General features: G+C 48.8%; 2 protein-coding genes and 1 long non-coding RNA gene across 9 annotated transcripts; 1 reads left to right on the top strand and 2 right to left on the bottom strand.

The window, feature by feature from the left end:
• Positions 1-8812: 8812 nt before the first annotated feature.
• NCKAP5L (NCK associated protein 5 like) lies at positions 8813-41435 on the bottom strand. Of its 7 annotated transcripts, none has more exons than XM_058742854.1 (15): positions 41294-41408; positions 25064-25187; positions 24389-24801; positions 22397-22456; positions 21162-21322; positions 19952-20020; positions 19789-19827; positions 18941-19060; positions 16173-16286; positions 12235-14855; positions 11260-11422; positions 10968-11049; positions 10302-10610; positions 10082-10224; positions 8813-9714 (listed from the first exon to the last, which is right to left on the bottom strand). In XM_058742854.1, the coding sequence occupies exons 5-15, from the start codon at positions 21282-21284 to the stop codon at positions 9502-9504; spliced, it is 3996 nt and encodes a 1331-aa protein (XP_058598837.1). In that variant the 5' UTR covers positions 21285-21322; positions 22397-22456; positions 24389-24801; positions 25064-25187; positions 41294-41408; the 3' UTR covers positions 8813-9501. The 7 variants fall into 7 exon arrangements, with proteins under 7 accessions (XP_058598837.1, XP_058598840.1, XP_058598838.1 ...); XM_058742857.1 differs by having other exon boundaries at positions 21162-21290; XM_058742855.1 differs by lacking the exon at positions 24389-24801.
• A 16392-nt stretch (positions 41436-57827) lies between these two features.
• On the bottom strand, positions 57828-61950 carry BCDIN3D (BCDIN3 domain containing RNA methyltransferase). Its single transcript, XM_058742850.1, has 2 exons — positions 61695-61950; positions 57828-59141 (listed from the first exon to the last, which is right to left on the bottom strand). The coding sequence occupies exons 1-2, from the start codon at positions 61926-61928 to the stop codon at positions 58497-58499; spliced, it is 879 nt and encodes a 292-aa protein (XP_058598833.1). The 5' UTR covers positions 61929-61950; the 3' UTR covers positions 57828-58496.
• Positions 59147-61318, top strand: LOC131519629 (uncharacterized). The gene is made up of 2 exons (XR_009265725.1): positions 59147-59543; positions 59960-61318. It is a non-coding gene; the product is annotated as an uncharacterized LOC131519629 (long non-coding RNA).
• Positions 61951-61984: the final 34 nt, after the last annotated feature.

Genomic DNA, 61984 nt, shown 5'->3' with positions numbered 1-61984 from the left:
CCCTCTGTATTAGTGTCCCAGGGCTGCTGTAACAAAGTACCACCGACTGGGTGGCTTGAACAGCAGAAGTGTATTGCCTCACAGTTCTGGAGGCTGGAAGTCTGAGATCAAGGTGCCCTCAGGCTTGGTTTCTTCTTCTTCTTTTTTTTTAAAGCTTAAACTTTTTTTCTTATGTTTATTTATTTTTGACAGAGAGACAGAGAATGAGCGGGGGAGGGTCAGACAAAGAGGGAGACACAGAATCCGAAGCAGGCTCCTGGCTCTGAGCTGTCAGCACAAAGCCCGATGCGGGGCTCGAACTCACGGACCACGAGATCATGACCTGAGCCGAAGTCGGACGCTCAACCGACTAAGCCACCCAGGCACCCCTTGGTTTCTCCTTGAGGACTGTGAGGGAGCATCTGTTCCCTTGAGACCCCTCTCCTAACTTCTGGTGGTTTGCTGCCCGTCGCTGGCCTTCCTCGGCCTGTGGATGCACCATCATGACCTCTGCCTGCACCTTCACATGGCCTCTCCCCGTGTGCTACCTGTCCTTGTGTCTGACTTTCCACTTTTTATAAGGACACCAGTCATATTGGATTAGGGGTCACCCAAATGACTTCAATTTAACTTGATTATCTCTGTAAAGTCTCTATCTCCAAGTAAGGTCACATTCTGAGGTACCAGGGGTTAGGACGTCAACATTTTTTGAGGGGGTCACAATTCAACCCATAACACCTCCTATCGTCTCAATCTCATGCTTTCCACCCTCTGATCATCACCGCACTTCTTCCCAACTCATTCCTCTAGTGCCCTATCTCCAAAATTCCCGTGGTCTTGGCAAGACCAGCAATCTACTGATCGCATCTCCACCATGCCTCTCTCCTTTATCATTCCCTCTTCCCTCTTTCACCCATGTAAAGCCCACAACCAACTAGTAGAATCGCTCCCTTGCATACACCTTCAGTACCCTGGCCTCTCTCTTTCCTATTTTGTACTCATTTGGTGAATTGGCAGCCCTGGCTGATCATGCCTATTCTGCACTTGATCTTAGCCAAAAGGCAGAGAAGCGATAATCCTGCCTAGTCTGTACCTAACATGGCAGGAGAAAGACCCCCACACGTTTGTGTTAATGTCTCACTTTAAATTCCTAGTCACCTCAAGTGGACCCTTCATGCTGCTCGATACCCCAACTGTGTTTCCTAGAGTATTCACTCTTGACCTTCCACGTGGCTACTCATACTATATCTTCTCTTCTCAAATCTCCAGCACTTCTTTTCCCATTCTTCCTCTTAACTGATGACCTTGATTATTTTCTTGAGAAAATAAAAGCCATTAGAAGACTTCTTCTTCTTCTTTTTTTTTTTTTTTACATTTTTAAATGTTTATTTATTTTTGAGAGAGAGAAAAAGAGACAGCAAGAGTGGAGGAGGGGCAGAGAGAGAGAGGGAGACACAGAATCAGGAGCAGTCTCCAGGCTCTGAGCTGTCAACACAGAGCCCGAGGCAGGGCTCAAACTCTCGAACAGGAACAGCGAGATTGTAACCTGAGCTGAAGTTGAACTCTTGGCTAACAGAGCCACCCAAGCACCCCAGAAGAGTACTTCTATAAAATAGACCCTCATACACCCAACTGTTTCTGTGCCTTCCTCCCTCCTGTACCTGTGGATGCTGCTTAGGGCCACTCACGCTCTAGAGCCCAACAATTCCCTTTTCTCTCTTGTGGGATTATCAAATTTTCTCTATTTTATCTTTCCCATAAGTATAAGAAAATGCTTTAATTTCTTCTATCTTTAAGAATTCCTCTCTTAGAGGTGCCTGGCTGGCTCAGTCAGAAGAACATGGGACATGAGTTCAAGCCCCACATTGGATGTAGCGATTACTTAAAATAAATAACCCCACTAAAAAGAAAGAAAGAGGGGCACCTGGGTGCCTCAGTCGGTTAAGCGTCCGACTTTGACCCAGGTCATGATCTCATGGTTCGTGGGTTCGAGCCCTGCATCAGGCTCTGTGCTGACAGCTCAGAGCCTGGAGCCTGTTTCAGATTGTGTCTCCCTCTCTCTGCCCCTCCCCCACTCGCACTCTGTCTCCCCCTGTCTCAAAAATAAACATTAAAAAAAATAAAAAAAAAGAAAGAAAGAAAGAAAGAAAAGAAAAGAAAAAAAAGAAATCCTTTCTTAGGGCCTAGGAGCTGCAACTCCCCAGTAGCAATGAGCATACCCAGCCTCCAGGTCTTGGTTTGTTTGTTTTTTCATTTGTTTGAAGTTTATTTATTTTGGGGGGAAAGAGGGACAAAGAGGGAGAGGGCGAGAGAGAATCCCAAGCAGACTCTATGCTGACAGTGCAGAGCCCAATGTGGGGCTCGAACTCGCAAACCGTGAGGTCATGCTCTGAACTGAAATAAGAATCGGACGCTTAACTGACTGAGCCACCCAGGTGCCCCTCCAGATCTTGGTTTCTAAATATCATTCCCCACCAAAAGAAACCAGGGTCCTTTGGAAAAATGGCTGGTTCCAAGGCTGGGTTGGGGAAAGTCCAAGATGAATCTCGAGCACATTGTGCCAGAAAGTACATCCTCAAAGAATGACGGGCGTTTGTCAAAGAAAAGGAAGCCAGCCTGAAGGGGCTCCTACTGGCCAAATCATGGACATTTTGAGCACCAGAGTAAATGATGACAGTAATGGCTTACAAACCATTGAATAAAATAGGAAGTCATGAGTCCATACAGATATAAACAAATGAATAAAGAGACAGTTTGACGAAAATGAACCATTTACACAATTTCAAAGTACCTCCCCGCTAGATTCTTATTAAGTATATAGGGAAAAATTGTAAATGTACAGTGAAGAAGTCAGGCAAATACCAACTTAAGTAATGACCATGAACATCCTTAGTAATGAGGTAAATGAAAATAATGGCCTGTAAAGTTTAAAAAAAAAAAAGTCAGGTCCCAAGGTTAAGGACAGACTGAAGTTTGTTCCAGTTTGAAGGACACTAAAGAAATATGACTGGGGCGCCTGGGTGACTCAGTTAAGCATCAGACTCTTGATTTCAGCTCAGGTCATGATCTCACAGTTTGTGAGATAGAGGCCTGTGTCCAGCTCTATGCTGACAGTGCAGAGCCTGCTTGGGATTCTCTCTTCTCTCTCTGCTTGTTCCCCACTCATTCTCTCTCTCTCTCTTTCAAAATAAACGTAAAAAAAAAAAAAGAATATGATTAAAAGCCATATGTGACTGTTGAACTGGGTATCAAAGACATTGGGACAACTGGTGAAACTCAGATGTGGTCTGGGGATTAGATTATCATATCTTAATTCCTGATTTTGATGATGGTATGAGGGTATATAAGAGAATGCCCTTGTTTGTAGGAAATCTATAGTCAAGTATTGGGTGATGAAGCATAAGATTGGTAACTTTCAAATAGTTTGGGAGAAGAGAGTTTTTTGTACTGTACTGGAAACATTTGTGTAAGTTTGAAATAGTTTCAAAAATAAGACTTAAAAAATTGCACTCTTGACTCCACTCTCCTCTCCCGTTCTCTTCACTACTTCTTACAAGAGTTGTCTATACTCCAATCCTTCCTTTCCTGTTTTTTCTTGAACTGCTCCAAGCAGCTTTCATTTCCACTAATGGTCTTGCTAAGGTCACCAGTGACTTCCATATTGCTAAATTGAAAAAAACAATTTTCTTTTTTTTTTTAAGTTTATTTATTTTGAGACAGTGTGCAGGATGGGGAGAGAGAGAGAGAGAGGGCGAGAGAGAGAGAGAGAATCCCAGGCAGGCTCTGCACCATCAGCGTGGAGCCCAATGCAGGGCTCCAACTCACGAACCATGAGATCATGACCTGAGTCAGAACCAAGAGTTGGACACTTACCTGACTGAGCCACCAGGCACCCCGAAAAAACAATTTTCAATCCTCATCTTGGTGTGTCAGCAGAATTTGACACTGATTAATCTTTCTTGAAACATTTTCTTTTCTTTTTTTTTTTTTTTTTAATTTTCTTTAATGTTTATTTCTGAGAGAAAGAGACAGAACATGAGGGGGAAGGAGCAGAGAGAAAGGGAGACAGAATCTGAAGCAGGATCTAGGCTCTGAGCTATCAGCACAGAGCCCGACGTGGGCTCGAACTCATGAACCGTGAGATCATGACCTGAGCTGAAGTCGGACGCTTAACTAACTGAGCCACCCAGGTGCCCCTTGAAACATTTGCTTCACTGGTATTCCAGAACCCCACATTTTCTTGGTACTACTGTCTTTACTGCCTCTTGTGTGATCCCTCCTCATTCCCATTGACCTCTAAAGAAATGAAATATCCCAGGATTTAGGACTCAGACCTTTCCTCTTCTTACTCCCTTGTTGATCTCATCCAGTCACCTGGCTTTAAATAACATCCATATGTTTATGACTTACTAATTTATATCTCTAGCCCAGGCTTCTTTTCTAAACTCTGGACTTGTATAACCAATTGCTTACTCCACATTTTCCATTGGATGTTGTCCAATAGACATCTCAAATTTAACATGGCCAACACTTAACTCCTGATCTTCCCTCCCTAAAGTCTGCTCTATTTACCCTCCCCCTTATCAGTTAGTGACAATTTCTTCCTACCAATTGCTCCAAAAACCTTGGAGTTACCCTTGGCTCTTCTCCTTTCTTCACATCAATTACATTAGCAGGTTTTATTATCTACAGTGCCCCCACCCTGGAACAGGTCACCACCATCTATCATTGGAGTTACCCAAGAGGCCCCCTTACTGGTCTGCTTCCATACTTGCCCTCTATAGTTTATTCTTTATCACCCTCTAATGGCTCCCCATTTCACCCTGAGTAAAAGTCAAAGTCCCTAACATTGGGCTACAAGACTGTCTACATGATCGCTTACTCTGACCAGATTGGCTAAGAATAAAAAGTGTGCTAATACTGAATCATGTAGAAGATAGTCCCACTTATACATTGTTAAAGAAATGCAATTTGTTAATATCTATGAAAAATTTAAATTAAGCATATGCTATGACCTAGCAATTCCGTTTGTGAGAATTTATCTTATGAAAATACACAAATGGCCAAAGACACAGATGCAATATTCACTGCAGCACTGCTTGTCATGGGAACACAAATTAACAAGGCACTTCCATACAATGGAAGACCATGTATGGTAATGGAGATTCATGGGCTTTGGAAAGATCTCCAAGGCATATTACTAAATGCTAAAAGAAGCAGATCAGTCATGATACAATAATCTCATTGTCTAATAAAAGGTCAACACAAACACACTCTATATATGAAGGTGTGTGCCCACATCCAAAATATGATTTGCAGAGTGCCTGGGTGGTTCAGTTGGTTAAGCGTCCTACTTCAGTTCAGGTCATGATTTCACGGTTTGTGAGTTCAAGCCCCACAAGGGGCTCTGTGTACTGACATTATGGAGCCTGCTTGGGATTCTCTCTCTCTCCCTCTCTCTCTGCCCCTCCCCAACTTGTACTCGTGCTCTCTCCCTCTCTCTTTCTCTCTCAAAATTTTTAAAAAACACACAAAAATTATTTTAAAGGTACCAATCAACCTGGGTTCTGTCTGGGGAGTGAGGTTGGGATTGGAGTATGAAAAAGATGTTTCTTCCTTGTATATAACATTCTATTCAACTTCAATTCCTTTAAAAAAAAAAGAAAAAAGTGTGAACATGCACTTTTATAATTTGTATGTCTTTAATAATTATAAAAAAAGATTTAAACAATTTTTTTAATGTTTATTTATTTTTGAGAGAGAGACAGCGTGAGCAGGGGAGGGGCAGAGAGAGAGGAAGACACAGAATCTGAAGCAGGCTCCAGGCTCTGAGCTGTTAGCACAGAACCGAATGCAGGGCTTGAACTCATAAACCGTGAGGTCATGACCTGAGCCAAAGCCAAACACTCTCTATAGTTTATTCTTTATCACTCTCTGAGTGATAAACCCAGGTGCCCCTATAAAAAAGATTTTTAAAAGTTCTTCCCCACCCCAAGGTCATAGAAATGCTCACCTATATTTACTTCAAATTCACTTGTCTTAAAAAAAAATTCTATATTTGATTTAACTCACACAGGATTACAGAATGGGTGTGTATATCTAGAGTTTGCTGCGGAGCGTGACTGTTTCTTTTTTAAAACTTTTTTTTTTTTGATGAAGAAAACAAAACACACCATTTGTAGAAAAGCTAGCATCAGAAACTCTTGGCAACCCAGAGAAAACCTGTTAACATTTTAGGACATTTCCTGTAAAAGGCAGGGTGCCCAGAGAGGTGGAACCTGAAACCTTATCAGTCTTTTGCTGATGCTCTGGTGCCATTTGGGGGGATAAGGGGAGGGGCTGGCAGTTTTGGCTTCCTCTGTTTGGGAAATTCAGCAGAGAGGGTCACACACAATGGTAAGACAAACATTCACCCATTGTTCATGGAGAAAATAGTGAGGTCACCTTAATCCTGCAAGCAGATGTTGCAAACCGAGATATGAAGTGTTCCCCCATAGTGAAGATCGAGTCGTCTTTTAGCCAAACCCTTTTCTTGAAGTACAAGGAGAAACTGATTCCCCAGGACTGTCTTTAACTCACTTGCATGTCCCCTTCCACAGAATTACTTGAGATGGACTATTTTGGTCTCTATGGAGGGCACACATGGTTATGTGGGCTATGAGATGGCTCATAGGGGCCTAGCACTCCTTAGAAGCACCCTGGAGCGGGGGCGTGGGGGGGGACTTAGAAATGAGAGCTGCTCACCTCGGAACAGTCAGTAGGGCTGGGCTGGTTCCAAAGAACCAGGTGTGGCTGATGTTGCTTGGCCCACGCTGCCCCAGGGGCCACGGTGACACCTTGCATTTGCAAACACTGCGGAACAGAGCCTGGCTGCCCACTGACCAGACCCTGGTGACAGAAACATGGATGGACCCTTTGGTATCCGCTTGCGAGAGGTGGAGCCCAGAGTCAAACCCACCGCGCCAAACTCTTTCCCGGAAAGGAAATAGGATAAATATCCCGCAGGCAAACAATTCTGTTCTAACAAGGAAATGAGGTCATACATCAGGTTCAAACAGAGAAAGGGGCTTGAAAACCCCAGAAATAAAAAGTTAGAAGGATGTAGGACTTTTATACGCCCTCCCGGCAAGAGGCAGATTAGCAGCATGGCAATATCATACTTAAGCCCATAGAAGTAGAAGGGACAGTGGGATAGGACTTGTAAGTAGAAGGTGGAAGTAAGAAAACCCAAGATCTCTGACTTGACCCTTCTAGAAATCTTGTTAATTTCTTCGACAACATCAACCAAGGGAAACAAAAGGGAGAGAGGCCAGACTGAGGGAGGCGTAGGAAGACTAGAGAGCTAAGGACGGAGGTGGTCTGACCCAACCTCCTAATCTTCCATAGGGAAGGAAAACAAAGCCCAGAGAAAGGATGGAATTTTCCCACAAAACCAGACTCCATGGCTAAGAATCTTGACTTCCAGTCTAGTGCTCTCAAGCCCTGTCCATTAGGACTGATCCATCGGCCAAAAAGGGAGGAGGGGATTAAAGTCCTGCCAGAAGAAAGGAAAGCTTCATCCTCAGAAGCGAACCACTCCTATCAGGCTCCATCACTTCTCAGCCTTGGAAAAACCATTGAACATCTCAGAGCCTTGGCATCTTCATTTCTGAAATGAGGCTTGGTTGGGGGAGGTGGTTAGGGACCAGGAGGCTGGTGGCATGGTAGGTGTTTATTTTAATGGAGGAAGTTCTACCACTCTCTGGAGCATTCAGGGGCTGGGGACACTGGTGGAAGGAGCTAGTATAAAGGGGGGCCCTGACATCCTCCCCACCCTAAGCTTCCTTGGGCTGGCCAGAGCACAGGAAGGAACCAGTGGTTTAACCAACTTGTGAATGGGCCCAGCCCTACTCCCTGCCAGACACCCCTGTGACCTTGGCTCTGCAAGCCTGTGGTGCAGACCATGTGTTCACCACAGGGCCCCCACCCCCAAGACGAACTGTTCAGAATCCCAGTCACAAGGCCCGGGGTGCTGATGGTGCGTGCTGCCAGGTGGTCTTCAGACTGTATTTTGTGGGGAGAGGGGAAGTGTAGGCTAGGTCAGGTGGGCGCTCTAGACAAGTCACCCCACGTCTTACAAGCTAGGCAAAAAGGAGGCCTTCCAGGGCCCAACGTGGCTGGCCAATGTGATGGTCTGGCTGCCACCTGCCTCACCCTCAGGTAACGCCCAGCTCCACGTCCAACAGGAAATCTAAAGGCTAGGGGGCCACAGCTGCCCCATGGCCTTTTCATGCCATGGGGAGAGTACAGAATAACTCCCAGAAGCCTAGGCCCTTCCACGCAGCCTCATTCCCGGCCTTCCCTTCCCATATGGAGAATTTCAGAGTGAGGGGAACCTGAGGTGGAAATCTGAGGTAGAAATGGCAAGAAGATTGGCGGGGGGGGGGGGGGGGCGGGGGGTAAAGCCCGATGTCTGAGGAGAGATAAGGTGGCAACAGTTGGAGAACCAGCTGTGCTTCACTTCCTGGCAACAGAAGGCTATAGACACTTAACCCCATCGACACTTCGGCCCCTGAAGCTCAGTTTGTACGTCCTATCCCACCCAGTATGTACAGGAGTTTGAGTGCATGCCCACAGCCTCCCTTGCCGCAAGCTGTCCAGCCTTCTGCCCGACCCAAGGAATCCCCCTGACCCCAGGGACCACTCAAGGCCTGTGTGTGTGTGTTGGGGGGCTGCCTCACAGGAGAACCTGAGGGAAAGTCTACGTCCCTGGGGTCTCTCATCCTGCTGCCCACGCAGCCTCCACCCACCTGTCCATCCCCGAGTCCTCCCACAGAAAAAGCAGAGTCCAGGGCAGGGAGGGGCCTCCACATTTTATTAGGAATAGGGCAGAAGCAGAGGCTGGAAGCAGAGCAGCCGAGTTCTTAACGACAGATAAATTAACCGCAGTGCGGGGATGGGGGATGGGGACCGGGCCAGGCGCTTTAATATAAAAAAACAACAAAAAGACAGACGGACGGACCCCAGAGACATGGGGCGGGGGAGGGCAGCACCATCCAGACAGCAGGGAGGACCAGGGCAGACAGAGAGAGAAGGCAACTTGACCCTTCGCCCCCAAACTCCACCAGCACGGGGACTCTGGGCTGGCCCCGCGGGGCTCCAGGGCAGGGAGCAGCCAGGTTGGGCAGAGACGGCACAGCTGGCGGGCAGGAAGCCCAGCACCACAAGATGGCTCAGCCTGAAGGGGGAGCCGGGGGCTGGGACACAGCCGCCTTGAACCCCCGGTCCCTCAGAGAAGAGCCTTACTCCAGGTGAGAGAAGGGACCAAGGGTGGGGTCTCTCCCTGAGCTGAGAGCAGTCATCCCCTCCACAGCAGCAGTGGGCAGTGGGGTGTGTCAGGGACCCCCTTCATCTTCTTTTCCATCTGCCTCCTTGGTCCCTGCAGGGAGGGGTCCCACTGGCCCCGAGGGATGGGGCGCCAGGAGAGCTGGTCCAGTCGGTGGTCTCCAACTCCAGAGAGGGACCGTAGTGCGGTGCAGCCCCTCAGCCCTGACTCCCACAGGAGGAGAGCGAGTCGTAGAGGGAGTCACTGAGAGACTCTGAGGTCTCCAGACCTGGGGGGCCCCCACTGGCCACTCTCCCTTCATCGCCCATGTCCGATGTGCTGGGCGTGCGGCTACCTCCAAACGTCGGGCCCTGGGGTGCAGGGGCTGGACGGCTGGGCTCCAGGTTCTGCTTCCGGTCCATGGGCAGGGCCTGGGAAAGGAAGGGAAGCTCAGGAGGAAGTCCCTCCGCCTCCTGGTCCAGTCCAAGGGGTGCTGGGCTCTGCCCACTGATGGGGTGCTGCAGGTGGGGCTCACCGTGGTGGGGCACACTTCAGAGGAAGCGGGCTAGAGGCACCACTGAGCAAGGTCTGCCAAGGTTCTGGGGAGAGAAATAAACCCTTTCTCCAAGAAGGGTGTGAGAAGGGGCAGGTGGGTGGGCTGCCCAGAGGGGCATCCAATGTGGCTGACCCTTCATCCGCTTCCAAGACAGCGCTGTACCTCATTGCAGGGACTGGTCTCCCCACATCATCCCTCCTGCCCTCCAGGCCTGTCCCCCTTTTCCTTTTGGCCATGCTTACCATGGGGGTCCTGGGCAGCCCCTCCAATTGTCGGGATGGGCACAGGAAAGGGTCAGTGGAGCTGCCGGCTGCCCTCGCATTGGGGAAGGTCCAGTTCTTAGCCAGCTGGACAGGAGGGGGAGGGCCTGGGTCCTCACACGGATCTGCATGGGAACAAAGGGAAGGTGATGGTGGCGCGTAAAGCTCCAGGGATGGCCCACCCTTCTACCCAGACACTCACCGTCAGGACAGGCCTGATGGCCCCGGTGGCCCGGAGCAGCAGTGAGCAGAGCGGGGAAGGCTGGCATGCTAGGGTGCCGCCCGCTCACCAGCAGTTCCTCTATGCCCGGCACCTCACGCTCCAGCGTGTGGGCGCGGCGGGGGACTTTGGTAAGGGGCGGGGGCCGAGCTGGGGGAACTCCGGGTGGGGGATCCAGCCGTGGTGGTTTTGTCTTGGGAAGATTCTTGCTGGGGGTCCCATTGCTGCCATGGTCTGGGGGTGGAAAGGTCCCAATGCCACTGTCCAGGGTTCGAGTCAAGGAGCCACAGGCTGGGGAGGGGAGGGTAAGTCAAGGACGTGAGGCTGTGGGCTCACCCCCCCTGCCTTCTTCTGGCGTCCTGCCCCAGCCCAGGCTCCCCACCTGGTCAGGGCCCCTCCTGGCCCGACAGGCCGTCATCCCTGCCAGCCCTCCCCCCACCTCCCCTGTGCTTGGAGAAACACGTGTGGACGGCAGGCCAGGTACCCCAAGGGCAGGGAGGGGTTTAGTTCTGCGCAGCCCCGGTGCCTATCTGGTGCTTGGCACCACGACGGCACTCCGGGCCTGGCACCTGCTACAGTGACAGGACAGGAGTAAAGTGGGCAGGGGGCGAGGAAGAGGTCCCATCCTTGGCCCCTGACCCTGCTGACCTGTGAAGTGTGAGGTGGGCACTGGCTCAGCCAGGCTGTCCTCGGAGGGCATCTCTTCCCGCCTTCCCGGCTCGCTGCTCGGCTGTGTGCGGTACAGGAGACCTCAGAACCCAGTCCTCCCACCCTCACCCACAGCCCTCCCCAAGTTCTGCCGTTGGAACCCCTGAATTGTGGGTCCTAGTGTCTGTAGTCCACCAGCATGCAGTGACCATGAGTACATCCAGCAGCTTCCAGGCCCCAGGGACGGGGAACCCTCCAGGCCCAATACCTAGCCCCTCTTCCAAGAACCTACCTTTCCAGGAGGTTTTCCGCAGCCCTGAAGAGGCCCCACCAGGCCATTTCGGGGCCCACAGGCTGGCCAGGGGTTCTTGGGGTCAGAGGACACTGGCTGGAAATCGCCATACTCTGGTTTGGGCTCCCGCCAGTTCTTGGGGGGCAGCTCCTTGCCATCCACCCTACAGGCAGCAGTGCAGACGGAGACAAAGGGAAGCTTGGGTCTACCCAGACATGCTGACCTCACTCCCTCCAATGGTGCCGGGCCTAGTGGAATACCCACTAACCCCTGCCCCTGGGATTGGGGACATATCCCTGGTGGTTGCCTCCATCAACTCCTCCTGATGCTGGGCACAGGCGGAGACCCTGGGGAAAACCTCAGAGAAACGGCAGGGGCAGGGGACACGAGACGACTTCCCCCAAGTTACACAAGGCCGAGCCTAGAGACCTCTGGACACTGTTTGCTAATAGATGGCAGACTGGTCACTTCCTGGTCCACACAAGGACACATCTTGCCAGCCCCAGCTGAACTTGAGCACACTTGCTGTCCAAACTGCACCCCACCTGGCACCCAACCCCTATGGACATTCTGCCTCATCTGGCCCAGACAGAGCAATCCCAAGATGGGGTGGCCCCTTCTCTGAACCACAGCTCCTGCTGCTGAGTCTGTGGCAGGTGCCAATGGGCAAGATGGGAAGGGGACCCTCCTTGTTCTATAGGATAGAAAATCCCAGAGTAAGACCTTTATCAGCCCACGGTTAGGAACTAGCAGCCCCTTTAACTACCACACGCAGGCAGCATTGGAGACAAATCTAGGGAAATGTGGACTGTGAACCCCTCTTAAATGGGCCCAGTGTGTCCCACATCAGACAGTCAGAGAGAAGGGCAGTGGGGGGCACAAACCCCAGGCTTCTGATTCAAGACCCCATCTTTCCTCTGGGCCAGACCATGGCCCCAGCCACTGAGCACCTGCTGACTGGTCCCAGGCCCTCACCTGTTGAGCAGCTGCTGCATGAAGGTGTCTGCGCCCTGGTACATGCCAGCCAGCTGGCCCTGCACCTGCCCCAGCCCCGTACTTGGTCCTGGCGCTGGCCCTCCAGCCCGGGGCCGGGCCCTGCTGCTCAGGTAGGCCTTCTCCTCCTCCAGTGCCCGGCGTAGGTCTTCCGCCTTAGCCATCAACTTGGAGATGTTGAGACTCTCCGCCTCCAGCTTCCGGGCTTCCATCTTGACTTCCTTCCGGAGTGGGGAGCCCCCACTGGCCCCCTCCTTGCTCTTGGTGGTCTCTGTGCGGCGGTTCAGCGCTGGCAGCTTGCTCTTCTTAAGGCCAAACCAGCTGGCGATGCTGCTGGTGTTGCGGTGCTTGGCCTCAGCGCCTGGCGCCCGCTCCTGGCCCTGGAGCCGCAGCACATTCTCCTCAATGCCCTTCATTACCTTCTCCTCGATGGCGGAGTGTGGAGCCCGCCCCTCAGGGCCTTGGCTTGGGTCAGCAGGGCTGGGTGCGGGGGACGTAGGCTGGGCGGTAGTGCTGCCACACTCTGCCCAAGGTGGGCCCTTGCTCTTGTCAGACTTGGGGGGCTCCTTGGTAGTTGGTGGGGCCAGAGGTCGGGGTACCACCTTGGTGGGTGACTTGGAAGGCAGCTTTGTAGGGCTGCCATGGGGGCTCTTATTGGGCTTGCCAAGGCTGGGGGCTGAGGTTGGCACTTTGGCAGGGGCACGGGGTACCTGGGGGCACAGGGCCCCTGCCAGCCGGCTCTTGGCCAACTCCACTTTGGTGAGGCAGCTCCTTGGTGAGACAGGCTCCAGGTCCACCCGGGCCCCCATGGAGTGGGAGGAGTAGACTCGGGCCCCGGGGTCCCCCAGGAGCCCAGGTTCTTGCTGCTTCAGGCTGTTTGTGCCTAAGGCCACTGCCCCCCGCAAGGCCCCCTTGGCGTCTGGCCCCTCGGGAGGCCTGGGGGTGGGGGGTGCCATGTCTCCAGCGCTCTCCCCTGACCTCCCTGCTCCCCGGGACTTCTCAGTGCCAGGCCTGGCTGGCACCCCATTTTTCTCTGGCCCCTCAGGGCCAGTCTTCAGTTTCCCTAGGGCTGCCAGTCTGTCCCGCAGAGGTGTGTAGCCAGGATCCCCAGGTCGCCGCCCTGCCCCCTGGCTGGGCTTCTTGGATGAGCTGCCTGGGGTCCTGCGGCCAGGATGGGGAGACTCTGAGCCTGCTTTGTCCGAACTCTTCTCCTGGGCACTCCCATAGGAGCAGGATTCTGGGAGGCAAGGGCTAGGAGGAGCTCCAGGACTTCTGAGGACCTCAGGGGCCCGTGGCACCTCTAGAGTTAATTGTGGGTAGGTGGGTACCTGCAGTGGGGAAGGAGGTGGCTCTGGGGAAGGCCCCCTAAAGGTGCTCCGGGAAAGGTCCAGGATGTTCTCATAGCAGGGAGATACCACAGGTCCCGGGGACAGCGTGGTGGACAAGGCTGGCTGGGGAGGTCTCAACTGTGCAGAGTCCAGGGCCATGGAGCAGGGTGAAGGACTGGTAGGCAGGGCCTGTGCCCCCTCCGGGGACAGCTCTCCTCCACCCAGACCCCTGCGGGCCAGCAATGGGGAGGGGCTGCCATCTGAGCCGCTGTTACGACAGGGAATTCGGGAGTTCCGGGGAAGCTGGGGGCTGAGCTGGGGGCCTCCTGGGCTGGGCACCTTCTCCGAGGCTGGAGGCAACTTTAGAAACTTGAGACCTCTGGCTGGAGAGGGCAGAAGGGGTCCCTGGGCTTCCCCAGGAGAAGGGGGGCCAATTTGGAGCTTGCTTTTCACCTGAGATGAGGAGTAGGGGTGGCCAGGCCGAGAGCCCAGAGGGGCATCACCTGCACCCATGAACATGCTGAGGAAGGGGAGGGGCCCCTGGCCCTCTGAGGTAGCACCAAAGCCCGGCCTGTGGGCCTCTGGGGTACCCCCACCCCAAACTGACTTGGGGAGGCCTTTGGACTTGGACAGCTGTGGGGGCCCCTGGTCTGGGGAAGATGGCTGCCCAGGACCTGGTTGGTCCCCACTGAGTGGGCCTGCAGCCCCGGCCAAGAAGGCCTGTAGGTAAGACTCTGTGTCCTCAAGGAGCTGGCCCAAGTTCAGCTGTTTGCGGGCCAGGGCCCCAAGCAGGGTGTCAGGGCTGGGTGCCTCGTTGGGGTCACCTGCCTCATCAGAGGAGGAAGAGGAACTGCTGCCTGGGGCACAGGGAGGCCCAGAGCCAGTGCCTTGGGCCTGGGAGGAGACTCTACTAGGGCCCCAGGGCCGCCCAGCACCCTCTTCCTCCCCTGGGCCCCCCAAGAGGCGCTCCCAGTGTAGCAGGCCTCCCAGGCTACCAGGGCCTAGTAGCAAGTAGGGGGCCCAGGATGAGGGTTCAGGCTGGGGTGGGCCACACAGCTCGCCGTTGATGGGCTCTGGGGAGCCAGGACCCTCGCTTGGAGGCCGCCAGGGAGTGGCAGGTGAGCAAAGAAGCAAGGGGTCCGTCTCTTCCAGGGCTCTCAGCACCTCCAGGATCTGGGCTTTCTTTCGAAGGAAAGGGGACAGGGCATCCAGCGCTGGGGGCGGGGCGGCTGGGGGTCCTGGGCCTCCTGGCCGCAGCTGCTGCTCCCAACACACCTTCGGGGAGAAACGGCATGATGAGCAGGCCATGTGCAGGCCCAGGACCTGAGCTGGGAGTAACTGACTATGTCAGGGACAGAGCCGGCCTGGTTTTGTCTGAGTCGCAAAAGGAATTACTAGCTTCTCGGATGGGACAGCTCGGCTTCCTCCAGAGTCACTGAGCCCCGGTTACCCCAACTCTTCTTTCTGGTGTCCTTGGGGTTGGGTGGGTACCCCACCTCCCTTCCTGGTGATCCCAGCACCCCCCTCCTCCACCACTTCCCACCGCTGTTGGGGTCAGCAGGGTTGACACCCCTACAACCCTGATTATCTAGGTTTGCCCCAGGGGAGGGAGGCCTGTTTTGCAGGCTCCAGAAAGAACACAGAAACTATAGAAGGGGATGTGTTGGGGCCGAGTCCTCAGTCAGTAACTGCAGGCAAGCCCAGGCCTTCTCAGGTCAGACAGCTGACCTGATCCCTGTGGAGAAGGCAACTGGGATAACTCTACTGCAAGCCCTTCCCTGTTTCTGCCCGGCTCCTTCTTGGACCCAGTCCACCTGGTGTCATGGTTAACTAGATAAGGCTCTGGAGCCAGACTGTGTCGGTTCAGGTCCCAGGTCTGCTGCTTCACTAGTCATATGAACTTCAGCAAGTTTCTTAACCTCTAAGCTTCACTGCATCACCTATAAAAGGGGATGGTCCCTATGATTAACCTTATAAAATAAATGAGACCAGGGATGCAAAAGAATAAATCCATAATAGTTCTAGACTTGAATAAATAAGTATGTATACAATTATAAATGTATGCCAAGGGGCACCTAGGTGACTCAGCTGGTTAAGCATCTGACTTCAGCTCAGGTTATGACCTTGTGGTTCACAAGTTCGAGCCCTGCATCAGGCTCTGTGCTGACGGCTCAGAGCCCGGAACCTGCTTCAGATTCTGTGTCTCCCTCACTCTCTGCCCCTCCCCCACTCACGTTCTGTTTCTATCTCAAAAACGAATAAACATTACAAAAATTATAAACGTATGCCAAAAGTTATTAAAAAAAAAAAAAAAGATAAATGACATCCAGGTGTTCAGCACAGTGCCTGGCATAGGGTAAAAGCTCAGGAAATGTTAACTACAAGTCTTACTAACACCTAACTAACTTTGCTTGCAAGGCTAGCGACTGGCAGTGGGATTTTGTTCTTAGTATACGGCTGACTGCTGAGGGCTCCTATCTGTGCCCCAGGAAGCAGCCCTTCCCCTGGAACTCCTTAGGAAACAGCAATTGAGTACCCACTGAAGAGTCTGCAGCCAGCGAAGCCCTCGACCACTGTGCCCGGATCTCCTACCTCTCTCTGTCCAGTACAGTGCCCCAGAGGCAGCGAGGTGGTCGGTCCCTCGACAGAGCTCAAGGAGGGAGAGGCTGGTGGCTCTGATGGAGGCTGGAGTGGGGTAAGTGGGATCTGCAGGGAGAGGCAGAATTAGCATAGGGCCTTGTCTGTCCCAGGTCCTTACCCCCTCACGAAGTTAGGACTTCCCATCCAGGGTAGGAGAACATTCTTCCAAGTTTGCTCCTTCAGGGATGTCTCTTGACCTACAGTGTGGCTTTCACCACTGTCCCTATCACCTGGTCAGAGGAGCCTTGGGAGACGATGCACAGATAGAATGAAGAAGTGTGAGGCCTGGTGGCAGGGAGATGGAACTACTCTGGGGCTGTCGAGAAACCACAGGCAGTGGCAATGGCAATGGCAGGCCTAACCTCTGTGCCCATGGCGGCCCCAGGACCACTCTGCTTTTCTGCAGGACCTCCTTCTTGATTACAGAGAGGGCCAGCCTCGAAGCCCCTTTCCTGTTCTGACTGCCTGTGACCCTAGCATCACAGGGATGGCTGAGACTAATGGAAAAGCATTTGTCACTGGGTCCTAGAAAAGAGATGGCAGGAGTTATCATCTCTGTCCCCACCGACTGGTCTCTGAGGAGGACAAAGGTACTACTTAAACACAGGTTACTTCTCTCTCAGTCCCTGAAAATGTCATTTCCATCCCCTAGGCACCTCCACTAGACATGAGGCAGCTTAAAACTCCCGCTTCTGTGGCGTCTCTGCTTCCCCTCTGGCTGGCAGGCTCCGGCCCAGATCCTTACTGCTGTGGCCTGGATGCTGCTAAGCATTTGTCTCCCTGACCCGGTTTGGTGCCTTTACAAATCTCTGACACACGAGGCAGCCTACAGTATTTTCTTCTTTTCATCCAAAGCCTCTTTGTGCTCAAAGCCTCCGATTCCTGCTCACTGCCTAAGAAGACGAGTCTGGACTCCTCTGCCGGCATCCTGGGCCCGGCCTGCAGGACCTTCCCCGATGCCACCTCTGGTTCTCACTCACTGCTCCTTCGTAGAGCCTTTGTTCCGGCCCAGCTGAACAGCTGCTGCTGCCTAGGCTTCCCTGTGCTTCCTTCCACAGGGTATCCCTTCTCTCAACCCCAACTGTACTTTTTTTTAAATCTCCTGTCCAGCAAGGCTCGGGTCCCATGTTACCTCCTTGAGGTCCCTTCTCTGCTGGCCTCTTTCCCCTCTGGGCTCCTGGACAGTACTGTCACACTCTGCTCTGTACTAAGGCTGTCTGTAAGCAGTCCCAGCCTTCAGGGTTTATGTGCTCTGCACAGGCCACACCCCTGTCCAGTTCCATGCATGTGTCGGCAAAGGAGCTGCTCACAGCAAGAGCTTAATTAACATCTGCTCAGTGGAGCTTTCATGCTAGCAAAGCACAACTTGAAAGTGACACTGATAATGAAAAAGAGCTGCTGATTATTGACTACCACTATGGGCCAAACGCTATATATTATCTTATTTCATCCTTACGACAACATGCAGTGTGGGTATCTCGAACCTCATTTATAAGACAAAAACTGGGGTTCAGAAAGTTAAGTAATTTGCCCAGGGTCACATAACTAAGAATTAGCTAAGTCAGGGACCCAATCCAAGTGTTTCTGAGGCCAAGGTTCATGCTCTTTCCATTATGTCATGTTACCGCTGGGGGAGATAGATCTATTGCCCCAAACCCCAAGAGGTCCCAGATTTCATTTAAGGAATCAGTGACTTAAGGATGACCTACACCTCTGTTATCACTGGTCACCGAGAAAGCTGTGGACAGGGTGAGCTTGGCCAGTGTGGTTTGGGTTCTGGGATCCCAGGGTGGACTCTGGAGCAGGGACAGAGGCTCCTTAAAAGACCACGGTGATGAAAAGCCTCTGCCAGGGACCAGGCTTCTCAGGGAGCCGTGGGGCATCGTGCTCAGGGTGTGGGGGGCAAGGGCTGCCCGGTGTGCATCAGACAGATACACACAGAAGGTGCTTCTCTCCTTGTCAAGGTTGGGGGTGGGCTAGAGGTGTGCTGGCTGACCTCACACCTGATGCTCACCTCGGGTCCCTGGAGCTGCTCCTGATCCTCCCAGTCCCACGTCTCACCCTGGCCTTGGGGCTACTGACAGACCGACCCCAAGGGACATCCTAACTGAGTTCAGGATTCACCCCTAGTAGCCTTCTGCTTTTCCCGGGCAAGCCAGGTGCCAGGGCTAGAATCAGGGACTAGCAGTTGAGGACATGCCTGTGTGTCAGCGGGCGAGCACTCACAACCAGGCATGCGCACAGAATGACCCGGCTGAAGTGCCTTTCCTGACCTCTCTGTGACACTAAGCACGGGGTGCCTTACACCCAGCCCCACCCCTGCCCCTGGCCAAGAAGCAGCAAAGCAGTGGCCAAAGGGGCCCCCGGGGAGCTTGAAATCATTGCATTTTCAGCCTCCACCCATCTCCCCACATAGGGCAGGAACAAGCAAGAACCTTGTCTGTCAATAAGAAGGGATGCCATCCAATTGGGCGAGGAGCACCCGGGAGGCTGGGGAAAGCCAAGCATGAAGGGACTCAGGGAGTCTCCCCATGTCCCCATCTAAGGCTCAGATCTATCAGGCCAGATGGGCCTTTCCCAGATGGCTACAGCCCCCAGAATGGAGGGGAATGGCTGTGGCCTGCTTCTTCAGGTGCTAGGAGAAAAGAAGGTGATGATGGTAGGGCTGGGAGAGGCAGGAGCTGAGGTAGGAGGAGGGAAGGAGAATTGCTTGTGCCCACCTGGGGAAGGGAGCCTGTCGTCAGCTGGAGTTTCTGCTGGAACAGGGCGCTGAGCATCTGGTTCTGCCGTTCCAGGTCAAACACCCTCTTCTTCAGCTTGATGCACTCCTCCCGCAGGTCCTGCCACCGCCCAAGGAGGCCAGGGGAGGGTGGCGGGGAGAGGGCGAGTGGTATGAGCTCGGTCTCCTTCATCAGAGTGGCAGCACTCCTGCTGGGCATGCCCTGCCCCCACGGCCCCCTTCTATGGAGATCTGAGCCTGCCTGCCTATGTGTATAGCTGTCACATTGTCTGGGGATGGTAAACTCCTTAAAGTTTATCACCCTTGGTGGGAGGTAAATCCTATTCCCTTTGGCATCCTTCCCATCCCTGGAGCCAACCCCCTGCCTCTTAGAAACCACACATCAAAGAAAGGCCCATATAAGGCAGAGGAAGACCTGGGGGTCAGAGTGGCTCATAAGTCAAGAAGTTCCCACAGTACTTGAGTAAATATTTAGGTGACACCTTGTGCTCACAATATTAACACTGCTGTCAGGGCCATCACAATCTGGAGAAAACAGCTCGGGCCAGGATAAGGGAAAGAGTCAAGCCCAAATCAAAGTTACCATAGCTCAGAGACCTGGCCTTACCTAGCCCTCCTCTGCCTCCAGGTAGAACAGTATGGACCTGTCTGAGGTGGGGAGAGGGGGCTTTGTTGGAGGGTCAATAGGCCATTTCCACCAAGCTCCCTCCTCTAGCCCCTATCTGAGTAGGCTCAGGGGTCCCCAGGAAGGACTTCCCCTGCTGGACCCAGGGTCTCTCCCCAGGGCGTCTGGGCTTAGGGGTAAGAATGTCTCCCATGGCTGCTTACCTTTTGGTTTAGCAGCGCCTGTACCACGTGGTTGGCAACCTGGGGACAGAAAGCCCAATGCAGAGCCATCAGCCCATGAACCTCTGCCTGGAGCATTGACAACCCATGCTCCCCCCACCTCCCGATATCCCCCAGCATCAGTCCCAATGGAGACACGACAGACCTCATCCAGACAGCGCTCATAGGTCTCCCGCTGGTTTTCATTGGCCTGGGCAAGCGCCGAGTTCTCTGCCTACGGGAGGAAGAGGGCAAAAAAGGGCTATGGGATCATTTGTCTGCAGGGAAAATTCCTTTTGGAGGAAAGAGAGACATGGAGACTACTAGCTACACCCCTGCCCCAGTTCTTGGCTCTGACTGGATTCTACCATGGGGAGGCCTACAGAGACAGACCATAGGCATTCAGGAAGGCAGAGCTAAGATGGCTGGGTTTCTGTAAACCCCAACCTCAGTCAGTGAGGTTGGAGGGGCCAGGGAGATACAGTGGCCAGGAGGACTTAAGCTGGGAGGTGTCAAAAGTAATACTTGGGGCGCCTGGGTGGCTCAGTGGGTTGAGCGTCTGACTCTTGATTTTGGCTCAGGTCATGATCTCATGGTTCACGGAGTTTGAGCCCCACGTCGGGTTTTGCACTTATAGCATGGAGCCTGCTTGGAATTCTCCCTCTCCCTCTCTCTCTGCCTCTCTCCTGCTTGCGTGCTCTTTCTCTCTCTGAAAATAAATGAACTTAAAAAAAAAAAAAAGTAATCCTTATTTCCCTGGGGAGAGGGCAGAGGAGGCTGGAGAGAGGAGGGCAGGTTCTTAAGAATATGGCAAAGAGGGGTGCCTGGGGTGGCTCAGTCAGTTGAGCGTCTGACTTCAGTTTGTGAGCTGGAGTCCTGCATCAGGCTCGCTGCTGTCACCGAGAAGCCCATTTCCCATCTTCTGTTCCCCTCTCTCTCTGCCCCTCCTCTGCTCACGCTCTCTCTCTCAAAAATAAATAAACATTAAAAAAAAAAAGAAAAAAAAGAAAAAAAGAATTGGCAAAAAGCCTAGTTTAGGGATCCGTGTCCTTGTCGTTCAACTCCTGAGCCCTAGGTCATCTAAATCCTTCTTCCTGTGGGCTCTGTGACCATGCCTTTCCTAGATCAGCACGGGCATAAAAGCGGGGAAGAAAGGGGTAAAGAGGAGAGACGTGTGGGGGTTGGGATAGGCCCACCCCGGTGCATGCCTCCTGTTCCAAGCTGGCCCCAGGTTGGAGAGTTCAGAGCAAAGAAAGGGCTTCTCAGAGGAGCTCTGCTCCAGCCTGGTGAGGCTCCACATCCACATCCACAAAGCCCACCCAAGCTCCCCAGGGTCCTGGCCAGCACCGTCGCCCCCACGCCGCCCGGTGCCCCACCTCCAGCTCCCGCAGCCGGTGCAGGAGCTCCTGGCAGGTGCCCGTCTCCGTGCCGCCGTCACCACCCTCTCCCGGCCTCGGCTTTCCAGGACTCGTGGCTGGCTGCTCCATGGCGTCCGACATCGGGCCCTGGGAACAAGTGAAGGAAGCCCTGGCGGCTCCTCCAGGGCACAGGGAGGAGGTGAGTGGAGGAGGAGGACAAAGACAAAACTTGTCAGTATTCTCGGAGTTTAGTGTGACTGATGTGCCACGGATACTGTAACAACTCAGGGTCTGACTCAGGCTCTTCTGGTCACGGGACAGACGGACGCACAGACACACTCTTCCCATTTTAAGAACGGGGACCACTGTTTTACAACCCCTGCAACTGCGCTCAGCTCAGCCTACTACAGGTCACACAGATGTTGGCCAACTGCCAAGAGACCAGGATTCTCGGCTGAGATGGGCCTCGAACTATATCTTCCTGGGCACGGTGGTGGGAGGTGGCCTGCAAGCCTCACAAGCTCCCTGCTCCCTGAGAGGCCCCACTGCGCATGCCCTTCCCTCTGCAGGGTCTCCTGACCCCTCCCTGCTTTCCACTTGGCCAGCTCCTTTCTACTCATACTTCAGGGCCCCCACTCCAAGGCCGTGCCAGGCACCCTTCCTACACAGTTCTGTAACCGCCTCCCCGAGACTGTCAGCCCCGTGAGGGCAGGGGCTCTACATTCACTTTACTGCCCAGGCCCCCACTTGTTGGTGTGAAAGCTGGCATGTAAGAGACAGAATGATGACTACACAGATGAGTTTGTCACTGCCTGAACACAATACAGCCAGGGTTCTGTCCCGTGTCGTGTTATGTGCCTCCCCCACTCCCAGCTACTGCCATGGTTACTGGCTTTAGCTGATGAGTCTTCATCTGCCCTTTGAGTTTCAATTTCTCTGCTAGAGGAAAGTACTCGTTTCTTTCTTTTGCACCCATATTGTAGAAATTTCCAGTAGATGGGAAACCCTTCCTAAAAGTGTGGGGGCCCCCAGTCCACCACTGACTACTGGCCTCTTTGACCCCCTGCAGAGCTGAGTTAAGCACTTTCAGCCTAAGGAAGAGAGGAAGGAGTCCTCTAACACCTCACCAACCCCACATCTGATTGGTCCCCCCCACCCCGTCCTCTGCTGTAGGGCACTGGGGATGCCTCTCCCACCCCCCATCTTCCTCCTCCAGTCCCCCCAGCAGCATGCACAGGCTCAAAGCCCCTCACCTGTCTCTGCCTCCTCACCCAGGCTGGCACACACTCTAGAAGCCAGAATGGTCACCTCGGCTGTTGAGAAAGAGGGAGACGATGTTAGCCATGCAAGCCACAAGCATTTATTCGGCTCCTGCTGTGTACCAGGCACTGGGCCATAGGGGTGAACAAGCCAGAGAGAGCTCTGCCTCTATGAAGCTTCCATTCCACTGGGAGAGGCACATAATATACAGATAAACCAATGAACGCACATCGGGTCCCAACAAGGCACTGACAGGTGACACCGAAGCAGAGACCTCAGTGGAGTCCAGAGGAAACCCTGGAATGGGAAGAGCATTCCAGACACAGAAAAGAGTCAGCGCGAAGGTCCCCGGCTTTCAGCCAGAAATCACTCAGATGAGAAATAGGAGGGAACAGCAACACATGACCCTTTGGGGCCCTTCCACAACACACATCGTCTTCTTTAATCCCCACAGCCACAAAAGGAATTGAATGTTACTGTCAACACCTGTATTCGAGCTAAGGAAACCAAAGGGCAGGAGTTACGCTCACATACACCGCGTGTACCCTGCGTGCTGAGCAGTGTGTTGGCACTTTCCCATGCACTCCTACATCTGATTCTCCTAACAACTTTATGGGGAGCGGGGGTACCGGCCTGGGTTGAGGAAGCAGTTACTGGAGGCAAAGGATGCTGCCCAAGACATACACGCCGGTTCACAATGCACACTGGACAGGCCTCCTTTTCCTCCTTTCCATGAGGCCTCTCTGTACACCCACAAGTTGTACCGTAAGCTCCTTGTATTCTGTAAGCTCCATACAGTCCCAGGGCTCCTGGAGCTTTGCACGTGGATGGATCCGGGTTAGAATCCTGACTCTACAAACTCTGTTTCCTCACCTATAAAATGGGCGTAAGAATACTTAGCCCACGTGGTTGTTGGAGGATGAAATGAGATCATGTATAAAGAGTATCTTGCATGAACTCGGTAAGTGGAGGATTTTCATGATCACATCCTGACAGAGACACGATGCAAAGTCCTGCCTCACAGCCTGCTGCTACTGTCTGTTCACCTGTCTGTTCACTCTGAGTCCCAGGAGTCCCAGGCTCCTCCCTGTGGGGTCGGGGCAGTAGGGGCATCCAGAGATCTGAGAGTGCGGCCCCAGCCTGGCTGCACTCAGGGCCCTCTTCCTCCCCAACCCCTCCCCACCCTAGAGGGAGAAAGGGGCAACTGCAAAAGGAGAGAACCATTTCTTTGCAAGTAAGAGACAGTGTGTGCCCGTGTTTATGTGACACTGGGAAAGGGGGCTTCTGGAAACTGCAGGAAAAGGAAAAACTTGTTAACACTTATTTTTAAACATTCCACAACAATCTAAAGTCCTTTGTTATTTTAACATCATAAAAAATGTATCAAGTAGAACTTCATTCGCCTCATGACATTATCGTGTTTGATATTTTTAGAAATGGACAGGCTTGGAAAAAAATGAAAAAAATTCAGGAAATATCCTCCCCTTCCCACATACATAAATAGGGGCTAAAACCAAAAAAGGCCTCAGGTTACCTCCGCCATTCAAGTTCCACCCTTCCCCCAGCACGGCTCCGATCCTTTGAGTCAGAGGCTCCCACTGTCCCCACGGTTTCCTCGCCTTCCCTCAATCCCCTCACCATTTCTTCCCTGCAGACGCTCCCCGGGAATAGTGGGGTTGGGGTTGCAGAAGGAGTGCTGGGGGATGGGAGAGACAAAGTTGGGAGGGCGAAGGAAAGGAGTGGGGTGAACAGGCCAGTGTCCAGGGGCCAGAAAGGGAGCGAGCTAAAGCTGAGAAGAGCCGGAGTCTTTGTGCTCCCAACACAACAGCAAAAACCAAACTCAGGGTGGAAGATGGTTTAGGAGAATCTCTCTTCCTAAAACAACAAAAGTAAAAACACATCCATGAGGCCCAGATCGTGGGGACTGGCAGTGGATTATGTATGTGGTTTTATGTGTGTTGAGGAGGGTGGGGACCCAAACACACCACAGAGCTGACCGCTGCCACTCTCTCAAGCTGAGCCTCTGTGGATCCCAGGGCAGGGAGGCCTGAGTCCCACCGCGACCTCGAGGAGACCCTCCAAGTGATGAGCCACCCAGAAGCAACAGCTCTGTCACGCGCGTCTGTCTCTGGATCCCCAGCTGGGCTTAGGAGAGGCTCCGGAAATGAAGGCAGACCGTGACTCAACCTCGCTTTGGGGAGAAGTTTTCTGCCCTCAGTCGAGGTGGTCTGGCCAACTCAGGCCCAGAGGCCTTCTCTTCATCTGCAGGGCCACAAGCAGAGGGCAGGAAGCTGTCAGCTCGGATCGCTATCGAGTCACAGGGAAGAGGTCGACACTTAAACTTGGCGCCAGGAGCAGAGTGTGCTGTGAGCAGGACCCCAGTTTAAGTTCAAGATTCCTATGGTGAAAAGAAAACTTCCTGCAGCCTCACTCTCCACTAGGGAATCGAGAGAGTACCACCTCCAGCTCCCAATCTGAGCCTAATTAGGAATCTGGCCCTTCAGAGTCTGGGTTTTCAGCCTCAATCTCATGGGAAGAAAACCAACCCAGACTGGCTCCCCAGTAGCTCCCCCTGCTGGGTGTCAGTGGGGGCCCCTCTCCCAGGGGCTGCACCCCCACCCCCTCCCCATCCTCCCTCAGGCCCCACAACTCCTACTCACAGCTTCTGTGCTCAGCTCTACCCCCCCGGCCTGGAAAACCCCCAATCTGGGTGCTTCAGGGTGGCCCTGGTTTCAAACATTCCTCCGGTGGTCCCACGACACGCCTGGATGTTGGATGTTGGGTCTGGAACACATGATGCCGGCCATGCTGGGTAGAGATGGAGCTGCAGGAGGTGGAAGCTCCAACTCGAACTGGAGGCTTCTCCCGCCAGAACTGCCAACGGGTGGCCCCGCCCCCCACAAAGGCCTGATTCAGAGGGAGGTGACCTCAGTGCCGCTGAGGGGAGGGAGGAAGGGGAAGGGAGGAAGACCAGAGCTGGGGCAGTAAGCAGCAGCCAGGGACAGGGAGGGGGAGCAGCTGCTCAAGGGGGTCTGGGTAACCTGGGGACACAGCTGGTTCAGCCCAATCACCGAGCAAATCTGGGTGACACGATCTCTTTGGCCTAGTCACAGGGCCCAGAAGAGAGCGGACTGTCCGGGCCTTTCAATCAGACAGATCAAAGGAGTAAGGATTGCAGTGCCCACCCTCTCCCCAGCCAGGGCACAGACCCCTCCCTGCCCTCCAAGGCCCGGCCTGGGAGGAAGAGACTAGAGAGGTGGCAGCAAGCCTGACTTCCATGCTCCCTCACCCTGGCCCTCAGCCAAGGGCTTTGGGCCCCAGTGAGCCCCTCACTCACCAGCTGTTTCCCCCAGAGTACTTTAGGGAGAGAAGCCAGGGACCAGGGGGTGGGGGAGAGGGGGCAGCTGTGGGAAGGCAGAGATGGAGAAGCTCACTTTAATAACAGAATCATCCGTAACAACAACCGTTCCCCACCCCCCCCCCCCCCGCTCCCCCCCATCCCCCAGCTGCTTTCTGGAATCCCCGTCACACCCAAGAGTCCACTTGTAAACAGCAACTTCTGCACCCACAGCAAACACTCCTTTCCAGACAGTATCAGCCCTGGGTCGGGGAGGGATAGAGGGACTGAGGCCCCAGGGCATTCCTGGCCTGAAAGCAGCCACCTTAATCCCTGCCCAAAGCATCTTTCAGCCCTAAGAATTCCAACTGGTCTCCTCCCCCCTCATGGAAAGAGGACAGACAAGAATTTCCTTCCCTCCTCCAGACAACTGGCCCCAAGACACAATAGCCCTACTGAGAGGCTTGTGTCCATGGGGAAGGGGCCCCCAGCATCTCCTTCCAACTTCCTCTTCACAAGAGGACTTTGGATGCAAGAGCTTCCATCCCATGGTGTGGGTTCTTTCTTCCTTCCTTTCTTTAAGTTCATTTATTTATTTGAGAGAGAGAGAAAGCATGAGCAGAGGAGGGGCAGAGAGAGGAGACAGCAAGAATCCCAAGCAGGCTCAGCACTGCCAGCGCAGATTCTGACACAGGGCTCGAACTCATGAACCTAAAGATCATGACCTGAGCTGAAGTCAGACGCTTAACCAATTGAGCCACCCAGGCGCCCGTGGGTTCTTTCTAACCTCGGTCCCCTGCCCTCCAGGCAGGCCGGAGGAAGGGCAGTTGAGCCCCAAAGTCTTAGACTTCAACACCCCTTAGTTCCTTCATGCTCCCTGCCCACAGCATAACCCAACAACAACAAAAAGCAGCTGCTGGGGGTAGGCAGAGGAAAGGGGCTCAGACACAGACACAAAGTGTTTATTTATAGGGCCACATGGCCAGGGGCTCTGTGGCCCAGAAGCCTAGTCCCCACTCCCGAAAGCCCAGCCGGACCCATCTTAGCCAAAAGGCAGAAGATTTAGTCTAGTCCCAGCACTGCAATTTACTTGCTGTGTGACTTTAGGCAAATCACTTTAGTCTCTCACAAGTTCCTTTACGCCAAGTGGAAGCTGTTCTAGAACCATGTTCTCAAAATGCGGTCCAGGGGCCCTGACGTTATTCCAAGGAATCCACGGAATCAAAACTATTTTCATAATACTACTAAGACACTATACTACATTACTCTCATGTAGACACTATATTAATGTACATTAATGTAGATACTACACTAACTCTCATTCTCTGAGTATACAGTGGCATTTTCCAGAGACTATGTGTTATGTGATATCACAACAGACTGAATACAGAAGCAGATATGAGAATCCAGCTGCCTTTTATTGTCAGACGTGACAGATATGCCAGAATGAAGAACAATGCCATTCTTTTCACTATTTTTTTGCTTTGGAAAATATACAGTTACTTAAAATATGTCAACATGTAATGGGTTTATTATTATTATTTTAACTTAATTAGATGTTGAAAACTCTCAGTACTAATTTAGATGACAGTAAATGTCAATAGGTATACCCCATATAAACCTCAACCGACTGAGCCACCCAGGCGCCCGATTGCACACTTTAAATAGGTGAGTCATATGGGATGTGAACTATGTCTCATAACTTAAAAAGGGGCACCTGGTGGGCGCCTGGGTGGCTCAGTCGGTTGAGCTTCCGACTTCGGCTCAGGTCACGATCTCGCGGTCTGTGAGTTCGAGCCCCGCGTCGGGCTCTGTGCTGACAGCTCGGAGCCTGGAGCCTGCTTTGGATTCTGTGTCTCCCTCGCTCTCTGCCCCTCCCCCACTCATGTTCTGTCTCAGAAATAAACATTAAAAAAAAAAATTTGTTTAAAAAAAGGGCGCCTGGGTGGCTTGGTCAGTTAAGCATCCAACTCCTGATACTGGCTCAGGTCATGATCTTTGGGGGTCCTCACATTTTTAGAGGTTGGAGGGGTCCTCAGGTCAAAACAGCCTGAGAGTCACTTTTCTTTTTTGTTTTTAATTTTTTTTTTAATGTTTATTTTTGAGAGACAGAGCACGAGCGGGCGAGGGGGAGAGAGAGAGTGAGACACAGAATCCGAAGCAAGTTTCAGGCTCTGAGCTGTCAGCACAGAGCCCGACGCGGGGCTCAAACTCATGAACCGTGAGATCATGACCTGAGCGGAACTCGGACGCTTAACCGACTGAGCCACCCAGGTGCCCCAAGAATCACTTTTCTAGAAGTGTTTTCCGACAGAACTTTCTGTGATGATGAAATGTTTACTCTGTACTGTCCAATATGGTAGCCACTGGCTGTATGTAGCTATTGGGCACCCGACATGTAGCTAGTTCAATTGAGTAACTGCATTTTACGTTTGAATTACCACATGCAGCTACTTTACCGGATGGTAGAGTTCTAGAAGATCGCCAGGATTCCCTGACTTGAGCCTTCTGGGCCAATGCTTTCTTTCCACACAGAGTCTAGAGGATGGGGTAGCACAGGACTTGACCCTCACTCCTGTCCCCAGGCTTTTGCTTACGTTATTTCTTATCCTCTCCTCACCAAAGGAAAGCCGTCCCAGCCAGATCACCGCCAGTCCTGCCTGGCCCTCCTACCCCAGTTCCCTGTTAGATCTGCAGTATATAGGGCTTCACGCCTACTCCACTCCCTCAGTCGCCTGCCCTATCACCTGCCCTGGTTTCCCCAGAGGGTCAAAATCAGCAGAGGGAAAACCCCTCAGATCTCTTGCCACCCGGCCCCTCGGAACCCTCCCACCTCCTCATCTCCTCCCGTTGACAACAGAGGGTCTGTCATCTTCCCAGGGAAGGTCAGGCCTTCCTGCCCCAGCCTATCCCCATTTAGGTCTTGAGTATTTACCTCCTGAAGAGACCCTTCCCACCCGCCTTTAAAACTTCTGAGGCTGTCTTTCATCTGAAAAATAATCTTGCCCGACATTTCTAGACGCTGCCCTCTTCTGCCTTCCACAACCAAACTTCTCAAAACAAAAACAAAAACAAAAACAACAAAAAAACCCCTCCTCACGTCTTACTCCTTCCTCAGCCTGGTCCAATGTCAGCAGTAACTGCCACACTGCTAAATCCATACAATATTTTCCCATCCCCGTTGCCTTCTCAGGCACAAGTGCCTCTAGTGGCCACTTCCTCATAGACTTTTTTTTTAAGGTTAAAAAAAATGTTTATTTTGAGAGAGACAGAGAGAGAATGTGCAAGTGGGGGAGGGGCAGAGGGAGAGAGAGAATCCCAAGCAGGCTCCATGCTGTCAGCACAGAGACTAACCCAGGGCTTGATCTCGTGAACTGTGAGATCATGATCTGAGCCAGTATCAGGAGTTGAATGCTTAACTGACCAAGCCACCCAGGCGCCATTTTTTTAAACAAATTTTTTTTTAAATGTTTATTTCTGAGACAGAGCATGAGCGGGGGAGGGGCAGAGAGCGAGGGAGACACAGAATCCGAAGCAGGCTCCAGGCTACGAGCTGTCAGCACAGAGCCCGACGCGGGGCTCGAACTCACAGACCGCGAGATCGTGACCTGAGCCGAAGTCGGAAGCTCAACCGACTGAGCCACCCAGGCGCCCCACCAGGTGCCCCTTTTTAAGTTGTGAGACATAGTTCACATCCCATATGACTCACCTATTTAAAGTGTGCAATCAGAGGCGCCTGGGTGGCTCAGTCGGTTGAGCGTCCGACTTCGGCTCAGGTCACGATCTCATGGTCTGTGAGTTCGAGCCCCGCGTCGGGCTCTGTGCTGACAGCTCGGAGCCTGGAGCCTGCTTCAGATTCTGTGTCTCCCTCTCTCTCTGACCCTCCCCCGTTCATGCTCTGTCTCTCTCTGTCTCAAAAATAAATAATAAAACATTAAAAAAATAAAAAAAAAATAAAGTGTGCAATTAATGGTTCGTAGTGTAATCACAGATATATGCAACTGTGACAACTTCAGAATGTTTTCATTACCCTTTAATTAGCATCCCCTCACCCTCAACCCTAAGGCAACCAGTAATCTATTTTCTGTCTCTATAGATTACCCTATTCTGGACATTTCATATGAATGGAATTGTAGTAGAGGTCGTCTTTGTGAACGGCTTCTTTCACTTAGCACGTTTTCAAGGTTCATCCACGTCGAAGCACATATCGGTACTACACTCCTTTTTCATGACCAAATAATATTCCATTGTATGAATACGCTATCAGTTGTTCATCCATTCATCTGTTGATGGACGTCTGGGCTGTTTCCACTTTTTGGCTGTCCCGAATAATGCTGCTATGAGCATCTATGTCCAAGTTTTCATGTGGATTTATGTTTTCATTTCCCTTGGGTATATACCTAGGAGTGGACCTGCTGGATCTTACGGTAACTTTAAGTTTACCTTTTGGAGGAACTACCAAGCTGTTTTCCAAACTGAATGCACCATTTTACAGTCCGGCCAACAGTGTACAAGTGTTTCTCCGTTGCTCCATGTCCTCACTGCTTGTTATTGTCTGATTTCCTGGTTTTAGTCACCCTAGCAAGTGTGATACGATATCTCACTCTGGTTTTGATTTTTGGTTCCCCAGTTAGTGATGTTGAGCATCTTTTCATGTGCTTATTGGCCATCTGTGTATCTTCCGTGGAAGAATGTCCATTCAGATCCCTGTTCATTCTTAATTCGATTATATGGGGTTTTAAAATTTATTATTATTATCATCATTTTAAATGTTTATTTATTTTGAGAGAGAGAAAGAGAGCTGGGGAGGGGCAGAGAGAGAGAACCCCAAGCAGGCTCTGCACTGTCAGCGCAGAGCCTGATGCAGGGCTCGAATTTATGTACCTGTGAGATGGTGACCTGAGCCAAAATCAAGAGTTGGACACTTAACCGACTGAGCCACCCAGCTGCCCCAATTATGTTTTTTTTTTTAATTGAGTTGTATTCAAAATATATATAAAAAATCCTCACAAGTCTCTTATATATTATTTGCAAGTATTTTCTCCCATTCTATAGCTTGTCTTTGATGGTGACCACTTTCTCCTGGATGACTTTTCCCTTTTTTACGATGCTCCTCCCTGCCCTTGCCCCAGCCATCTTGCACCTCTACTTCTGTATTTTAAAACTTAGCAAGGTTTTGTAGGGTTGTGTATACACACACACACACACACACACTTAAAAAAAAATAGACATGGCACCATGTTCTTCTCACTGTTCTGTACCTTTCTTTAAAAAAAAACAATTAAAAAAAAAAAAAAAACAAACAAACACCAAACCACAGACTTTATTTGGCTTTTACCAGTTTTTCCACTGATGTCCACTCCACTGATGTTTTCTAATCCAACATCTAATCTAGGATCCCACACTGTATTTAATCACCAAATCTCCTTATTCTCCTATGATTCATGATAGTTCCTCAGTCTTTGTCTTTCATGACCTTGACATTTTGGAAGGGAAGGGAACGGATCAGGTCAGTATTTTAGAGAACGTTCCCTTTTTGGGGTTTGGTTGATGTTTTCTCCAGTTAGACTGAGGTTCTGAATTTTTAGAAGGAATACCATAGAGGGTGCCCTTCTCAGTGCATTGTATCAGGGGTATAATGTTGCGACGTCTTATGACTGGTGAGGTTAACCTTGACCACCTGGTTAGACGGTATCTGCTAGTGGGTTTATCCACTGTAAAGTTACTATTTTTCCTTTTGTAATTAGTAACCAGTTTGGGGGGCAATACTTATTGACCATGCAAACACCCTGTTTCTTCTCAAATTCTCACCCACTAACTTTAGGATTCATCAGTGGATCTTGCTCGCAGCAATTGCTATAGCATTCTAATGATAATTTCTGATTGCCTTCATTCCTTACACATTTATTAATGAGAAGTTTTCTATAAGGAAAAGCCGTCCCTTCACTGCCACTGATTTACCTAATTACATATTTATATTAGCACAAACTCATGGATATTTTATTCTTTGGATTATAATCCAAAGAATATATATATATATATAATATATAATAGTATCATCATTGACTTCATTGCTTAAATTCCAGCCTTGATCATGGAGAACTCTTTCAGGCTGGCTCCTGTATCCTTTCAACATGCCCCCATATAAAGAAAATGTATTTACTTAAAAAAAAACTTTTTTTTAACATTTATTCATTTTTGAGAGAAAGAGAGAGAGAGTGTGAGTGAGGGAAGGGCAGAAAGAGAGGGAGACAGACAGAATCCGAAGCAGGCTCCAGGCTCTGAGCTGTCAGCATACAGCCTAATGTGGAGCTCGAACACATGAACCGTGGGATCATGGCCTGAGCTGAAGTCGGACATTCAACTGACTGAGCCATCCAGGCGCCCCGAAAATGTATTTACTTTTTAACATCTGCTTACTTTCTGGCACCATAAAATGTTTCAGACTTATCTTATATTTTCCCTGCCACAATCACTTTTCCAAGAAGCTCCACCAGAGCAATCATCTTTCTAAAACTGTAAGTCTAATTGTGTCCCTCCTGCCTCAAATCTTCCCATGACCTCTGAGTGCCTCGGGGACAGACCAAAGCCCTCAGCACAGTCCTGGAAGCCCTGCCCTGGCCCCAGAGCAATTCTCCTGAAAAGCCGTCCTGAACTGATGCTGCCCACATTGATCTGTCTTCTTGAAGTGCCTCCTGCAGGACCAACTGCACTGTGTCCTGTTCTCTAGTCCTCCCCTATGAGGAAGACGGGACTTCCCGGGCTATCAGAAGGGGAGCTCCCCGAGGAGCCCTGCCTACATAATTGTACCCCCACTTGCTGCCAGTGCACTGCTTCTGTCCACGAGGCCCTGAACCTGGTGATCTCCTTTCATTCCAGACAGAATAAGACCAGAAAGAAGAGATGGTGGGCTCATCAGGGTCTCTTCAAGACCCCCAACTGTGCCCCATCCAAATGGCTCTGAGGGCCCATAGGACAAACCATGCTGAGAGGTGAGGAAGGGATGGTTTCAGATTTGTCCCTATCCAGGCCCTCAACCCACTCCCAAGCCTCAGTGGTTCCCTCTGGCAAATGGGACTAATCTATTTATTTTGAGGATATTTCCAAACAGATCACTCAGTGGGAGTCACAACACTGGGTACTGGGGGACCACTCAGAGAAGGATCAGTTCTTCTCACCTCTTGGGGCTTGCAGTCTGTTGGGGGACATAAGACATGTAGGTGATAGCTGTACTGTGAAGGAAGACCCACGAGAGAATTTTTTTTTTTTGAGAACTTTAAAAACCAGGAGAGAAATATTGAGCTGCAGTTGAAACAGTTTTTTCAGAACTCAAGGCATCAAGTGAAGTGGGACTTTATAGACCCGTAGGGTTTAGGGACAAGGGAACGGCAAGGGGGTCATTCTAGGCAAAAGGCAGGCATAAACAGAAGAAGGCAGAAATCTGTGTGTGTGTACGGAAACAGAATGACTCAGTGCAGCTGGACTGAAGGGCATTTGAAGGTGAGTGTTTCCTGGTCCCCTGGCCCATGCCAGTTACTAACTCCTCTCCTATCTCCTGACCCAACAGCAGAGTCAGCATATTTTCAACACCCTGGGTGTAACCAGAGACACGTGCTGGGTCCCACAGGAAGAGCTGAGGCAGAGAGGCTCCTGGAGGCAGCAGTAGAGGCGACTGCTGAGTTGACTACTGGTACATCAGAGATCTGCTCTCAGGTCCAAGAGGAAAAGGGCCTGGGAGGCTGCATAGCCTGATGGCTCTCAGGCTGCACCTGCAGGCTCTACCCTCCCAGCCCCCAGGGCTGACTCCCCCAGCTTCCTTTCTTGGCTTCTTTCTTCAAAGGGAACAGGCTTTGGCCAGCCAAATGCCTTCCACGTCCAGGCGGCTTCAGTGTTGACTTCGTGGTTGCCATTTGGCCAGAGCGCGGAGGTGACCTCCTAAGCTACCAGCTCTGGCAAGAAGAAAGCAGCCTTCCTTGGGAACAAAAGTAGCTCTGACACACTCACAAACCCTCACTCTCTGCTCTTATTTATGCCCACAAATGGGAGTGAGACTTCCTGGATTCCGGTTCTGGCTCAGCCACACCGAATGACCCTGGGTGAAGCCTAGAACCCTTCTGGGACTCAGTTTTCCTATCTGTAAAATGGGATGAATTCTCTGACTTCTCTCCTCCTGCAGGACATAGAAGGATGAGATCATGTCTGGAAAGGGATTGCAGCTGAGAAGACAGGTCCCCTCATGTGGGGTAGGGGGTTGAAGGTGAGGAGCTTGGCAGGGCTTTTAGGAGAAGCCCTTGGCTTTGATTCTGCCTTCCTCCCACAGGGCCCACAGGCTTCTCAGGAAAGCAGGGGGTGGGGGGCGGGGAGTGGGGAGAGGAAGGGACAGCAAAGCCAAGAGCTTTAGCCTTCTTCTAGTCCCAGGGACAGGAAGTGAGGTGCCGTCTAGAGAGGAAGTGAGAAGCAAACACCCCCCAACTTCCCCTCAGCCTGCAGTGGAAAGGAAGGTTCCAGCTTCAGCAGCCTGCAGGCCCAGAGCTGGGGACAGAAGGCGGTGGGGTGGGGGTGGGGAGGAGGCCTTATCCATGCCATCTGACAGAGAAAGGGGTTTCTTGTTTTGGACATAATAAAAGTCAAGGGGGCCAGGACATCCCGCAGACTGGGAAAGAGGTCAAGCTGAAAAACCCAGCCTTCCAGGTCACGTGGCACCACATCGCAGTCCTGGGCCCAGACCCTTGCTCCCAGCTTCATACTGTGCCATACCATGTGCCCCGCCCCCCTCGGCAACACATGCACACTCCCACACACACCAAGGTGGACCAGGTCCTCTGATTACTGGTTCTTACAATATATGCCCTCTCCTTAGCACAACACTAGCACATGGTAACTGCTGGACAGAGCTTGAGAATTCCTCAGAGGCTGGTTTTGGCCTACACCTTGGCATCTGAATGAAGTTTAGTATACGAAGCTGAACAAACCCTGCTAATGGCCTGGGGCCAACTGGGGGGGCCCTGGGTGGGTGGTAAAGATCAGAAACCAGAGACCTGACAGAGATGGAAGGAAAAAACCCATGCACACTCAGATATTGCCAACAGGTACCAGATGAAGACAATATATGCTATCTGCTGTCTTTTGGGTAAGGGAAAAAACCCAAGAATACGCATTACATTCGTTTTGTGTATTCTTTTTTAAGTTTAATTTTTATTTTGAGAGAGAGAGAGAGAGAGAGAGAGAGAGAATGAGCAAGGGAGAGAATGAGCGGGGGAGGGAGAGAACAAGAGAGAGGGAGAGAGAGAGAATTCCAAAAAAGCTCTACGCTGAGCATGACATGGGGCTCAATCCCACAACCATGAGATCACGACCTGAGCTGAAAGTTAAGAGTCAGTTGCTTAACCAAATGAGCCACCCAAGTGCCCCTGCGTAAAGACATTCTTGAGGGCTATGTAAAAAATAAGTGATTATCTGTAGAGGAAAAGAGGGTGGAGGTGGGAGCACAATTTCTCAACGTATACCTTTTTGTACCATTTTGATTTTTGGACTATGTTAAAAATATGTCTAATGAAAAACTGCAATATGAAACTTAAAAAAAAAAAGAAGGTATAACCACTTTCCCAAGTGATTTCTTTTTTTTTTTTTTAATTTTTTTAATGCTTATTTATTTTTAAGACAGAGAGAGTGTGAGCAGGGGAGGGGCAGAGAAAGAGGGGGATACAGAATCGGAAACAGGCTCCAGGCTCTGAGCTGTCAGCACAGAGCCTGACACAGGGCTCGAACTCATGAACTGCGAGATCACGATCTGAGCCGAAGTTGGATGCTTAACCAACTGAGCTACCTACATGCCCCTCCCAGGTGATTTCTAAAGCTCATCCCAGCTGGGGATTATTAGAATGGGGAATATGGGGATATTCCCGTATTAGAAGTAGGGACCAGGTCCCTGGGACAAGGGAGTGGTGAGGAGATCTGGCTAGATGAGGCCAAAGGACACCAGTCTTCACTCCCTTTCTTCACTGAGCTAGGAGACAGGCCCTTTCACACCCAGGCTGTGGTGCAGCATGGTAGCACCAAACTATTCAGAAGGTGGTCAGGGCCGCCTCCTCCTGGGTTCATTCTAGATCGCACAGGGCAGAGGCAAAGGTGGGAGGTTGGGCAAGGGGAGAGTTTGGGGCAGATGGGAGTACACTGGGGTAAATGACACCCGGGAGTACCTACGGCTGCTGCGGACAGGTTCTGGGGGTGTCTCAACAGGTCCTCCCATAAAAGGACCACCTGCAGCCCCCACATCAAGTCAGCTAGGGGTAAAATGAATCAGGCCACAGAACTGTGACTGCTGAGAATCCTAGGGCCACACCCCAGGAGTTCTGGGGCCCCTCACAGTCCCATCTAGGATCAACCTCATCATTCTACCCAGGGAGGGACAATTTCAAGCCCTTCATGACAGTGAGAACTGTAGACGAGTGCCCCAAGCAGCACCCACAACCACTCAAGCCTTGCAGGCATCAGCATGAGAAGCAGAATGGGGTCATCTCTCTTTTTAAAATATCTATCTATAGGGACCCCTGGGTGGCTCAGGAGGTTAAGCATCCATCCGATTCTTGATTTTGGAGTTCAAGCCCCACATCAGGCTCCATGCTGATAGTGTGGAGCCTGCTTGAGATGCTCTCTCTGCTGCTCTCTCTTTCTTGCTCTAGCATAAGTAAACTTAAAATTTTTTTAAGTAAAAGAAAAAATAAATAAAATAAAAAATACCTATCTATATGCATATAGATAGATATTTTTTTAATTTTTTTTTTTTTTACATTTTATTTATTTTTGATAGAGAGAGACAGAGCACAAGTGGGGGAGGGGCAGAGAGAGATGGAGACACAGAATCGGAAGCAGGCTCCAGGCTCCGAGCTGTCAGCACAGAGCCCGACGCGGGGCTCGAACTCACAAACCACGAGATCATGACCTGAGCCGAAGTCGGACGCTTAACTGACTGAGCCACCCAGGTGCCCGTAGATAGATATTTTTTAAAAGCTTGGTGAATACTGGAGAAATTCCAGAGCCCAAGGACAGCTATAAGGTCCAGGTAGTGTGCCTGGCTGTGCTCTTCTCAGAGGCTGCTGGATTTGTAGAAATCAGTAATAATAGCAATGATAATTCACCTTAATAACAGCCTGGCCTCCTCAGGCTTCTTTCATCTGTGTTAACTCCCAGAGCTGGGAAAATGGTAATTATTGAGCAAGTGCCACACCCCAGCTATGATGTGTTATTAATCCATCAGCACAGGCTGGGAAACTGAGGCCCAGGGAGGCTTTCCCCTCACACAGAACTAAGAATACAGGAGCTGAGGGCCACTGGGTAGTGAGGAACTGAAGGTGCTGGTTCCGTTCCTGCTGTGTTTTGGGCCAGGGCCTCTGATCTTGAATGTGTGTGGACACTCACTCTGCCAAAGTACTGCAAAGCAGATCAACAGCTGCTTTGAGCACCTCTGGATCTCCGCAACGCACACAGGCACTGCAGGGTAAGTGAGCGCTCAGCCCTCCCAACAGCCCCACACCGCGGGCGCCATCTGCAAAGTGGGAACAAGGGGCATCTTGCAGCTGGGAGGGTGGATCAGATCAGAAATATGTCTAGAAGTGGGGAGACTACTTCTCAGGGAGTCAAGCCCATCTCTGCAACCCCCTTCCAACTTTGGCACTGATTTCAAAATAACGAGACCCTTCTTATAGCAAGGTGGCGTGGTCTGTCACTGTTGTAGAAACCTGCAGAGGAGGTCCAGCTGGCCTGTGCCCTCCAGAAGGGCAGGGGGAAGGTAGGCAAAGAGTCACAGATGACTAAAGATCTTTTCCCATCATGGCCATGGAGGGAAGCAGCAGAGGCTCAAATGAGGATGGGAGGGTCAACACAGAGGCACTGCCTGTGCCGAGCCATCCACAGCCTATGTGCCTGGTACTGTGAGAGATGCTGGGAACAGACACAATCTCAGCTCTGGGGAAACCGCAAGGGCCAAGCCAGGAGCAGCCAATGACCTTGTCCTCCAACCTCCCAGGGCAGGGCCTGGGGAAAAACATTAAGGGTGTTGCTCTAGGGGATTGGAAGTTATTTTTCTTCAGCATGTTAGAGCTGACCAGAGCCCCTGAGATAACACTCTGACCCTCCAAAAGTCCAGCTCTCCACAATCTCAGGTTCAAGAAATGCCCTCTCTGCTTTAAGTTTGGCCAGGCCCCTCATGCATGAGAAATTAAGGCAGGCTGGAACCATGTAAAACACTAGACCAGAGTCAGGAGCCCTGCCTCTGACACTCATCATTGCATGAATCACTTCCCCCTCTGGACTTCACAGTTTCCCCATTTTTAACACGAGGGCGTTGGACTAGATGTCTGTAGGATTCCTTCCAGCCTATGACTATGTTGTTTTGATGTGGTGGCAGATCCCAGGTTGATTTACATAAATTTGCATGTTCAATCAGAAATCCCAAACTCCAAGTATAGAAAATCCAATCAGTCCATTAGTGCAGCCAGACTAGGGCTGGAGGAGCCTGCCAGGTTCGGGTGAGGATTGTCAAAGCAGACTGTGGTAGTGGTGGTGAATTGGGGGAGGAGCCGGGGGAAGCAGGGCGAGAAGTGGCATTTGTTCTAAGGGATGCAGTTCTGGTGAGCCAGAGCTGACGGGGCCAGGGTCCCCTCTTCAGCTATCAGGCAAGGGTCCTTTCTCCTCCTGCTTCTAACGGGGCCTCTGGCTGGCCAGCCTCGGAGCCACACCCCAAGAGGAAACAGCAGCCTCTGCCTAGCAACAGCCGCATCCTTCACTCTGACAGGGACTCCACCATTAACCACTTTCTGGGAAACTGACCTCCCTGGGAGCTTCCATTCTCCAATCCAGGGACTCCTCGCAGTGAGGAAGGTTTCCTTGGGGTCTAACCTAAATACCTCCTGTTGTAGCTTCAATCCATGGGCAGCAGGGCCCAGGGAAGAGGGCTCCCCAGGCCCAGGAGAGCTAGTAATGCAGGAGAATGCGTCCCATGTCTAACCAATCCCACAGCCTCTCTAACTACCACCTCCTCTAACATCCCCCTTGGCACCTGGGAGATCAAGGATGAAAACAAACAAGGAAAACGTGAAGGCTTTGGCTCTTGGGCTAGAGAGCAAGTCCCAACCTGGAGAACCTGACTCCTGAGAAACTGTACCCCCAGGAGGGAAGGAGGCTGGGAAAGGTGGGGCTGGGGCAGTTTCTCCCTGCTGCTTGGCTGCCATGGCAGGGCTTGGGAGGCTGGCTGGACTGGATAAAGGCAGCAGGGAAGACTCCTTAAGCCCACTGCCTGGGGACTGGGTAGGGAAGAGGGGTGGGGGAGGGCACAGGTGAGGTGAGTAGGGTCAGGGAGTGAGATGGGCAACAGCAGCAGGGCTCTCGTCCTCTTCCCATAAGAGGGTGGATGAGTGTGCTGTGCTCCCTGGCTCAGATCCTAAAACAAGTCCCAACAGCTGAGATGCAAACTGTCTCCTGGGAATCTGCTTACCCTACTGGCCCTTGGCTGCCGCCCCTTCTCTCAACTCCTCCCCAAAGGCCCAACTCAAAGACTGGCCTGCCAGGATGTCTCAGCAGAGGCCTTGATGGGTGGGCCAAACCCCAGCCAACAAGAGTTCATACCCCAATCCACCAAGGGTAAGCAAGACAATGGCAGAAGAAGCAATTCTTCTCAGGCAGAATAAGCGAGTCTGCTCCTCTCCACCCCAAGGTTCCAGTCCTAAGCAACTATGACTTAGAACTGTATCACCCAACATCTACCCCTTCAAACTTCAAAGCCACTCTGCCAGAGGACCTTTCTACCTTTCAGATTCATTTATCAGTGGAACCACACAATGTCAAAAAGCGAAAGGGAATGTTAGAGCTCTCTAGTGCAATTGCTGAATTTTACAGATAGGAGAAAAAGAGCCCCAGAGAGGCAAGCTCTCTTGGCCAAAGTCACACAGCAAGCTGGGAAGAGAAGACACCAGTGCTTCTGACTCCCAGTCCACAGAGATAGCAGCCTGGTCCTCATATACATTGGTTTCTGCCTACTGTGGAACAGCCTTCTTTGCAGCCCAGGCCATCTGCCTGTCTAGGTTCCCACTCTGTTCCAAAGACCTAAACTGGAGAAAGATGCTGGAGTGCCTGAGCCACCTCATGCCGAGAAAACTTAGAAAACAAAGTTGAATTATGTGGGAATAGCTCCCCAGACGGGAATACACGTTTCTCTGAAGTAGGAAACCCACTAACCCTAGGCTGTTCACAGAAAGTCAGGGAACCAATACGAGAAGTGAATTTTGTGTCTCCCTTCTTGAAAGACCAGGGGTCTTGGAGTCAGCTGGCATAATGTCTTCCAAGAGAGGGTCTGCAACAAGACAACTAGGCTGGGTTCATTTTTTCCAAAAGTACTGTCCATAGAATGGTTAGACACTGACTCCCTCTCTCCTGTCCCCCAGGACCACCCCTGTCCCAGGCATCTTCCTCCAGCCACTACCTCTGGCAGACAGTTGTGCTTAGGCAAGAGGACCCGTGGAGAAGGCGAGGGTGGTTGGGAGGGAATAAGAGGGGTTTGCCTTCACAGCCAGGAACCCATCAGTGTAAGACCCCCCTGGTTCCTCAGAAAGGCGAGCATTTGCGAAGTAGCAGCTGGCAGGCTGGATGGATAGAGCTGAGAACCTGGAAAAACAGGCCTGCGGGAGGTGAGGGACCTTCGTGCCCTTGGGGCAGTGCCAGGACTGGAGACATGGGGCCTTGGGCCCAGAATAAGGAGAAGGGGGCTGGGGTTCGGTGAGCCGCTTTTCTAGTCGGCCTAGGCCAGGGGAGTGTCGGGCACAGATAAATTCTCTGCATTCTTCTGGCACCGCAGCCAGGACCCAGAGAGCCTTTTCTGCAGGCGCTGCCCTGGCCCCACACCCTGCCCAGCCCTTCTCCCTCCCTCAGTCTCTCTTTAGTGTTCAGCCTCCCGGCCCCCGCCTCCTTCCTTCCCGCAGCCCCTCAAAGCCACGGAAGGATTGTTCCTAGAGACCCTGATCTCTCCGCCTCTCCCCATCTTCCCCACGCCCTACCGCCCCAGGCCACGGGGACTGCAAGGAGGGCGAAGAGGAGCCCGGGGCTCGTCTCCGCGCCTGCGCTTTGGGGAGAGCCTCCCTCCCCCCTGCGCAACAACCCCGCACCGCTAAGCGGCACCCGGACAGTGGGATGCGGGTGGGGTGGGGTGCGCAGCTGGGGCAAGGTCAGTGCTTTCAAAGAGGGAGGGAGACCGGCCCCCGGAACATCCCCCTGTCCCGAAAGTTTCCCTTCCGGGGCCATGGAGTGTGCGCGAGGATGGCGCGGGGGGCGGTAGGGGGTGGGGTAGGGGTGGACAGAGTCGCAGCCGGACCCCCCACCCCCACCCCGGGACAGTGCGGCGGGAGGGAGGGGCAGGCAGCTAGGTCCGGGCAGGAAGGCGCGCCGCCCCCTCCGACCCAAGGCTGCCCCGAGAGCCTTACCCTTCAAACCGCCCACCCCCAGCCCAGAGCTTACAGACCCTCCACTCGCCGCCTTTTAAATCCCGAGTAGGCCTGGAACTCACCGAAATGAGGTGCTGAACTGGGCCAGGGCAGGCCGGATCCGCCGGGTCCATGGCCGCGGCTCGGGGGCGGGGGGCAGAAGAAGGGGGGTGCTGGGGCCGCCTCTTGATGTCAAGGCTTTAAAGGGGCCAGTGAGCCCCGCCCCTCGCCGAGACCCCGCCTCCCTCCTTCCGCACAGCCAATCCACGTTCGCCCTGGATGCGCGCCCCTCCCAGCCCCCTCCAGATGTTCCCAGGACGAGAGCTAAGTCCGCCCGTCCGGAGAGCGCCGCTTCCGCCCTGGTGGGAAGGACCTCCCCTCCCCCTATAGAGAAACACTCTCCTCTGGCCCGGTGGGGTCCGGTTTGGTAAACCTTTCCGGTGCGGGGGGTAGAAGAAGCCGCGCTGGGCTGGGCGGGGGTGGAATGGGGGGCATCTACAGCACAGAAAACTAAGTAGGTACGCGCGGAGCCACGGGCATGCGCATCCGCTTCTGTGGGGCTGGGCGTGCACGTGTATGTGTGGTTGTGAGCCTTGGTGTTTGTAATTTGCCTTCCTGCTTACGTGTGGGGTGTAAATCTATGGGAAGACGCTCGAGTGCCTCCTTGGCCTTAAATGCTCCCTCCTCACTTTTCCTCCTCCGGATCGGTATCGGGTCCTCCCAGTAATATGGAAAACTGGGCGTTGGGAACGGGCTCCACTCTTTAGAGTAGCGCTAATTTCCTCACTGGAAGAGGTTAAGGCTGAGCAGAAAAAGGATATAACCTTGTTCTCAGCCACTTGCTGTCTCGGTGGAGACAAGTAGAACTACCTTCAGGCTTAAAAGAAGAAAGCAAACACCCACCTAGGCCCCTGCAGGGCCTCAGAGCTCCCTTCAGTATCATTCTCATTGGTGTTGGATTAAACATCTATTTGCCCTTGTCTGGATACCGTATAATCTTCACAAACTGCATCATAGTGACTGGCCTGTTAATGCAAGTTCTGAATGGGGTTCTGCAGAGAAATACAAAGGGCTCCCTAGCCCATTTTATTAAAATTGCTTCTGTTGTGGGTATACACGGAAAGTAGTAATGCATTATATTAGCCCAATAAAGGAACATAAAAGCTGAGGGATCTTGGGGTGCTCACATTGCCTAGGATTAATTAAGAGTTCCTCTCTGAAGGAGAGAGGACTTGGGAATGGGATTTGAAGGGCAGAGAGAACTTGAGCAAATTCAGACAGGGTAAGGACACAAAGCGACCTAGGTAGGAAAGAGCAGATTAGTTGCATGGGACAGTGAGATCACTTGGTAGGGTGGGAAGTAGAAGTTAGCGGAGGAGGTTTTTGTACTGAGATCAGAATGAGGATATGGATTTGACAAGACAAGTGATAAAGAAGTCATTTTGGGTTCTTGAGCATAGAAATGAGTGCCTGAGGTCAATTATTGGAGCCTAAAAGATGTCATAATGGTTCTTCCCACCAACTCTCTCACCTTTGGTTTAAAACAAACTTTATTGATTGATTTATCCTTAACATACAATAAAATGCACAGATCTTAGGTGTTTTGTTTGGTGAATTTCAACAATAACATACACCGATGGAACACCCTGAACAAGAAACTGAACCATCACCCCAGAAAATTCCCTCATGCCCCTTTATATTTACAGTGAACTACCCTGCACCTACCACCACCCACCCCCGGCAACCTCCTGAATTCTATCACCATAGTTTTGTCTATTCTTGGATTTCACATAAGTGCAATCAAATAGTATGCACTTTCTTGTGTCTATATTCTCTTTTTTCTTTTACGTTTATTTATTTATTTATTTATTTTTATTTTTTTTTTTTACGTTTATTTATTTTCTACAGAGAGAAAGAGCATGAGTGGGGGAGGGGCAGAGAGAGGGAGACACAGAATCTGAAGCAGGCTCCAGACTCTGAGCTGTCAGCACAGAGCCCAATCCGGGGCTCGAACTCACCGACTGCGAGATCATGATCTGAGCCAAAGTTGGACGCTCAACCTACTGAGCCACCCAGGCGCCCCTGTGTCTATATTCTTTAGCTTAGTAATATTTTTGACTAAAGTGAGTCTATTCTTTTTATTGGAGAGCAATATTCCATTGTACGAATATATCACAATTTGTTTATCCATTCTCCAGTTGATATATATTTGGGTGTTTCCAGTTTGGGGGCTATTATGAGTAAGGCTACTATAAACTTGTGCAAATCTTTTTATGAATATGTTTTCATTTCTAAGAAAGCTCACTTTATTTTTTTGAAGTATTATTAAAATACAATCATATTAATTTCAGGTGTACAACAGAGTGATTCAACATTTATATACATTGCAAAATGATCACCATAAGTCTAGTTACCATCTGTCCCTAAAGTTCATACAATTTTTTTCAGTTTATTTATTTTGAGAGGGAAAGAGAGAGAGAGAGCACAGCAGGGGAGGAACAAAGAGAGAGGGAGAGAAAGAGAATCCAAAGCAGGCCCCGAGCTGTCAGCGTGGAGACCCTTGTGGGACTTGAACTCACGAACCAGGTGAAATCATGACCCAAGCCAAAATCAAGAGTTGGATGCTTGATCGACTGAGCCACCCAGGCGTCCCAGTTCATACAATATTTTTGACTGTATTTCCCATGTCATACAATACATTCTCATGACTTATTTGCTCTATAACTGGCAATTTAAGCCTCTTGATCCCCTTCACTCTTATTGCCCACCCCCCTACCCTCTTTTTTTTCTGGCAACTATCAGTCTGTTGTCTGCATCTATGTCTGGTTTTGTTTGTTTTGTTTTTCAGATTCTACATGTATGTGAACTCATGGCGGTATTTGTCTTTTTCTGACTTATTTCCCTTAGCATAATACCCTCAAGGTCCATGTATATTGTCCCACGTGGCAAGATTTCATTCTATTTTATGGCTAATATTCCATTGTATGTATATGGGTATATGTATTGTATATATATGTACGTACACACACCCCACGTCTTGTTTATCCACTCATTTATCGGTGGACACTTAGTCGCTCCATATCTTGGCTGCTGTAAATAGTGCTGCAGTGGACACAGTGGTGCATAGATCTCTTCAAGTTAGTGTTTTTGTTTTCTTGGATAAAAACTCCAGAGTGGAATTGCTGGATCATATGTTAGTTCTATTTTTAATTTTTTGCATAACCTTCATACTGTTTTCCATAGTAGCTGCACCAATTTACATTCTCACCAACGGTGTACAGGTGTTTGCTTTTTTTACCATCCTCATCAACACTTGTTATTTCTTGGTTTTTTGATAATAACCATTGTGACAGGTGTCAGGTAATATCTCATTATAATTTCCATGTGCATGTCCCTGATGATGAGTGATGTGGAGCATCTTTTCATGTGCTTGTTGGTCATCTGTAGGTCTTCGGAAAAATGTCCACTCAGACTGTCTGCCCACTTTATCTTAATTTTTTTTTTGCCCTGTTCCCCCTCTTCTGCCTATTTTAAATCAGATTTTTTTTTGTTTTTGTTTGCTGTTGAACTGTATGAGTTCTTTATATATTTTAGACACTAGCCCCTTATCACACATAGGATTTGCAAACATTTTCTTCCATTCAGTAAAGTTGCCTTTTCATTTTCTTCATAGTTTGCTTCACTGTGCAAAAGGTTTTTAGTTTGATGTAGTCCCGTTTGTTTATTTTTGCTTTTGTTGCCCTTGCCTGTGGAGTCAGGTCCAAAGAAATATTGCTAAGACTAATGTCAAGGGACTTATTATGCTTTCTTTGAGGACTTTTATGGTTTCAGGTCTTACATTTAAGTCTTTAATCCATTTTGAGTTGATTTTTGTGTATAGTGTTAAGATAGTGGTTCAGTTTTAATCTTTTGCATGTATTGCACAATTTTCCCAACACCATTCTTTGAAGAGATGGCCTTTTCCCTGTTGTATATTCTTGCCTCCTTTGTCATAGACTAATTGATCATATATGTGTGGATTTATTTCTTAGTTCTCAATTCTGTTCCATTGATCTTTGTGTCTGTTTTGTGCTAGTACCATTCGGTTTTGATTACTATAGCTTTGTAGTATAGTTTGAAGTCTGGGAACAGGGTCCACCTTTGTTCTTCTTTTTCAAGGCTGCTTTGCCTATTTGGGGTCTTTTGTAGTTCCATACAAATTTTAGCATTATTTGTTCTATTTCTGTAAAAAATGTCATTGGTATTTTTATAGTTATTGCATTGAATCTGTAGATTGCTTTGGGTAGTCTGGACATTTTAACAATATTAATTCTTCCAATCCATGAGTGTGGTATATCCTTCCTTTTATTTGTGTCTTCTTCAATTTCTTTCATCAGTCTCTTATAGTTTTCAGAGTACAGGTCTTTTACTTCCTCAGTTAAATTTATTTCTAGGTATTTTATTCTTTTTGATGTAATGTGAATGGGATTGTTTTCTCAATTTCTCTTTCTCATAGTTGGTTATTAGGTTATAGAAACACAACAGATTTCTGTATATTAATTGTGCATCCTGCAACTTCACTGAATTCATTTATTACTCATTTATTCTAATAGCTTTTTTAGTGGAGTCTTCAGGAAGCTCATCTTGTTGGTACTTTTGGAATCTTTTGGCATTGATTCTTATTCATTCAATCATCCAATATTTCTTGAAAAGGAATCAGTGGGCTAGTCCTGGGTTTACAATAAAAATTAGACATGATCCTTTCCTCACAGGGCTTAAAAATCCAGGAAAACTCCACGTATCTATTACATTCCACAACCACAGGGTGGAAAAACCTTAACAGTATGCCAAGCATTTCTAACCATTTGGGGATGTTTCCAAATAACTAAATTTTTGGAAATAAACAAACCATCTGAATTTTCTCCTTTTCATTCAGATGCTCACCCTCAAAAAAAAAAAAATGAACATCTACACTTGTCACAGCACGTATCTTCTCTCCTTACTTAAAAGCTCTTGCACACTTGAAAGTTTAGGCATTCAGATTTTGGCATATTCTCTACGCTTCATAAACCTTCATCTTCACTGACAGGAGGTTAAATAAGTATAATTATTATTACCCCGTGATCGCTTTCTGTCTTTGATAGTGCTTAAGACACTTGGATTCCTCAGTGGTATTATTCAATTAAATTATTACAAAATATACAGAAGTCCCCTGGTTTGTTTTTCCACCCTTGTTATATACCACTCATCACATTGTTCTTTGAGTTGTCTGTGTCATAAAACAAGCTAGTCTCTTGGCCTCTTTTTGCTACAAGCTGCTAGTAATAAACCAGTATGGTGGCATGGTCTAACTGTGCATATAGCGCTAATGACTGACCAGTAGATCACTGCTCACATCAGTACTTTGAATGGTTTTAAGCAGGGGATTGGCATAATCAGAATTGCATTTTAGAAAGAATTCTGTGGTTGCAGTGTGGGGAACAGATTAGAGAGAGCAAGAGTGAAGTCAAGGAGAACAGAGGGAAAGTATTTGTTGTAATTGAGGGGAAAAGTGAGAAAAGATGTACTCTGGACTAGGAAAGTGATAGGGGTGATGGAGAGGAGATCACTTCAAGAAATAAAGTGTAGCAGAGTCAGCAGGTCTTGAGATTGGAAGGGGAGGAAAGCAGAGAACTAAGCCAAGACTTCCGGACTGAGTAACTTGCAGATGGCAGGACCACTCACTGAAATAGAAAACACTGGAGGAAGAGCAGTTTTGGGACATTAGATGCTCACTTCCAAACATGTTAACCTTGAAATGCCTGGGGGATGTCCGAGTGGAAATGTCTATCCAAGAGGTAAGACCTTCCCAGCTGTTATGCCTCATGAAGAGGTTACAGGTGTGCTGCCTATTGATTTTCTCAACCCTCAAGGTAGCATGAACTCCCTCTGAAAGACAGCAATCTTGGTAAGGTATGTTGCTATGAAAACACCATCATTCTCTATGTGTGCCATGATCTGGAAAAGGCTGGAAAGTATTAACGTGTAATGCTATTGGATAAGTAATTCTGAAGCTCAGGAGACAGATCTAGATTAGAGATATGGGATTTATAGGCATGAGAACATCAGAACATAGGTGGTAACTGAAGCCATGAAGTGAAGATGATGTGAGGAGAAGAGGGACTGGAACAGAACCCTAAGGAACGGCAACATTAGAGAAGGGTCTCCAGAGAAGGAGGAAGACAGCTGGCTGAATGCTGTTACCAGATCCCCCAAGGGTTTCCAAAAAAAAAAAAAAAAAAAAAAAAAACAACAAAAAGTTCCTGATAATTCTAATGTCAGGTTGAACCAGGACTGACACATATCTGCTGACTTTAGTCACATCATTGGGGACTTTGGCAAACCCAAATTTTGAAGGATTGAGAAAGATGTACTAAGTAAGGAATGGAGACAAGAAGTATTTAAAACTTTTTCAAGACTCTTAACTATACTGTGAGGGAAAAGTTAGACAGGTAGGCGGGGCAACAGGGGATGAGAATTATTTTAGAAAGTTATTTTTAGAAAGCTACTGCTTAATTTTATTTTAAAACATATTTAAAATTCATTATTTTTAAAAAGCATTATGTGCATATGGTTAACAAATCAACACAGAAGCAATTATGTGCTCATTTCCCACCCCCAACAATGAGCCATTTTAACTTTCTGGCTGATTCTTCATTATGACTAAATATGCTTATATGGCTATTCTTTGATTTTTCACTTTTACATGTTTTATTACCTTCTGTGTATATATTCTTTTTTAAAGGTACAAAAGTGGAATCTTACCATTCATACTGTTCTGCACTTTACTTCTTGCGCTTAAAATATCTGAGACCTTTCTACTTTAACATAGATAGAGCTACCTTGTTCTTTTTAAGAACTGCATAGTAATCTATTTATGGCTCTACCATATTGTTTTCTACCGATGAGCATTTAAGATGTTTCCAGCTTTTAATTTTTATCAGACAACTGTAATGGCTAATACTGTACATATATCTTTGCGTATTTTTTAAAAGTTTATTTATTTTTGAGAGTGACAGAGAGAGCGAGGAAAGGCAGAGAGAGAGAGTGAGAGAAAATCCCAAGGAGGCTCCACGTGGGGCTCGATGCAGGGCTTGAAGCCACGAACCATGAGATCATGACCTGAGATGAAATCAAGAGTCAGCCACCTAACTGACTGAGCCATCCAGGCACCTCTATCCTTGCATATTTATGTGAGCATATCCACAGGACAGATTCCTAGCAGTGGAATTCGTGGGTATGTGTAGTTTATGTTTTGATAAATATTGACAAATTGCCTTCCATATGGTCATGTTGATTTACCACTCCCACTAACAGGGTGGAAGAATACCTGTCTTCCCAGATTCTCACCATCACTGTTTAAAGTTTATTTATTTATTTTGAGGGGGGAGGGACGGAGAGAGAGGGAGAGAATCCCAAGTAGGCTCCACAGTGTCAGTGCAGAGCCCAATGTGGGACTCGATCTCATAAACTGGGAGATCATGACCTAAGCCGAAATCAAGAGTTGGATGCCCAACTGACTGAGCCACCCAGGGCCCTCCCCCACTTCTTAGTTTATTTATTCACCGTCACTGTTTAAAAATTTTGTGAATATTGTTGTGACAAAATACTCTTTCATTGTTTTTATTTGCATGAATTAATAAGATTAAACAAGTTTTCAGGTGTTTATCTGCCATTATCATTTTCTGTGAATGTCTTTTCTGATAGATGTATAAGAGTTGTTTGGATTATAATGAAATTCACCTTTTATCTGTCACTTGTACTGCATATTGTTTTCCTGATTGGTAGTTTCTCTTGTGACTTTTTTGGATTTTTTTCTTTGCCTTAGGTAGTCAAATTGGTCTTTTCCTTGATGGCTGTTAGGCTTTTTATATTTAGAAAGTACTTTTTTAAAATCTTTTTTTCTCGGGGCACCTGGGTGGCTCAGTCAGTTGAGCGACCGACTTCAGACCAGGTCATGATCTCACGGTTTGTGAGTTTGAGCCCCGTGTCGGGCTCTGTGCTGACAGCTCAGAGCCTGAAGCCTGCTTCCCATTCTGTGTCTCCCTCTCTCTCTGCCCCTCCCCCACTCATGCTCTGCTCTCTCTGTCTCAGAAATAAACATTTAAAAAATCTTTTAAAAAATCTTTTTTCTCTAGTACATTTATGGGTTTTCTTTTTACTTTAAATATTTCATCCAGAATCTACTTAAATGGCAAAGACCACTGTTATTTCTCCGTACTGCTCAGAATGACATCTCCATTATAGACCATTTAGTCCTATCTGTTCTCAACGTACACAACACCTGTTCCTTTGTACCTTTGCTGAAAGGTTCCTTTCTCCTGGCTCACAGGTCATGCTCCTTTCTCTCTTGTCCAACACTGCAAAAGCTATATTCCTTTCAAGAACAGTTCAAATCCCATATCCTCTAGAAAGTCTTCCATGCCCACTGTAGCCTGCAAAGACTTTCCCCTTTGCTGAAGCTCAAATGATCACATGCTTCCTTGTTTGAGCCTCTTCTTTTCTCAACTTTAACATAGTCGCTAAGCAAATCAAATCTAATCTTTGTTTAATCTACTTTTTCCTACTACCCAAAGCAGCTAAAAGCACGCTGAGTATATGGAATTTGATAAAACACTTCTTGATTTGCCACAAAAGTATATGCATTAGCCACATGTATGTAGCTAATGAGCATCTGAAATATGGCTGATCCAAAATGAGATGAGCTGCAAGTTAAAATACACATTGGAGGGGTGGCTCAGTTGGTTGAGTATCCGACTTCGGTTCAGGTCATGATCTCAAGGTTTGTGGGTTTGAGCCCCACATTGGGCTCTGTGCTGACAGCCCAGAGCCTGAGCCCGCTTTAGATTCTTCCTCTCTCTGCCTCTCCCCTGCTTGTGCTCTGTCTCTCTCTCAAACATGAATAAACAATAAAAAAATGTTTAAATACTCATTGGATTTTGACGATGGTATAAAGAATAATGTAACATGTCTCATTAATAATATTGACTGCATGTTGAAATGATAATTTTTGGAAATATTGGATTACATATCTATATCTATATCATCTATATCTATATCTGTATCTATATCTATTTATTTTTGTTTTTAAGTTAAAGTATACCCAGGACCATTCTCTATTCTTGTCCCTCAAGGAGGCTCATCATGCTTGGTGTTGGCTCCTAAATGAGGCTGGTTTGAGGATAAGTAAGATCTTTTCTAGGAACCAAAGGCTCTCATAGGCCAGTATGCAATCATTATCTTCGTGGTATCAGGGCCTAATCTTTATGAACACTACACATCTTCCTTGAAATTAACTGCTACAGACTTGAAATACAACACTTCCTTTCAACAGGTAGGGTTAAGTGCTCAGCCAATAGAAATGTTAGTAGGGAAAAGGTCAGGTTCAGATGCTGAAGCATCTCCCAAAGGTTTTAATGACTGAAGATTCCTCGATGAACCGAACCAAGTAGATGGAGCCCCTGACTATCCCTTTGGTCACTGGGGCCATTTTCTGCTGTCAAGGAGTTATTTGGGACAGGTGCCACTTGGCTCATAGCCTAGTCTCATTGTAGTCAGGATCCCTGTGTTAGTTTCCTGTTCCTGTTGTAACAAATCATCACAAATTTATTGCTTTTAAACAACACATATTTGGAGCACTTGGGTGGCTCACTTGGTTGAACATCTGACTTCGGCTCTGGTCATGATCTTTTGGTCCGTGAGTTCCAGCCCCGCATCGGGCTCTGTGCTAACAGCTCAGAGCCTGGAACCTGCTTCAGATTCTGTGTCTCCTCTCTCTCTGTCCCTCCCCTGCTCATGCTCGGTCTCTCTCTCTCCCTCTCAAAAGTAAATAAACATTAAAAAAAATAAAACCAAAATAAAACGACACAAATGTATTCTCTTATAGTGCTGGAGGCCAGAGTCTAAAATCAAGGGAGATTGGCAGAGCTGCATTCCTTCTGGAGGCTTCAGGAGAGAATCATTTTCTTGCCTTTTAGTTATTTATTTATTATCATTATTGTTTAAATGTTTTATTTTTGAGAGAAAATGTGCATGCAGGCAGGGGAGGGGAAGATAGAGTGGGGTGGGCTCTGCACTGACTGCAGAGAGCCCGACTCAGGACTCCAACTCGTGAACTGCGAGATCATGACCTGAGCTAAAGCTGGATGCTTAACTGACTGGGCCACCCAGGCACTCAATTATTATTATTTTTTTAATGTTTTTATTTATTTTTGAGAGAGAGAGAGCAAGCATGTGTGAGCAAGTGGGAGGGGGCAGAAAGAGAGGGAGACAGGATCTGAAGCAGGCTCTGTGCTGACAGCAGAGAACCCAATGGGGGGGCTCAAACTCAGGAACCATGAGATCATGACCTGAGTTGAAATCAGATGCTTAACCAACTGAGCCATCCAGGTGCCCTCCTTGCCTTTTCTAACTGCATTTCTTGGCTCACAACCCTTCCTTACATCACTCCAACCTCTTGCTTCTATCCTTCTATTTCTTGCTGTGGTCAAATCTCCCTTTGCCTCCCTCTTATAAGGACACTTGTGATTACATTTAGGGTCCATCCTGATATTCCATATTAATCTTTCAATTTCAAAATCTTTAATCCTTAACCAAGATTTTAAATCTATACATCTACACATTTGTACACATCTACAAAATCCCCTTTGCTATCTAAGGTAGCAAGTTCCAGGGATTAGGAGGTGAACATCTTGGGGGAACCATTATTTAGCCTGCCACAGCCTTACACCCATTTCTCTGCATTACTTTGGTGGAGGGAGAGAGCACCAGTGAAGTCACGAGTTTTCAAAGTATTCCGGAGATTTACAGAGAAGTAGGTAAATTCATATCTGTAACCACTGTGATCCACCAAGACTATCCTAAACTGGCCTCGTTTCCATTAGCAATGATCACTCCCTCCCAGCATTGCTTCCTTTAAAATGCTCTGTAGGCGCCTGGGTGGCGCAGTCGGTTAAGCGTCCGACTTCAACCAGGTCACGATCTCGCGGTCCGTGAGTTCGAGCCCCGTGTCAGGCTCTGGGCTGATGGCTCAGAGCCTGGAGCCTGTTTCCGATTCTGTGTCTCCCTCTCTCTCTGTCCCTCCCCCGTTCATGCTCTGTCTCTCTCTGTCCCAAAAATAAATAAAAAACATTAAAAAAAAAAAACTTAAAAAAAAAAAAATAAAATGCTCTGTAGTGCTGAAGCTGAACTCCTCATTACTTCCTTGTCCTAAAAAACAAATTATCAGAGATAGTAAGACGTATGTTTTCCAGAGATGAGATGTTTTTTTCATAAGTGTTTAATTTAACAAGCATAGTTGTGGTCTGTGGAATGCTTACAGTGTAACAGCACCTTGTTTTTAATATTCTATATTCTGCAAAATACCTTTACATCCTCTAGTTCATTAGGGCATAGTTTCTTTAGTTGTACCAATGAATGAGGTTCAGAGAGGTTGACTTGAACAGGGTGGTCATGCAATGAATTACTGACAGATCTCGATTCCAAACCTGATGTTCTTTCCACTGCACTGTTCCTGGGCCAAACTTGATCTCATGGGGCTGAGAAGGATCTGAGCTCAGGATCTTAATACATCCTGGAATTGGCCTCAGAATCCCTACCTCCTAAGCATGAAACAGAATGAAACCCACTTTTGGGAGGTCTTACTTAGGGGTCAAAGTTAGGGATAGATTGGAATTTCAGGAATTCAGGGGAAGGTTAAGGTAGCTGGAAAGTCAGAGATACAGTGAGAAGGTAAATAGGACTGAGGGAGACTTAAGAGTGTCTATGTCTGCTCTACGTACCTGCCAACTGCTTCTAAAACACTCAGGAGAGGGGCTCCTGGGTGGCTCAGTCAGTTAAGCATCCGACTTCGGCTCAGGTCATGGTCTCACACAGCTCGTGAGTTCAAGCCCTGAGTCCGGTTCTGTGCTGACAGCTCAGGGCCTGGAGCCTGCTTCGGATTCTGTGTCTCCCTCTCTCTCTCTGCCCCTCCCCCGCTCGTACTCTGCCTTTCTCTCCCGCAAAAGTAAATAAACATTAAAAAAAAAAAGTAGCCATTCTGAAATGGGCCAGGGCTACTGCTTTAAAAAAATAAAAATAAATAAAACACTCAGAAGGGCCAAGCCTGTTTAACTGGTAGGCAGCGGCAGGAGTGCTCCTCGGATACTCAACCTAGAATTAGGTCTGACTTCTGTGAGTGGATTTCTGTGAGAATCTGGAAGAGCCAAGAGTGGCCTGGCTGGGTCTCTCATTCTCCAGTGTGAACACATAATTTGAGGAAGCACAGCAACTCTAAAGCCCATGCTCTCTTGCACTGGCTTTCTGGAGTCTCTTCCCAGCCTTAGATTTCTCTGACATCTCAAGGAATGGTAGCCAAGGCTGACTCTGCCACCTCACCGCCTAGGTTCAAGTCCTAGCTCTGCTTTGGCTTTGTTATGTTGTCTGGCACATGGTGCTATATGTCTTTTCCCCCCTTTTTCCTATTTCTTTCTTTCTTTTTTTTAATGTTTATTTATATTTGAGAGAGAGAGAGAGAGAGAGAGAGAGAGAGACACAGTGTGTGAGTGGGGGGGGGAGGGGCAGAGAGAAGACAGAATCCGAAGCAGGCTCCAGGCCCTGAGCTGTCAACACAGAGCCTGGCTCAGGGCTTGAACTCACAAGCTGTGAGATCATGACCTGAGCCGAAGTTGGATGCTTAACTGACTGAGCCACCTCGGCGCACCACCCCGCCCCCACTTTTTCCTATTTCTCACCAGACCTCTTTTGGTTCCTCTTTTCCCCCTTACTCAATAACTATTGGCAGCCCTCAGACCTAGGACCTCTCATCATATCCATGTGTTTTTGGAATTTACTACTCATTAAATCCCGATTACTCTATATGAATGACTTCCAGATTTCATATCTAGTCTTGATCTGCTGTCCTCTCCCAAACCATCAATAGCCATGGCCTTGAAATGGGCATCTTATTGCAAAGGTATGTTTGAGAAAACATACCTCAAACTTCCATGCCAAAGACTAGGCTTATCCCTCTTCCAACTTTTTTTTCTTTTTTAAGTAGACTCCACAGCTGGCGTGGAGCCCAATGCAGAGCTTGAAATCATGACCCTGAGATCAAGACCTGAGCGGAGATCAAGAGTCGCACTCTTAATTGACTGAGCCACTGAGGTGCCCCACTTTCTTAACTTTTTAATTTCTTCCCATTTTCAGTTTCCTGGGCAGTCTTCTGCCCAATCATAGATGCCCTTTTCTTCTCAATACTTGAATTCAGATACATTTCTTTTGTTCATTCATATATTAATTCAACAAGTACTTCTCAGCTGCCCACCATGTGCCAGTCATTGTGCTAGGCCTCAAAGTACAAAGATAAGTTGGGCTTGAGGAGATCAGTCTTATGGTGGTGGCACACAGGCATAGAAAGATTATAAAGCGATAGGGTAAATACTGTAATAGAAGCTTCCACGCAAAGGCCCCACTAGAATACAGTAACAAATGCAAAGTGCTATAGGAGTTGGGGGAAGATGTCTGACAAAATGTAACATCTTAACTGTCTTTTAGGACAAACAGTTCAGCCAGGTTGCAAGGTGGGAGAGCTGGGGGAGAGAGAACGAAAATAGAGGGAGTTTGTGCTAAGTCTCAGAGGTATGAAAGGACATGGCAAGTAGGATATGGTGGTAGGTGAGAAGTTCAAGTGTGACTGGGGTGTGGAGGAAAAGCATGAAGGCCAGTGCTCTCCAACACAACTTTCTGCAGTGATGGAAATGGTCTAAATCTGTGCTGTCCAATAAAGTAGCCACTAATCACATATGGCTATTGAACACCTGTAACGTGGCTAGTAAGACTGAGGAGCTGAATTTTAAATTTTATTTCATTTTATTTAATTTACATTTAAATAGCAAGCAGCTACCTTACTGAACAACATTGGTTTAGGAACTGGATAAAGGACAGGACTTTAGCTCTAGGAAACACTGAAGGTTTAAAAAAATTTTTTTTAATGTTTATTTTTGAGAGAGATACACACAGAGTGCGAGTGGGGGAGGGTCAGAGAGAGAGGGAGACACAAAATCTGAAGCGAGCTCCAGGCTCTGAGCTGTCAGCACAGAGCCTGATGCAGGTCTCGAACTCACAAATGGTGAGATCGGAACTGAGCTGAAGTCAGACGCTTAACCAAGCCACCCAGGTGCCCCAAAACACTGAAGGTTTTTAAGCATAATACTAGCATAACTAGGAATCTGAGGAAGGGAACACTGGCAGCAGGGATTAGATAAGGATAGATGGCTTAACACAGAAATGCCTCGTAGGGACCAGCCACATGGATAGAATAAATGGGACTTACGTGTTATTGGACATGTAAGAATTTACTGGATTTTGTGACTATTTCAGTGTGGGGAGACTCACATAAGCAAGGAGACTCACCTGAAGTTTGTAGCTTGAGCAATGGGTGGATGGCAACAACTGAGATAGGATTAGGTTTAGAATGAGGGTAATGAGTTTGCTTCTGGAATATTGAATCTGAGGTGCCTAAGAACTATCTAAGAGGATATGATTACAAAACAGGAAAAATACTAATCTGCAACTGTGGAAGTGAGGCCACCAATATATTTGGGGGTTATAGTATATAGGTAGTTGCTAAAGACATGGGAGTAAAGGAACTCACTCCATGAAAAATATGTAGAAGAGGACTGGATGGACCCTAAGGGGTCCTAAGCAATCAAAATGTGGTCTATTTTGCATCAGAGTCACCTGGGGTGCTTCTTAAAAACAGGTTCCTCCTTGTGGATGTATTTAATGCCATGGAATTATACACTTTAAAATAGTTAAAATGGTAAATTTTGTTACATACATTTTACCACGATAAAAAAAAATGCAACAAACAAATAAACAAACCCAAACAAACAAACCCTCCCACAAATCTAATCCAAACCAAACCAAACCAACCCCTAAGCCCCATTCTTAACCTGAATCACTGTTTCTGGAGATGAATCCAGGACTCTCCAGGTAACGTGTTCAATTAAAATTTGAACTAACTGCTTAAAGAGTACAGAAAAACTAAGATAGGAAGAGAGTAAAGGGAGAAGTGTATGGTGAAGAAACCAAGGGAGAGCAGTTCAAAGAAGGGATCAATAGTGCTGAATAGTCCCATGACCCAGGAGGAAGACTGAACAAGAGGCCTCAGAATTTGGCACTCAGAAGGTCATTGATGAATGGGAAATAGACTGTGGAGTCTATTCTTTCAAGGGCTTTGCTCACATTCGGTGGTGAAGAGATGGAGAGACTGAATAAACTTGAAGAGAGATCGGATACAGGAAAAGTTGGTGGTTTTAGAGAGAGAATTGAGCACGTTGGCAGGTGGACAGGAAGGAGTTAATGAAGCCAAGGAGACATCAAAGGGATCCTCAATAAAGCAGTTTGGGAGAAGTAGTAGAGGTTGGGATCAGGAACTCAGGCAGAGGTTATCTGGGTGAAAGTTCATTGGGTAAGTTCAGAAGTGAAAAGGTGGAAAGATGAAGGGGTTTAAGACTGAAGGCAACTGTCCCTGGATGGCTCAGTTAAGAGTCTTACGCTCAGGTCGTGATCTCACTGTTTGTGAGTTCAACCCCACATCAGGATCTCTGCTGTCAGCTTGGAGCTTGCTTGGATCCTCTATCTCCCTCTCTGCCCCTCCCAAGTTCACGCTGTCAAATAAACCAGTAATAATAAAACAAAAATTAAAAAAAAAAAAAAAAAAAGACTGAGAGCAAGAAAAGACTTCCTGATATAGCAAACAAGAATGGTGCTGGTTGGTGGTTAGGTAATCTGCTTAGACTAGTGGTACAGGGATATAGAGTCAAGAACCTGCAGAAGGGTAAAAGTCCACAAGAGTCACTAGGATGAAAGTGATCAGGAGCAGGAATATAAAAAGATTGAAAAGTAGTACTGGAGTCTGAGATTGGAAATGATACCAACCACATAATTATCCTGCACAAAATAGAAAAACCGGTTTTCCTAAATGAAGGTTTTGGTTCCACTCTCCTATAGTTTGGGGAATGTACTAGCTTTTGCTCTCTATGCATAGAGTTCAAATTCCCTAGCAGGAACTTTTACTACCTTCTCTACCAATAGGTCCAAAGTTTAATTGGTGGTTCAGACACTCTTATTCCCCAGCCTTCCTTCTATAACTTCAGAAAATAATAGGATCTTAAGGACTTTGAAACTCATCAATCCAGTCGCCCTTCTTAGCTAGGTATAGCTAAGAAGCTTTTGTTTTCCTATCTTCTCTCCACCAAATCCTTCTCCATCTCCCACTTTCCCTTGGACTCAACTCATGGGTGTCAAAACCTGATGTATATCAGTGACGCCTATCCCACAGCATTTATGCTATAGTCATTCAATTGTAGACTGCATTTTATGCCTGTTTCCCTGCACATATTCCCACTGCCATAATGCTGTGTACCCCCCACCCCCATGTTGGTGTGCTTTGGCAGAGGACGCTGACAAAAAAAAAGTCCTAAATTAACTTACTCTCTGGTATGTTTTCTGTTCTGAGCTTGGGGGAGGTTCTTTTTCTGGAGCTGAAAACTCCCTGGATAGAGTGGTTAAAAGCAGAAGTTTCCTACCTACCCCAGAGTCACAGGGCATTCTCAATCATACTCAAGTCACTTTTATTATATATAATTATACAGTCCCACTTCATTCATTGTATTTGTACCAGCTGGATATTGGGTCATAATTTAAATCTTTTAAACGTCTTATAAATGCTAGCCAGCGCATTTTGGCTAGTATCTGTTACATGCTGTGCTGAGCCTGGGCATGTTGGATACATGACCTGCTCTGGAAAGATAAGATGTTTTTCATACTAATTCTCTCCTTTAGCCAAGCCAGTGACTCTTCATTCCAGATTGTATTGTGAGGTGATGCCTGAAGGCAGGATAAGGAAGTCCAGCAAAAGCCTGAAGAAGCCAGATGAGATTCAAGTTGCCCATGGAACAGATACATTCTAAGGCTAGCCTGGGCTAAGTCTCTAACCACTAGAAGCAGCCCCCTCCATATCCTAGAACCAAGATCACTTTTTCTATGCCATTTCAATCCGGAGAGCCCAGCTCATTGCTCCACAGATACAGTCTCTTCTTCCAGAATCAACTCAAACAGTGGGGAATAGATACTGATTCTTTCGATCACATGTCTTGGACATTTTGCCAAAAGTTTCTGCCAGGTTTTGAGGCTGCCTTACAATCACGAAGTAAGGACAGTGAACTTAATTCTTTGTATAACACTCTTTCAATATCTCTTTCCTGGCCTTCCCACCCTCCCACTTCACTGTCTCCAGGATCTTAATCTGTTCTTTTCTTTCCCTTCCTCTACCAGTGATTCAGGAATTGGATGAGTCTCTGTGGCTTGTTTTGCCCTGAAGAGCAGAAGGCTTCGGTCCCAGCTGGTGTTGCCAAAGCAGCATACTAATTCCATGCCATGGTCCTGGGTCAAGATCTGTACAATCTGATTGGCCATATCACCTCGGATGGCAAGGGAACGGAAGTGGTCAAAGTCATGGAGGCCTAGCTTCCGGAGACGCCTTGCAGCTGCCCGGTAACACTTCCAGGGCTGAGGCTCCACAAGGAGGTAGCGGCAGAGGGAGGAAAGGTGGGCTAGGAACTCCCACAGACCACGGTCCCCATGGTTCAGATGAATCCACATGGTTACTGACATGCAGAAGCCAATGTCAAAAACTGACCGTCCAAACTGGTTTAGGAAAGAGCTCAAGAGAACTTTCCGGGTTCTTTGATTCATAAAGTCCAGGGTGATAAAGGTCAGGGCATCAGGAAAAGGACATTCTTTTTCAGCTCGTTCCACCAGGACTGGATCTATGTCGCAGCAGAGTAGATGGAGTTCTCCTGAGGCATCTGAGCAGGTCTCCCCATCACGTAAGGAAAGGAAGTGTTTGTATAGAGCCACACTCAGATCCTAGAGAAATCCAAAAGAGCTTTGTCATTGCAGCTCTCAACCAGTGAATGGAAGAAAGACCTCTATCTCTTATCATCTCATTGGACTGCCACTTAGTCTTTGCTTTATAAGATATGAAGCTCCTAGACTAAGAAGGCTGCCCAAAAAGTTTTCCACAGAGCAGGTTCTCAGTGCCCTCCACGGGTCTCAGGCAATAATGTGTCATCTCTATACTTCCCTGACATTGATGGTAGGTTGGGCTGTATGGTTGAAAGTTACAGCCAAATGGATGCAGCAAAGGAGCTGAGAGCAGTCTTGTCCAGCTTGAGTAATATGCTGGTAAACTCACTTTTTTCAGGTATCTCAGACCTCAGGGAGAAAGAAAGGATTCCAAGGGCATAGCCAGCATTCCTTACCAGGAAGGTGAGGAACCAGAACAAGCACCCTCTTATAAACATCTGCTTCTCAGACTTGTGATTGGGAAAAGTCTGGATTCCAAAAGTCCTCGCTTAGCCTTCATTCTACAGCCTCAATTTTACTGTCTGCCTTATGCTTCACCACCCCCTTTTGAGATTTATTCTACTTCTGCATCTATCACTTCCCAAAGTCACTGCTGACTTCCTTCTAGCCAAGTCTAATGATCTGTGATTTTCACCACCTCAGCACTTTGACTCCTAAACAAGTCACTATCTCCTTTGTCTAACGTTGACTTCTATAACCATTACAACTAGTTCAAATTTGTGTTGCTCTAATCCATTTTTCAAGGCATTTTTCTATGCACCACCTGTTTTGCTCTGTGCAACAATGCTGTAAGGAAAATACTTATGCTCTTTGTACAGGTGAAGAAAGTGTGGCCGGAAACAACCCAGATGTCCAACAACAGTAGCATGGATGAAGAAATGTGATATATTCATTAAGATGGAATACTAAATAGCAGTTAAAAATGAAGGAATTCAGCTCAGTGCATCAACATGGATGACTCTTACAAATATACAATGTTCAGCAAAAAAGCAAGACACATGCAAAAAATACATGGCAAGCTTCCATTTATATGAATTTCAAAAATGGATAAGATTACATTGTTTAGGGATACAAAAATAGTGAGCTATAAAGAAAATCAAGGAAATAAGCATAAGTCAGGCTAGTTGTTCCCTCTGGGTGGAGGGGGGTGGTTTAGGAACAGAGAAAGTTAAAAGAAAGACTTTTGGGGTTCTGACAATGTCTTATTCTTGACCTGGACAATGATCATAAAGGTGTCTGCTTTATAATAGTTCATAAAGTGTAAATTTATGTCTCATGCACTTTTCTGTATGTGTGGCATAGTTCACAAAAAATTCTTTTAAAAAGTCATGCCGGTGTTGTAGATCAAGGACCATATTTAGAGTAGGAAGGTCCTATACTATGCTGCTTAATTTTCTCCCCATTTCTATACTTATTTCTTTGCTGACTCCCTCTTCCTGTCTGATCTTGGGTGTGCCAGTTTCACTAGCTATTTGTCACTTCATCCTTCCTCTACCACATCTCTTCACCTTCTCCAACCTCAATTCCCCAATCCCAGAATACCCTGGGAGCTTGAAAAAGAAAATATAGACTCAAGGGCTCAATCTCTCAAGATCCTGTTTCAGTAGGGCTACAGTGGGGCCTGGGAGTTTTAAAAATGTAAATAAAGCACCCTATAAATTATGGTACATGCATACAATTTTGAAGCTGCTAAAAAGAATGTCGTGACACGAGTGATCTCCAAATTATTAAGTGAAAAGCAAGGTGCCAAATAGTGTGCTATTGTTTGTAAAGGTAAAAAGAGGTGATATTTATACATACATAAATGCCTACATACACACAGGATACATACCCAAGAAATTATAAACAGCGGTTGCCAATGTGTAGGGGGGAAGGAGAATTTAGGGTCAGGAATAGAGACTTACTTTTTGTTACATGCCTGTGATTTGCAATCATAGGGTCAAAATATCTGCTCCTCTAGGATATGCTAGTAGTTACAGATAGGTGTCAAGGGTGGCATGTCGATATTTTGAATGTAATTTCACTATAATCACTCTACGCCTAAGAATACTTTGAGGTAAGAAGACGTGGCAATGCCTTCCTCCGCCAAGGAGCTGTATCCTCCCTCTCAACCCTCTCCACTGTACTCAGTCAACTCACTGCTTTTAAATAAGTATCTACTTGGCTCCAGGATGCATCCTACACCGTATGGCACACGAATCTTAATTCCAGGCGTGATTCCGTCACCCCTGGCTCTTCTCTCCCAGTAACCCAATCCCAATCCTACGCTCCCAAAGGCGGGTGTCCGGACGCCCCCTCTCTGCAGCCAGGTCGCCAGCCACGCTGTACAGGAGGCAAGCGCCGGAAGCCCCAAAACGGTGGCCCTTCCCATCCGAGGTTTGGCCGTGAGGCGGCGAACGCACAAGCGGGGACGCAGGAATTCGGAACGGAGTTTAAACTCATTTGGGGAAAGTGGTGATGGGTGTGATGCCACGCCCAAACCACAGCCCCAGCGAACGCAGAGGAAGCCAACCGCTCGGCTCCCCGACCTCCGACCCCGCCCCCGTCACTCACCCCAGAGTTACACCCTACGTCGAGCCCCAGGATCGGCCTCGATTCGGGACTCTGAGGGAAAAGCCGGCGAAGCAGCTCCGGGGGCAAGAGGCGGAGCCGCTGTTCTGGAGGATGGAAGCGGGAATACTGAGGGAAATTTCCAAACGGGGCGGCCCCGGGTTCCAGAATTCGCGGTTCCTCTTCCGCCGCGGCCTCTTCAACGCCCCCGGTGGCCTGTTTCGTGGACGCCGCCATTTGTCAGCCTGGCTTCTGGGTCCCGGCGGAACCGGAAGTCGGATCCCGGCGCGGGG

Source organism: Neofelis nebulosa, chromosome 8, assembly GCF_028018385.1.
Source record: "Neofelis nebulosa isolate mNeoNeb1 chromosome 8, mNeoNeb1.pri, whole genome shotgun sequence".
Taxonomy (NCBI): domain Eukaryota; kingdom Metazoa; phylum Chordata; class Mammalia; order Carnivora; family Felidae; genus Neofelis; species Neofelis nebulosa.
The sequence above is the reverse complement of the archived record's forward strand: the minus strand, read 5'-3'. Positions and strand labels throughout refer to the sequence as shown.

What these genes read in the sequence shown, in the direction of transcription:
- BCDIN3D (XM_058742850.1), bottom strand. Translation starts at nt 61,928, where the DNA reads ATGGCGGCGTCCACGAAACAGGCCACCGGGGGCGTTGAAGAGGCCGCG. An exon ending in ACGTAGGGTGTAACTCTGGG is followed by an intron (nt 59,142 to 61,694) that starts GTGAGTGACGGG and finishes GGATTTCTCTAG; the next exon opens with GATCTGAGTGTGGCTCTATA.
- NCKAP5L (XM_058742851.1), bottom strand. Translation starts at nt 21,491, where the DNA reads ATGGGAAGAGTGTGTCTGTGCGTCCGTCTGTCCCGTGACCAGAAGAGC. An exon ending in ACCGGCTGCGGGAGCTGGAG is followed by an intron (nt 20,021 to 21,161) that starts GTGGGGCACCGG and finishes TTCCTCCCGTAG; the next exon opens with GCAGAGAACTCGGCGCTTGC. An exon ending in ATGAGCGCTGTCTGGATGAG is followed by an intron (nt 19,828 to 19,951) that starts GTCTGTCGTGTC and finishes TTCTGTCCCCAG; the next exon opens with GTTGCCAACCACGTGGTACA.